The 67,626-nt window shown below is 38.8% G+C and overlaps 2 protein-coding genes, 1 long non-coding RNA gene and 1 other non-coding gene across 7 annotated transcripts; 2 read left to right on the top strand and 2 right to left on the bottom strand.

The window, feature by feature from the left end:
* Nucleotides 1-10,451: 10,451 nt before the first annotated feature.
* Nucleotides 10,452-17,476, bottom strand: ORC6 (origin recognition complex subunit 6). Of its 4 annotated transcripts, none has more exons than XM_058706215.1 (7): nucleotides 17,047-17,473; nucleotides 15,471-15,600; nucleotides 14,111-14,274; nucleotides 13,802-13,891; nucleotides 12,168-12,280; nucleotides 11,634-11,702; nucleotides 10,452-11,023 (listed from the first exon to the last, which is right to left on the bottom strand). In XM_058706215.1, the coding sequence occupies exons 1-7, from the start codon at nucleotides 17,109-17,111 to the stop codon at nucleotides 10,896-10,898; spliced, it is 759 nt and encodes a 252-aa protein (XP_058562198.1). In that variant the 5' UTR covers nucleotides 17,112-17,473; the 3' UTR covers nucleotides 10,452-10,895. The 4 variants fall into 4 exon arrangements, with proteins under 4 accessions (XP_058562198.1, XP_058562201.1, XP_058562199.1 ...); XM_058706218.1 differs by lacking the exon at nucleotides 17,047-17,473 and adding an exon at nucleotides 15,992-16,325; XM_058706216.1 differs by lacking the exon at nucleotides 11,634-11,702 and having other exon boundaries at nucleotides 17,047-17,476.
* An 81-nt stretch (nucleotides 17,477-17,557) lies between these two features.
* Nucleotides 17,558-46,327, top strand: VPS35 (VPS35 retromer complex component). Its single transcript, XM_058706214.1, has 17 exons — nucleotides 17,558-17,678; nucleotides 23,739-23,837; nucleotides 25,073-25,169; nucleotides 26,244-26,367; nucleotides 27,619-27,801; nucleotides 29,444-29,657; nucleotides 30,836-30,919; nucleotides 31,322-31,431; nucleotides 35,166-35,262; nucleotides 35,361-35,509; nucleotides 37,249-37,456; nucleotides 38,211-38,366; nucleotides 40,984-41,106; nucleotides 42,961-43,140; nucleotides 43,655-43,894; nucleotides 44,998-45,141; nucleotides 45,789-46,327. Exons 1-17 carry the CDS (start codon nucleotides 17,676-17,678, stop codon nucleotides 45,966-45,968), a joined length of 2,391 nt encoding a protein of 796 aa, XP_058562197.1. The 5' UTR covers nucleotides 17,558-17,675; the 3' UTR covers nucleotides 45,969-46,327.
* Nucleotides 28,527-28,599, bottom strand: TRNAK-CUU (transfer RNA lysine (anticodon CUU)). Its single transcript has one exon. It is a non-coding gene; the product is annotated as a tRNA-Lys (tRNA).
* Nucleotides 46,328-55,712: 9,385 nt separating the features above from the next.
* LOC131499535 (uncharacterized) lies at nucleotides 55,713-57,044 on the top strand. Its single transcript, XR_009255938.1, has 2 exons — nucleotides 55,713-56,518; nucleotides 56,758-57,044. It is a non-coding gene; the product is annotated as an uncharacterized LOC131499535 (long non-coding RNA).
* Nucleotides 57,045-67,626: the final 10,582 nt, after the last annotated feature.

Genomic DNA, 67,626 nt, shown 5'->3' with positions numbered 1-67,626 from the left:
TTAGCAACACAAGAAACAACAGGTGTTGGTGTTGATTCAGAGAAAGGGGAACCCTCTTGCACTGTTGGTGGGAATGCAAACTGGTGCAGCCACTCTTAAGAACAGTATGGAGGTTCCTCAAAAAGTTAAAGATTCCTTGAAAAGTTAAAAATTGAACTACCCTACAACCCAGCAATTGCATTATGAGATATTTATCCAAAGGATACAAAAATACAGATTTGAAGGGGTACGTGCTCCCCAATGTTCACAGTAACATTATCAACAATAGCCAAACTATGGAGAGAGCCCAAATGTCCATAGACTCATGCATGGATAAAGAAGAGGTGGTGGGGGTGCCTGGGTTGCTCAGTCAGTTAAGCATCCAACTTTGACTCAGGTCAGGGTCTCACAGTTCGTGGGTTCAGGCCCTGTGTTGGACTTTGTGCTGAGTTTGGAGCCTGGAGCCTGCTTTAGATTCTGTGTCTCCCTCTCTCTCTCTGCCCGTCCCCCACTTGTGTTCTCTTTCTCTCCCAAAAGTAAATAAATATTACAAAAAAAAAAAAGAGATGAAGAGGTAGTGTATACCCCCCCACACACACACAATGGAGTGTTAGTCATCAAAAAGAATGAAATCTTGCCATTTGCAATGTGAATGGAGCTAAGATGTATTATGCTAAGCAAAATTAAGTCAACCACACAAAGACATACCATATGATTTCACTTATATGTGGAATTTAATAAAGAAAACAGATGAACATATGGGAAGGGGTAAAAAGAGAATAGAGGGAAACAAACCAAAAGAAACTTAAAAAATTTTTTTTTTAAATATTTATTTTTGAGACAGTATGAGCATAAGCCAGAGAGGGACAGAGAGAGGCGGTGACAGAGGATCTGAAACTGGCTTTGTGTTGACAGCACAGAGCCTGATGTGGGACTTGAACTCAAGAGCCATGAGATCATGACCTGAGCCAAAGTCAGCTGCTTAACTGACTGAGCCACCCAGGTATCCCAAGAAACTCTTAATGACAAACATGGGTTGATGGGTAGGAGATGGCCTAGGAGGGTGATGGGTACTAAGGAGGGAACTTGTGATGAGCCCTAGGTGTTGTATGTAAGTGATGAATCACTGAATTCTACTCCTGAAACCAACATTGCACTTGTATGTTAACCAACTAAAATTTAAATTAAAAAAAAAAAAAAAAGGTGTGGTGGGGGAAAGATGTGGTTTATATACATAATGGAATATTACTCAGCAATCAAAAAGAATGAAATTTTGCCATTTGCAATGGCATGGCTGGAGCTAGAGTGGATTATGCTAAGTGAAATAAGTCATTCAGAAAAAGACAAATACCATACGATTTCACTCATATGTGGGATTTAAGAAACAAAACATACAAACACATCAAGAGGGGGTAAAAAAAAAAGAAAAAAGAGAAAGGGAAAGAAATCACAAGAGGCTCTTTGACAATAGGGAACAGACTGAGGGTTGATGGAGGGAAAAGGGTGGGGAATGGGGCTAGATGGGTGATGCATATTAAGGAGGGTACTTGTGATGAGCACTGGGGTGTTGTATGTAAGTGATGAATCACTGAATTCTACTTATGAAACCTATATTGTACTCTATGTTAACTAACTGGAATTTAAATGAAAATATGAAAAGAAAAATAGAAAATAAAGAATAAAAAGAAAAGAACTGAGCTTCCATAAAATCTTTACAACAGTTCTGAAAGAGACTCACTAGGTAGTAAGCATCTATCACTGGGAATGTGAATGTGTGGGAAACACGTTGTAGAAAGAATTTGTGCCCTAGGAGGGCATTTGGATATATTGCCTTAAGGCAATCCTCACCTCCCCACCCCAATTAAGGAAATAACCAAGTAAGAAATAACTACGTTCCAGATAGTCAAAATAAATTACCATCACCTGCTTTAAGGCATAAAGGGGAAAAATGTCGGGGCGCCTGGGTGGCGCAGTCGGTTAAGCGTCAGACTTCAGCCAGGTCACGATCTCGCGGTCCGTGAGTTCGAGCCCCGCATCAGGCTCTGGGCTGATGGCTCGGAGCCTGGAGCCTGTTTCCGATTCTGTGTCTCCCTCTCTCTGACCCTCCCCCGTTCATGCTCTGTCTCTCTCTGTCCCAAAAATAAATTAAAAACGTTGAAAAAAATTAAAAAAAAAAAAAAGGGGGAAAAATGTCACCAACAGAACTTCTATTTACTTTCATGGAATCAACAGTGAAAAGGCAATCTCAGAAGTGGGAGGAAATATTTGCAAATCATTTATCTGCTAAGAGGTTAATATCTAGACTATGAAAAGAATTCCTAAAACTCAGCAACAAAAAATAACCTGATTCAAAAATGGGCAAAAGACTTGGACAGATGTGTTTCATAGATGATAAACAAATGGCCAGTAGCACATGAAAAAAATGCTCATTAATCATTACAGAAATGCAAATAAGGACAATGAGATACCACCTCATACCCATTAGAATAGAAAAACAAAAACAAAAACAACAGAGTAACAAGTGTTCAGAAAATAAGTGTTGGCAAAAGAGTTAAGATGATGGAGCAGCACAGAGACACTGAGCTTGTTTCTTCCCTGAAATGCAGCTAGATCAGCACCAAACCATTTTGAACACCTGGGAAATTAATCTGAGGATTAACACAACAATTTGTATAACTTGAGCCACAGAACTCAGCAGAAAGAGAAAAAATTATTATTATTATTTTTTTTACTTTTTAATTAAGATTTTTTATTCTATTTCATTTTATACATTATATATATGTGTGTGTATATATATATATAAATATAATTATTAAAGTTTTCTCACCTTTTCTTTTCTTTCCCTTTTTTCTCTATCCTATCAAGCTTCTCACAACAAGCAGATCAAAACACAACTATGGTCTGGCCTTCATTATTTGATTTTGTGTTTTGTTTTTAATTTTAACTTTTAATTTTATTATTTTTTCTTCCTCCAAAATGACAAAACAAAGGAATACACCTCAAAAGAACAGGAAGAAATGACAGCCAGGGGCTTAATCAACACAGATATAAGCAATATGTCTGAACTAGAATTTAGAACCATAATAATATGAATACTAGGTGGGGTTGAAAAAAGCACAGAACCCCTTCCTGCAGAGATAAAAGAAATAAAATCTAATCAGGACAAAGTTAAAAATGCTTTAACTGAGATGCAATCTCAAATGGATGCCACGATGGCAAGGATGGACAAAACAGAGCAGTAAATCAGTGATACAGAAGATAAAATTATGGAGAATAATGAAGCAGGAAAAAGGAGAGAAACAAAGGCAAAAAGATCACGATACAAGACTTACAGAACTCAGTGATATATTGAAAAGGAATAACATCTGAATCATAGGAGTCTCAGAAGATGAAGAGAGAGAAAAAGGGGCAGAAGATTTATGGTAGCAAATTATAGTGGAAAACTTTCCTAATCTGGGGAAGGACACAGACATCAAAATTCAAGAAGTACAGAGAATTCCCATTAGATTCAACAAAAACCGACCACCACCAAGGCATATCATAGTCAAATTCACAAAATACACAGACAAGAAAAGATTTATGAAAGCAGCAAGGGAAAAAAGTTCTTAACCTATGTAAGACAGATCAGGTTCACAGCAGACATATCCACAGAAACTTGGAGGCCAGAAAGGAGTGACAGGATATAGTCAATGTGATGAATGGGTAAAATAAGCAGCCAAGAATTCTTTGTCCAGCAAGGCTGTCATTCAAAATAGAAAGAGAGATAAAGAGTTTCCCAAACAAAAACTAAAGGAGTTCATGACCACTAAACCAGCCCTGAAAGAAATTTTAAGGGGGGGTTTTGAGTGTAGAAAAGATAAAACAAAAAAGACCAAAAGCAACAAAGACTAAAAAGGCCCAGAGGACATCACCAGAAATACTAACTCTATAGGCAACACAATTGTACTAAATTCATATCTTTCAGTACTCACTCTAAATGTCAATCGACTAAATGTTCCCATCTAAAGATTCAGGGTATCAGAATGGATTAGAAAAGAAGACCCATCTATATGCTGCTTACAAGACTCATTTTCGACCTAAAGACACCCACAGATTGGAAGTAAGGGGATGGAGAACAATCAATCATGCTAAGTAGCTGGAGTAGCCATACTTATAATAGATGAACTACATTTAAAAATAAAGACTATAACAAGAGATGAAAGGATTATATCATAATTAAGGGGTATATCTACTAAAAGGATCTAACAATTGTAAATATTTATGCCCCCAATGTGGCAGCACCCAAATATATAAATCAATTAACCACAAACAGAAAAAAGCTTGTTGATAATAATACCATAATAGTAGGGGATTTGAACACCACACTTACAACAATGGACAGATCATGTAAGCAGAAAATCAACAAGGAAACAATGGCTTTGAATGACACACTGGACCAGATGGACTTAACAGATATATTCAGAACATTTCATCCAAAAGCAGAATACACATTCTTTACGAGTGCGCATGTAACATTCTCCAGAAGAGATCACAAATCAGCCCTCAACAAGTACAAAAAGGTTGAGATGATACGTTGCATATTTTCAGACCACAATGCTACAAAACTTGAAATCAACCACAAGAAAAAATTTGGAAAGGTAACAAATACTTGGACACTAAAGAACGTCCTACTAAAGAATGAATGGGTTAACAAAGAAATTAAAGAGGAAATTTAAAAAGTCCATGGAAATCAATGAAAATGAAAACACGACAGCCCAAAACCTCTGGGATGCAGCAAAGGCTGTCATAAGAGGGAAGTATATAGCAACCAGGCCTTCCTAAAGAAGGAAGAAAGGTCTCATATACACCACCTAATCTTACACCTAAAAGAGCTGGAAAAAAGAATAGCAAATAAGGTCCAAAACCAGCAGGTAAATAATAAAGATTAGAGAAGAAATTAATGATATCGAAAACAAACAACAGATCAACGAAACCAGGAGCTGGTTCTTTGAAAGAATTAACAAAGTTGATAAAATCCCTAGCCAGGCTGATCACAAAGCAAAAGGAAAGGACCCAAATAAAGGGGAGAGATCACAACCAACACAACAGAAATACAAACAATAATAAGAGAATATTATGAGCATTTATATGTCAACAAATTAGGTAATCTGAAAGAAATGGATAAATTCCAAGAAACATAAACTACCAAAACTGAAACAGGAAGAAACCGAAAATTTGAACAGACCCATAACCAGTAAAGAAATTGAATCAGTAACCAAAAATCTCTCAACAAATAAGAGTCCAGGGCTGGATGACTCTCCAGGGGAATTCTACTAACATTTAAAGAAGAGTTAACACCTATTCTTTTTTTTTTTTTTTTTTTTTTTTATTTTTGAGACAGAGACAGAGCATGAACGGGGGAGGGTCAGAGAGAGAGGGAGACACAGAATCGGAAGCAGGCTCCAGGCTCTCAGCCATCAGCCCAGAGCCTGACACGGGGCTCGAACTCACCAACCGTGAGATCGTGACCTGAGCCGAAGTCGGACGCTCAACCGACTGAGCCACCCAGGCGCCCCAACACCTATTCTTTTGAAGTTGTTCCAAAAAATAGAAATGGTAGGAAAACTTCCAAACTTATTCTACAAGGCCAGCATTGCCTTGATTCCCAAAACCATACAAAGACCCCCTGAAAAGAAGACCTCCAGACCAATTTCCCTAATGAAGATGGATGCAAAAATTCTCAGCAAGATACTAGCCAACCGGATCCAACAATACATTAAAAGAACTATTCACCACAATCAAGTGGGATTTATTCCTGAGCTGCACGGCTGGTTCAATATCTGCAAATTGATCAATATGATAAATCAAATTAATAAAAGATAGGATTAATAACTCATAATCCTCTCAATAGACACAGAAAAAGCATCTGACAAAATACAGCATCCTTTCTTAAAGCCCTCAAGAAAGTAGGGACAAAAGGATCATACCTCAAGATCATAAAGGCCATATATGAAAGACTCACTGCTAATATCATTCTTAATGGGGAAAAACTGACAGCTTTCCCCCTAAGTTCAGGAACACAAGGATGTCCACTCTCACCACTGCTGTTCAACACAGTATTGGAAATCTGGGACTCAGCAATCAGACAATACAAAGAAATAAAAGGTATGCAAATTGGCAAGAAGGAAGTCAAACTTTCACTTTGCAGATGACATTATACTCTATGTGGAAAACCCAAAAAACTCTACCAAAAAAACTGCTAGAACTGATCTATGAATTCAGCAAAGTCACAGGATATAAAATCAATGTACAGACATCAGTTGCATTTTTATACATCAATAATGAAGTAGTAGAAACAGAAATCAAGGAATCCTATTTACAATTGCACCAAAAACCATAAAATACCTAGGAATAAATCTAACCAAACAGGTGAAAAATCTACGTACTGAAAACTATAGAAAGCTTATGAAAGAAATTGAAGACACATACACAAAAAGGAAAAACATTCCATGCTTACAGGTTGGAAGAACAAATATTGGGGTGCTCGGGTGGTCTCAGTCAGTTAAAGCGTCCGACTTCAGCTCAGGTCAAGATCTCACAGTTCGTGGGTCTGAGCCATGTGTCAGGCTGCGCTGATAGCTCAGAGCCTGGAGCCTGCTTCGGATTCTGTGTCTGCTTCTCTATCTGCCCCTCCCCACTCTCACTCTCCCTCTCTCCAAAAATGAACATTAAAAAAAAAAAATTTAATTAAAAAAAAGAACAAATATTGTTAAAATGTCAGTACTACCCAAAGCAACCTATGTATTAAATGCAATACCTATCAAAATAACACCAGCATTCTTTACAGAGCTAGGATAAACAATCCTAAAATTTGTATGGAACCAGAAAAGACCGTGAATAGCCAAAGCTAGGATTTGAGCCTAATCCTCAAAAAGAAAACCAAAGCTGGAGGCGTCACAATTCTGGACTTCCAGATGTATTACAAAGCTATAATCAAGACAGTTTGGTACTGGCACAAAAAACAGACACATACATCAATGGAACAAAATAGAGAACCCAGAAATAGACTCACAAATGTATGGCCAACCAATCTTTAACAAGGCAGGAAAGAAAATCCAGTGGAAAAAAGATGGTGTCTTCAGCAAATGGTGTTGGGAAAACTGGACAGGGACATGCAGAAGGATGAACCTGGACCACTTTCTTACACCATACACAAAAAAACTCAACATGGATGAAAGACCTAAACGTGACAGGAAGCCATCAAAATCCTGGAAGAGAAAACAGGCAACAACCTCTTTGACCATGGCTGCAGCAACTTCTTACTTGATATGTCTCTAGAGGCAAGGGAAACAAAGGCAAAAATGAACTATTGGGACCCATCAAGATAAAAATCTCCTGCACAGCAAAGGAAACAATCAGCAAAACTAAAAGGCAACCGACAGAATGGGAGAAGATATTTGCAAATGACGTATCAGATAAAGCATTAGTATCCAAAATCTATAAAGAACTTAACAAACTCAACACCCAAAAAATAAATAATCCAGTGAAGAAATGGGCAAAAATCATGAACAGTTTTCCAAAGAAGACACCCAGATGGCTAATAACCACATGAAAAGATGCTCAACATCACTCATCATCAGGGAAATACAAATCAAAACCACAATGAGATACCACCTCACGCCTGTCAGAATGGCTAAAATTAACAACCCAGGCAACAACAGATGTTGGTCAGGATGTGGAGAAAGAGGAATCCTTTTGCACTGGTAGTGGGAATGCAAATTGGTGCAGCCACTCTGGAAAACAGCACAGAGATTCCTCAAAAAATTAAAAATAGAATTACCTATGACCCAGGAATTGTACTGTTAGGTATTTGTCCAAAGGATACAGGAGTGCTGTTTTGAAGGGGCACATGCACCCCCATGTTTATAGCAGCACTATTGACAATAGCCAAAGTATGGAAAGAGCTCAAATGTCCATCAACTGATGAATGGATAAAGAAGATGTGGTATTTATATGTAATGGAATATTACTCAGTAATAAAAAAGAATGAAATCTTGCCATTTGCAACAACATGGATGGAACTAGACTGTATTATGCTAAGCGAAATAAGTCAATCAGAGAAAAACAAATACATTTCCCTTACATATGGAATTTAAGAAACAACATAAGATGAATATAAGGGAAGTAAAGATAATATAAAATCAGAGAGGGAGACAAACCATAAAAGACTATTAAATACAATGAACAAAAATTGAGGGTCGCTAGCTGGTTGTTAGGTGGGGGAATGGGCTAAATGGGAGAGGGGCATTAAGGACACTTGTTGGGAATGAGCACTGGGTGTTACATGTAAGTGATGAATCACTAAATCTATTCCTGAAATTATTACACTATATATTAACTAACTTGGATTTAAATTTTTAAAAAGTGAAAAAAAAAAAAGTGTTGGCAAGGATGTAGAGTAATTGAACCCTTGTGTACTGTTGGTGGGAACGTCATATAGTGCAGCTACTAAACAGTTCCTCAAAATTTTAAAAATAGCATTCACATGATCTAGCAATCCCATTTCTGTGTATATATCCAAAAAGAACTGAAAACAGGGTCTCAAAGAGATATTGTACCCCATGTTCATAGCAGCATTATATAAAACAGCCAAAAGGTGGAAGCAACCCAAGTGTCCATTTATAGATGAATGGATAAAACAAAATGTGGTATATCTATACCATGGACTACTAGAATACCTTAAAATGAAAAGAAATTCTGACACATGCCATGAGAATGAACCTTAAGGACATAATTTTAAGTGAAATAAGCCGCTCACAAAAAGACACTCTTGTACCGACCTAGAATAGCCAAATTCAGATATAAACATATGGTAATTGCCAGGGAGGCAATTAGGAGAGGGACGAATAAGTTGTTTAATGGGTGTAATCAGCTACACAAGATGAAAAGAGCTCTGGAGATTGGTTGCTAACAGTGTGAATGTAACACTACTGAACTCTGTATTTAAAAAATGGTTAAGAAGCTGTGTTTTATGTTAGGTACATTTTACAATTAAAAAAAAAAAGTGAATATGCTTAATTTTACTTGGTGATGAATAGACTGCTTTTCACTCAAAGCCAGAAATCTAAATCTTGGCATCAAATAAAAACAAATTATATACTTTCTTAAAATAAACTAGGAAAAGACTAACTTATTCATTTTAGATGAAAGCAATGAGCTACTATTTAAGAAATGCCTTCTAAGTACTATGCACTTTATAGAAATATTACCTTCAGTTCTCACAAGGCAGAGAATATCTCTACTTTATAAATGAGGAAACTGAAGCTCTTTTAAGGTTCTGAAATTTCCTTACGGTGGAAGTGGCAGAGTCACAATTTAAATACCAATGTATGTGCTTCCAAAGGCTCATGTTCATTTCTCTCTATCACAGGGCTTGCTAGACATTATGCCTGAGTTAGGATCATTTGACCGTGGCTTTTCTTTTAGATTTCCAGATCTTGGAAGGATCTGGAAGTAAAAAGGGCAGGGGAAGAAATTACTCTTTTAAATGTTAGTCTGCTTATTTTTCTTCTTTAATGTTTATGTATTTATTTTGACAAAGAGAGACAGACAGACAGACAGACACACAGACAGAAAGGAGTGAGCACGTGCATGCTAGTTGGAGAGGAGCAGAGGGAGACAGAGAATCCCAAGCAGGCTCCGCACTGTTAGCACAGAGCTGGAGGCTGGGCTCAATCTTATGAACCAGGAGATCATGACCTGAGCTGAAACCAAGAGTCAGTCAGACATTTAACTGACTGAGCCACCCAGGCATCCCAAGAAATCCCTGTTTTAGCACTCCAGGTCTATACAGCAGGTATTACATCTTACTTGTAGCAAATAAAATACAACCCCTATTGATACTATTCTGAATAGGTTTTAAAATTTGGATATTCTTCATGGCTATACTTGATTTAATTAAAATCATACCTGGCACAATGCCTCTGAGCCCCTAGCAATGTATCTTCCATAAAGGTCCTTTGTTATAGTTATAAAATAAGGAGTATTTTTAGTAAGGTTACATTCTTCACTATGTGGGTGTGAAAGAAAATAGCCCTCAGTCCATCTGACTTTTTAATATGCTGTTAATGTGTAATTCATTACATGAGACCTTTATATGTGAAGTTCTCTCTATATTCTAACATTTGCTAAATACTTACTTATACCAGGTACTGTGCTAAATGTTTTATATGTATCAGCTCAGATACACCTCCAAATTATTCTATGAAGTAGACACCATTTTTAGTCCTATTTATAGATGAGGCATGAAGAAGTTAATTAGTTTTCTCAAGGTTCCATAGGTAGTTAAGTGGCTGTAAACTCAGGGAGTCTGATTCAAGAGTTTGTTGTCTAGTGAGCATTATTATGGTTCAGCACATGGCCTTTTTCTTCTAGAGTAGACAGCTTTTAGCATAGCAATGACTTCCCCAAACTGATGACAAGGGCAACCTGAATGCATATAAAAAGAAATATTTATTAACTCAGGCTGTACCATATACTGATTTAGTCAAACAAGAAATTTACACAAAAACCTAAGTAAAATCCATAGTAATCCATTCAGACCTGAATTTTATATTGATAGGACAGGAGAATGTCTTTTGCTTAAAACAATTGTTAAGAGCAAAATGGCTCCAATTCCATTTTGTAGGAATGCAGACCTGTGGGGAGCCAAAGCCATGCCAACCAGGCACTGGGCCTGACCTAGTGAATTTGTCGCCCATGTCACCGGCCAGTTTGCTTCCAAGAACTCAGCCCCAGCACTGACTTCTTTGCTTTTAAGGCAGTAGTCTTCGGATCCTTGTTATAAGAGTTCAAATAAAATTCCAAAGCTCTCACATCTTCATTGAGGTGGCAGATGTACTATTAGTTTGCAGCCAATGGCAGTCTGGAAGCTGAAATCACTCTGCTATAACCTTTTGTGCTTTGGCAGCATTTTCCAAAATTTTCCTTTTCCATTCTTCATAATCCTGTGTCAGATCTTCATCTTTCTGCAGTTTATGTGGTCTGTCTACTACCTTCTCTGTTTCTATGAAAGAAAATTTTCAAAAGTGTTTCAAAATTCTTACAAGTAAAAAAAAAGTAACCTTGTTTCAAAGATCTTATTAATTAAAACATATGGAATATAATGCTGAAAACTGGAAACAGTAGCTAACACATTAGTTTTTTGCTCTTTTACTCTATGCACCTCACAACATCCTTAAAATAGTTAACATTTATCAAGCACCTATCTTGTGCTTCAAGACACTGAACCAAGAACTTCAATGGCATTATCTCATTCAACCCTCACCATAATTCTATGAAGTGGGTGCTAATATTAACCGCAAAAGATTAGAAAATTCAGGCTTACAGAAATAAGTGACTTTCCTAAAGTTCTAGAGTCAGTGGGTATTAAAGCAGGATTTGAACCTAAGCCGTTTGGCTTCAGATAGGTTCTTACATAATATTTCTATTAACTTCTTTAAATGACTACTTGGAAAAGTGTCTTATCAAATAAATGATTGTTAGAATTTATTTAAAACCTGACTCTTATCAGGCAAGCAGCTAAAGCAGCACAGGACTATTCACTGCATTAAACTCACTGTACACTAATCCCACTGCACTAATTTCAAAGCTTGTCCAGTGTTAATACAACTTACCTTTTGCTGGAGGTTCAACCATTGTCTTCTTTTTCTTCTGTGGTGGAGTAGCTGAATCTCCAGCCTCTCCTTTAAGGGAAAAAACGTGTTACCTACTAACTAAATTTTCTCCTATTCTTAATTTTACTAGTTGGGCACATTTTGGATTACAAATAAAAATTAGATACTTTGACCAAATACTAGGATAAGGAGAAGGCAAATGATCTTGCCCTTCTCTTTTCTTTAGTTTCTCTTGTCAGACTTGAGAATCTTTTCTATTCTAGCTTATGTATATGGAGGCTAGCATTTAACATTGGAGCATGTTAACAGAAAATCTATTTTTCAGGCATGGAGTCATATAATCACAGGTGTTTTAAAGGTCATTATGCTACTTTATTTGAAAAACCAAGTAATTTCTCACTAAAAACTTACCTGGTCCACATTAAATACAGAATTCAGAAAGCAGCCATTTTGCAAGTTTGAAAATATTAGGCTTTTACCAGTAAGTTTACATTTTCAAATAACACATTCTTGAAATATAGAACGAATACTCACTGTCAGCCTGCCGCCCAATCTTCTCTAATTGTTTACATAGTCGATCAAATATGGCTTTTTTCACACCAGATGTGGCTACCATTTTATTTTTATCCACCTTTAGCTTTAAAACCCTATAAAAGAGTTTAATAAATTACTATTTTTAAGACCAGTATAGCTATCTCTGGCCAACCATATTATCAACTTATTTCCTTTCCACTCATGCTTTATGTTTAGTTTTCCTTTTATTCCAAACATATATTATTAGCTATAATCATGTAAATTTGCCTTTTAAAACTACTTATTTAGTTGTTTGTTGGACTGACAGTTAAAATATAATGGGATCTGTTATGTAACAAAAGGGGCACATAGGGGCACCTGGGTGGCTCAGTTGGTTGGGCATACGACTTTGGCTCAGGTCATGATCTCACAGCTCATGGGTTCAAGCCCTGCATCAGGCTCTGTGCTGACAGCTCAGAGCCTGGAACCTTCTTCGGATTCTGTCACAGTTTCTCTCTGCCCCTCCCCCCTCTCTCTCTCTCAAAAATAAATTTAAAAAAATTTTAAAAAAGGGGGCACACAGAAGACATCTGTATAGTGGTTCATGCCTTGAAGAACTCTCAGTGAATCTCAGATGTTACTAATTTGCTGAATGACAATCATAGCATTTTTAAGTGTTCAACTCACTTTAACCCATGACACTTATGTTTATACTATAGGAAGATAAATCACTTTCACCTCCCCAATTACCAATCACCTTCCTAATTACCAGTCCACAACAACTACTAATGAAATATACAAGAGACTTCTTGTTTAGGATAAATCTAGTCAAACCTCTGTTTGCTCAGTGTAATTTGGTTTCAAAAGTAGGGTTAGTTGTTAATATTGTTTTTTGTAACAGCCGCCATACTCTTTCTCCACATACACATATCTTTGTTGAAATAAAAGGACATTTTCTATGAATGCCAATTAATCATTCTAGGTGTGTAGCTAATAGAGCTAAACAATCAAAATTAGAGGCTGGGTAGTAAGAAACCCAGTCTTTACAGGACAACTATATTTTGTTTTATAAGGAGTTTCCTAGCAAGATCAAATAAGACAACTTTAGACAAAGATAACAGTTAGGAGTATTTCCAAGGTACCATTTCAGTATGCACAAAAATAACCCCAAATTTTAAAATTCAGATGTAAAAATTCATCACTGGTGTTTTCTAAATTATTTGAAAAACAGCTGCAATTGGTACTTAAAAAAGATAGGACTGGAATAATCATAAACCAGTTTTAACGACAGATTTCATCACTCTTAAAGGTAGACCCTGGGGGTGCCTGGCTGGCTAAGTCAGAAGAACATATGACTCTTGATCTTGGGGTTGCGAGTTTGAGCCCCACGTCAGGTGTACAGATTACAAAAGAAAATAAAAAACTTAAAAAACAAAACATGGACCCTTGGCAAGCAGACTACTGGCAACAGTGATCCAAACTGTCAGATATATTGTAGGCTAAACAGAATCTGGTCACTTGGCCACTATTCCTAATATTATTTATATGGGAAAATATGCTCTGTGTTGAAATAAACTGAATTAGAAGTCTTCTTTGGGAATGAGAAATCTCTTTGTGAACTGTGGACTTTTCTCAATATTAAAAGGCACACTTACTTGCATGCTGAAAGTAGTGCAGCAGTGGTGAAAAGTGGCCTGGATAAGTCGAGATCCAACTGCTGTGTTTGTGGAAGACTGGACTTGTAGCTAAGGGAAAGCAGTGTTTGCAGAATTATTTGTTAAAAAATATTATTTCAAAGGGACTGAAAATGCATATGAGAACTTACTAAGCCATTTAAATGCATGAGCTATACATCATATCACCTTACCATATTAGTTATTTTTTAAGACTGAAAATAGGACATTAGATAATTCTGCCTTTTGTATCAGTATAAATTTTCAGTTAAGACTCTTTATGCTTCTTACCTTTGCAATATCTTTGAAGCCATATTCACTGCTTCTGTACAGCTAAATTGTACAGCTAGGTCTCTTATTCCAATATTTGAATTCAGGCCCAGTAAACACTCAAAAGATTTAAGACAGCTCTGATACATCTTCTTGTTCAAACCAGAAAGTTTAATTAAATAAACCTTTAAAAGAAAAAAATGCATGAATCATAAAAATTATCATAATCATTCTATATTGGTGGCCTTAAACGTTTGTTTAGTAGGTCACCTTTTCAAAATTAATTAATTCTGTGACAACTGACTCTATCTAAACATTTAGCTTCATTTAGTCAAAAGTCAGTAATCATGTCAGGCAGAATGGAGTACTGGTTTCAAGGAGCTCACACTTTAGAAAGACAGTCATGCATAAGCACAGATAATTTTAAAAAACAACACAGTGTTACTACAGCCACGCTGTGAATAAAAAAACACAGGAGACACCCGTTTTTCAACAAAAGTGACAATGTGCAATTTAGTGGGAAAAGGATGGAGGGAAGTAGTGGGAGTGGGGGTGGGAAGGATGATTGTGTGGAGGAGGGAGAGGAGAGGCTAACTGGGAAACAGGAGGATCAACAACTGAGGGAAACCAACTACACCTGGGAAAGTCAAGGAAAGTTTCATGAAGGATGTAACAGCAAGGCAGGGTCATGGAAGACCTTGCCAGAAAAGAAATGCATGTTAAAAAAAAAAAAAAAGGTTGTTGCTTTACAAAGATGTAAGTCATTAAAGTGCATAGTCTGTTAAGTAAATAGTGTAGCTTGAGGTTAGTATTTAAGACAGGCTGGAGAGTTTGACAGTAATGGGGAGCCAATGTCACCATTTGATGAGTATATCATTATGTGATATATACTGTGTTAAGTGTGTTACATACAGTATATGGTTTAATCCTCACAATAATCCAGTGAAATGGATATTCTTATCCCCACTTCATGAATGAGGAAACTGGAAGCTCACAGAGCTAGTAACTGGTGGTACTGAGATTTGGTCTCAACATCTAACTCTTCCTGACTCCTAGCTTGTGCTCTCAACCACTGTGATACTGGAAGAAAAATACATATGGGTTTTAAAGCATGCGCTTTAGGAGGATGCTAGCAGCTGCATGAAAGATGGTCTTGAGTAAAGAAAGAGGCAGCCAAGGAAACTAGATGGTAAAGGGAATTTTCTTCAATTTGACAAAAATGGTCTTGAAGTTTACCTAGAATAATCTTATCTAATAGCCAGGAAAATTCTAAAAAACAAGAGTTTAGTTAGAGTCTACTCTTTCCAATCAGAAATTAAAACATATGATTAAGTTTCAGTGTTGCAGAGGATTATTTAGACATTCAGTGGGACCTACTTACCCTGTCCAAGGGGCACTTCATACAGGAAGCTGCAAGATCCAGGCACATGACTGCATTGCTGGTTTCTGTGGTATGTGCAGACAGGCCATTACAGTTCACCTGGGACAGTCGCAAGTACTCCTCTGCTTTCCTGGTTATAAAGGCAACATGCTCATTAAGACTCTTCCAGAAGTTTGCCCAACACTTTGGTAAACAATAAATACAGCTTGGTGGACTTCGTTCTGGGCCTAACTCCTATGCAAGTTTATGTGGGGGTGGGAGACAAGGTTCTGTAAGACAGAATCAGCCCTGACCTCAGACACCACTGTGCTTAAGTACTTCTAAGCAAAAGTAAGTTCTTCAATTTCTTAAAAACAAACAAACAAACAGACAAACATACAAAACCCCCCAACTTCTTTCATCCTTCCATTACTGGGACAAACATGAACTATCGCAGAGGCTGGCAGTTATACCAGGGTTCCTTCTTTTTACCCCTTCCTCTAAATCAGTGATTCTCAAATTTTAATGTACAAGACAATCACCTTGAGCTTGTGAAAACAGATTGCTGGGTCCCATCCTCGGGGTTTCTGATCAGTAGGCCTGAAATGGGACCCAAGAATTTGCATTTCTAAGGAGTGCCAAGATGATACTGATGTTGCTGGTCCAGGAACCACACTTTGAGAATGGCTGTTCGAAACGATTACTTAATTCAAGAGGTCTTACTTCAACTCTTAAGAAGTGCTTTCCTTTCTCTCCCTCAATTGAGCGCCAAAGCATCTGGCCTTGTCTTGCTCTCCACGCTTCAGCCACAACAGCTTTATTTCTAACCCTGGATTATGCAAAGTGATTTTTTGTGCCGCTCTTCCCACGTCTTCCGATAGCTGGCACCTTCTATCAATCTGGTCTCAGCAAAAGTGGCAGCCCCTCCAAGGCCTTTCTAGGATTTGTTTTTTTATTTTTTTAACGTTTTTTATTTATTTTTGAGACAGAGAGAGACAGAGCATGAACGGGGGGGGGGGGGGGGGCAGAGAGACAGGGAGACACAGAATCGGAAGCAGGCTCCAGGCTCTGAGCCGTCAGCCCAGAGCCTGACGCGGGGCTCGAACTCACGTACCGCGAAATAGTGACCTGAGCTGAAGTCGGCCGCTTAACCGACTGAGCCACCCAGGCGCCCCTAGGATTTGTTTTTTTAATGAAAAGCAAACGCCAGGGCGCGCTCTGTGCTCCTCCCTCCCCCGCTTCCGGCACATCACCCAGTTTAGTTTTCTCCCTAGTTCTGTCATAGACAGTAACCTCAATGGAGGTCTGTGTGGCTCACCACTGTAAAGAGACCCTCAATAAACATCTGTGGGACGACCTAAGTTCTCCGACTTTTCCCTTCCCACCGAAACAGCTGTTCCTAAAGACATCTGCAATTGTCCCTTCTCGCCGGCTCATAAAGGCCCACTCTGCTGGCAAGTTTTTCCTGAGACAGGGCCTAATCCCACCCACTTCCGGCGTTCCCCCCTCACTCCAGCACTGCCCGACGCGCGGGAATGACTCGGGCCTCGCCTGAGGGAAGTCTAAGGCCCGCTGAGGCGTGCACCGCCAAACCCACCTTAGCACATCTGGCTCGGCGATACCCAAGCGCGGTGCTAAACGCCGGATCAGCCCCGATTCCATGGCGCGAACTAATCTCGCGAACAGCTGCTACACGATGAAACCCGCGCGCAAACGCCGCGCCAGCCAGTGACGGCCAGGCCCCACCCCTCTAACTGCATCTGGATTGGCTGGGACAAGAAGTTGAGACCGTTCCACAAATCAAGCCTAGTCTTCCTTTTGCGCATGCGCAACGTGACTGCACGCCCCTGGACAGGTGAACTTGGGCGGTCAGCTCCCACTTCTTCCATTCCTTCCGTCTTGACAAACTACTCAAACGACACCTTTACTTCCTGCTGTCTCCTTCCTGCCGCCGAGAGATTCCCCGCTACAGTGCACCTCCCCGCCCTCTCTCACACACTGTGGAGGGACAGGCTAGAACCCAGGTCCGTCAGTCCATGGATAAGTGGCAGGAGCCAATAAACACGCGAGACTTGAGTTCCTAGAAGCGGGCCAATCGAGGAGCCGCCTGCAGGGTCCGAGGGCGGGGCTAAGGAGGGCGGGGTTTGGAGAGGCCGCAGCGTCACCTGACCGCAGGAGGCTTCGCGCGGGGTGGGTGCTGCTTGCTGCAGGCTTTGGGGAGTCGCCATGGTAAGTGTTGAGGGGCGGCGGGCCCCGGGCGGACCCTTCTTTCAACCTCTGCGCTCTCCCACCGCCCTGGAGCCTTGAGGGCGGAGTTGGGGCTCTGCAGCCTGATCGGGGCTAAGACCAGCTCGGCTTGGCCTGCGGGATGAGGACAGGCCGGGGAAGGCCGCAGGCGGGCAGATCCGAGATCGGGGTGGGCGGCGGCTCCTGATCGCAACGGTTGCTCTGGAATGGGGTAGCCTTTTCGAGGGGGTGTCTCGGCCTGTAGGCTCTGAGGTCCATGAAGGCCTGCTGCCACCTCTTGAGTGGAGTCGGCCACCGCCGCGCCTTGAGGGGAATACCGGGTCTAAGCGTCAGGCTGGGTCGGGGGCGTGCAGTGGGCCTGAGACTCCGAGGTGGCGTAGGGATCCGCCCAGAGATTGATCTGTCGCTGGCGTGCGTTTCCACCTTTGTGCCTGGTAGTGCTCTGTTGTCCCCACGCCCTTTTCTTGTACAAGAAATACCTACCGGAGGGGCCAAGTGGTGTCTTGGCCTTTTTCGGCCTCATAGCCCGGTTCCACTGCTGTGTTTGTCAGCGATTTCTAGGGACTCACGTGAATTTCCTGGAAGGACTCTTGCTATCTGATATCCATTAAGTAGGACAGGAAGGAGACTTCTTGTTTCCTTTAATGTTTGTTTATCGGGTACCTTGGCTATATTACATGTCTTCTCATTGATGAAATCTAAGTATTTTATTTGCTGGAAGTAGGCATTCATTCTTGTTAGCTCCTCTTCGTGGTGGCAGCAAATCGTGATGTGGCTGTTGGCCTGTAAACTTGAACTTCCTCAAAATGTAAATCCATGTGCCTAGTTTCCACAAAGGCAAGTTGTCACTTGCATTTTATTAGCTTTTGACATAATCTGCAGTGTATAAACCATGTTTTGGGGTGTTGGTGTATTCTATGTAATTTTAATGATCTCATTATTCAGTTCATGTAGACAGGCTTTTATAAACCTCTAAGCCTGGAAACAGACTTCACTTTAAATGTGTTAATGCCAGAAAGCAGGATTAAATGTTTGACATACTACTTTCATATAATATATTGCCGTACAAGATTTTGTTTATTTCTCAGATTTTTTACAATAGAGAACTGATGTAAGGACGATGTAAAAATTTAGCGAGGATGTGTCAGTTTCTCAACATTTATGGATTGATATGTACAGTGTTTTGTAATGGAAAGCACTTAATTAAGGATCTGCTGTACACCTTAGTTCTGTACTGGGTGAACCAGTTTGAAGCAGTGAGCTGGACACACGGTCCTGTCCTCATGGACATTTTTGGGAAAGGAAACTTGGCTGTCAGTCTTGTCACAGTCAGTGTTTCTATGAATTGGGCGAGTCATTCATTCTTCTTTGAGTCTCACTGAAAACAACTGTTGGCTTCTTTGGCTCTTTCCCGTCCTAAAATTCTGGGATACAATTCAATTCAAGCATATTGTATGCCTTCTTTTTTTTTTTTTTTTTTTTTTAAATTTTTTTTCAACGTCTTTTATTTATTTTTGGGACAGAGAGAGACAGAGCATGAACGGGGGAGGGGCAGAGAGAGAGGGAGACACAGAATCAGAAACAGGCTCCAGGCTCCGAGCCATCAGCCCAGAGCCTGACGCGGGGCTCGAACTCACGGACCGCGAGATCGTGACCTGGCTGAAGTCGGACGCTTAACCGACTGCGCCACCCAGGCGCCCCATGTATGCCTTCTAATGTCAGTGCTAGGCACTGGAAACAAACACGGTCCTTACTGTCCAAGAGCTTAAGAGTGTCTAACAGGGAAGATATGCTTATGGAACTTAATGTAATATAGTCTTTACAGTCTTTATTAGCACTGTCAACTCAGTGTTGTGGGATCATAGAGGGAGAGAGTTCTGCTTCAGGAGCCTGAAAAAGACTATGGAAAGTGACATGTGAACTGAGACAGTGAGGAAGGTAAGCAGAAATTCTCCAGGTGGAGGAGAAAGAGCATTGCCAATAGGTGAAGCTGAGAGAAGTGAATGCTCATGGTGTGTACCAACATAGAATTCCTGGAGAAATTTATTGGTAAATGAAGTTGGAGCCAGTTTAGTGTTCAAATTGTATTTTGAAGTTCCCAAGCCCTCATCATCCTTAATGCTCTGTACTTCAGTTGTAATGTTGTGAAAGGAAAAGAAAGGGAAGAGAAGGAAAGAAAGCAAAGGAAAACAAAAGAAAATACAAAATTTCTGATTTTGAGAAAAATAAAATAGTGCTTTCACTAAATATGATGAAATTCTGTATCTTTGTGAGAGTGGTTATTTTCACTTTACAGTTCATTTGCATTGTGTTAGGATTACATCTACAGCATATCAGTGAAAAAATGGACCAGTAAATAAGTGGCTAGGATGGGTGGAGATAATTGCTTGTATCTGAGGGGGGTATAATAATAATAACACTTAAAAAGTGCTTATTACTAAGTGCTAGGCATGTTCTGAGCTCTGTGTCATTTCATTTATTCCTCATAATATAAGTACTCTTACTGTTCCTGTTTGATAGAAGAGGAAATGAATGCACATTGTTTGAATGGAGAGTAATTTTATAAGTGATCCGTTCATAATGGATCACTCTCTCTGCCTTTCTCTGAACCGTGTAATTGTATAGACTTAAGACTGTTTGGCCTGGGTCTCAAGCTAAAGTGAGCCTAGTCACAAATGTTAATTTGATCTTGATTCTTTAGTGTTTCCATTTTTCTCTGACCCATGTAACTGCTAAGTATAGAGTCATTTGAAAATGAGGAACCACTTCTGTAAGTGAGGAGACATTGATTACCTGGCTCATGTTTAATGAGAGCATGTTCGCAACAGTTCTTACTGTTCTTGCTGTATGTGACACTTCCCAGGGAGGGCATCAAGACACTCCCTTAGAATAGCCATATTATGGCTACATTTGTATAATAACTACATTGTTCTGGGAGTAATATCTAAAAATACATTTCTTTATTATAGCTTTAGTTTTTCATTTGTAGCCTACTTTGTAATAAGGGTGTAATTTTCTACATTTTGTATTTATGTTTCTATTTTAAACCCAGTTGATACAAAATAGAAGAATTTTACTAAAGTTTTATTTATAAATCACTGAATCTATTTAGTTCTATACAAATATTTTTACAATTGTAGTCTCTTTGTAACCAGTTATATTTGCTATATTAAAGTAATTTTAATACAGAATAGCCAAAAGGTGGAAGCAACCCAAGTGTCCCATCAATAGATGAATAGATAAACAAAATGTGGTATATACATATGATGGAATATTATTCAGCCTTAAAGGAAAGGAAATTCTGACACATGCTACAACAAGGTTGAACCTTGAAAACATGCTAACTTGAAATGGCCAGATACAAAAGTGTATGATTCTACTTATATGAGGTACCTAGAGAAGTCAGACTCAAGAGAAAGTAAAATGGTGGTTTCCTGGCATGGAGTGGAGAATGGGGGATTATTTTATGGGTAGAGAGTTTCCCTTGGGAAAGATAAAAGGCTGCTGGAGATGGATGGTTGGTGATGACTGTGCAACAGTGTGAATGTACTTAATGCCACTGAACTGTACACTTAAAAATGGTTAACATGGCAAATTTTGTAAGTATTTTACCACAATAAAAAATAATTATAAAAATTTCTTGATGTATAAATATTTATCTCTAAGTTGATCATCTGAATGTAATGAAATCTGTTGATTCTAATAATTGTTAAATCTATTCCATCTAGAGATAAAGAGCCAAAAAAAAATCCAAACTATAGTTTGATGTCACTGAAGTTCTCAGAGGACTAGCCCAGGATGAATAGCAAATTTTATTAAGTCAGAATCCTCAGATGCTGGTGTTGTCTTTGCCTCTGAGACCAACATTTAACACTAATAGTTCTGCTGTGTAAATTAATGTTCCCTTTAAGTTTAGCTTAAAAGACATAACTTTTTCTTTGAAATTTGTGTATGCTTGTGAAGAAGTGTGGTCATAGGGAAGCACAGGATACTAGAGTTTGCCATGGGAAAAAGATAGAAACGCTTAGCATTTCTTGTTATTAGCTTTCCCCTCTTTACAAAATTAGACCAAGAGAAAACTTTCCACTTTTATAAGTGATTATAATTCAGAAATGGGTTTTACGTGGTTTTTGTTACTCTCAAATTCATTGTTGTTTTGATTGTCAGATATTGGAACAGACCAGATTAAACTTTCACGTTTATGTGTAAGTCTTTGCTGCCTTCCTTTCCATCTTATTGTGTAAGAGGGATTTTATCTTTGGTTATTTTTTTTATTAAGGTGAAATTTATATAACATAAGATTAGCCATTTTAAAGTGAACAAGTTAGTGACATTTAGTACATTCGCAGTATTGTGCAACTATTTCTGTCCAGTTCCAAAACATTTTTATCACTCCCAAAGGAAACGCTATACTCATTAAGCAGTTATTCCATGAGTCTCTCTTCTGGTAACCACCAGTGTACTTTTTTTTTTTTTAATGTTTATTTTTTACCAATAGAGCACAGATGCGCATGTGTGTGCGCCTGAGTGGGAGAGGGGCAGAGGGAGGCAGACAGAGGCTCGGAAGTGGTGCAGGGAGCCCTACGCAGGGCTTGAACTCACAAACCATGAGATAATGACCTGAGCCAAAGTCGGAAGCTTAACCAACTGAGCCTCCCAGGCGCCCCTCTACTTTCCGTTTCTATGGATGATTTGCCTATTCTGGATATTTTATATGAATGGACTCATACAATATGTGGTCTCTTTTTTGTCTGGCTTCTTTCACTTAGCAAGATGTTTTTTAGTTTCATTCGTGTCACATATATCACTACTTTGTTCCTTTTCGTGACTGAATAATATTCCAGTTTATGTGTTTATGTATATGTGTATACCAGAACTTAACTATTCATCTATTGATTCTTTAGTCATTTTTTTAATTAAACACATAACCTGAACATTCTAAAACCAACTCATTCTTTCCTACAGTGAACATTTGTGAATATCACATAACCTAATATAAAAATGATCATCATTTATAATTGCAGTACAGTGCATTTATAGAGTGTAGAGGTGTAAACACGTTTATATAGCATAAAGGAGGGTGTAGTTATTTCTGCTTAACAGGTAAATCTAATTAATTTTGCAAATAAGGTTTTGCTGGTAACAAACTGAAGAGTACATAATATTTTGTCCATTATAACTATAGATTTTTCTATTTGAAATGGTAAGGTAGGTACTTGAGAGTACTCCTATGGCCTTCTACATCAGTCACTAATATTAGTTTCAGTTATTTTATTTCTAAGTTTTTTAGTTCCTTGTTCTATATTGCCTGAAAATGTCAGTGTTCCATAAACTGGCTTCTTGATCTAAGAATAGACTAAAATGTAGATGAAAAGTAGTATGGAGAAAAAAAGAGGCTTTTAGAGATTTGGGTTACACTATACCTGTCACGAAGACTAGATTGATTGGATGGCTGTGTTCGGGTTGGATTTAAACTAACACCACATGTTTTTTGAGGCCAACCTGCTAACAAGTATGTTGAATCAGTTTCTGAGAGAAGAAATTCTGTATACATTACTGTTCCCCTTTGGCATTATTTTGCTGTTAACTTAGATGACTGGGTTCAATAGTTGTCAAAAATAGATAAATGGGCTTGAGATCTAGAACTGGAATGAGCTTATATGAAAGCTTTGGAAAAGGGCTATGGCTAGAGCTATGGAAATAACAAATTTTTATTTTTTTATTTTAATTTTATTTATTTTTAAAAGTTTATTTAGAGAGAGGGAGAGAAGTGCGCAAGCACATGGGTGTGGGGGGGGGGGAGGAGGGGAAGGCGGGTGGGGGGGGGAGAGAGAGAGAGAGAGATAGAGAGAGAATGAATATGAATCCTGTGCAGGCTCTACCCATCTGGGGCTGGATCCCATGAACTGCAAGATCATGACCTGAGTGGAAATCAAGTGTCGGATGCTTAACCCACTGAGCCACCCAGGCACCCCAGAAATAACAGATTTTTTAGAGGAGAGTGCTAATGGGACATTAATGGAAATATTTTTTATTTTTCAGCCTACAACACAGCAGTCACCTCAGGATGAGCAGGAAAAGCTCTTGGATGAAGCCATCCAGGCTGTGAAGGTCCAGTCATTCCAGATGAAGAGATGCCTGGTAAGAATGTCAATATGAAAGCAGAATTTCAGCCTGGGTTTTCTTAAGTCCTATAGCATCACTTCTTCTGTCTTTATCCCACGTCCCTCAAGCACTGTGTGGAGCAATTCCAACAGAGAGCCCTGTTTACTTGCATTTGCATTTATGATTTGGGATTATCTCTTCTCTACCAGAATGTAAGCTCCAGGAGGACAAGAAACCCTATCATCTATTTACACATAGTGTTGATCTACATACCAATATCTGCCCTTAGTTACTAGCCTCATTGATTCTATATCTCAAATCTGAGGAGTACTTGACATATAATGGGTGCTTAATAAATATTTGTTGAGCAAATATATTTAAAAGTTTTCAGTTTGGATTACTCAGCTTTTTTTCTATCTTGAAGACTTTTTGTTTCTATCCTGAATAGATACATATTTTTTGCAGCAACCAACTTGAAAATTATCCTTACACCAGTTTCTGTGTTTTCATATTCTAAAAGATAGGGTAGGAGGTAATCTGTATAGAAACTATGGATTCTCTGCATTAAAATTTATGAAATGGAACCAAAGAGGCCGGTACTTCAAGTTATAAGTTGCTCTGATGATGATGATGATGATGATAATACCTTATCTTTGTAAAGTGTCTTATAGTTTCTAAAGCTTAGCAATATGCCATTTTAACCAATTATACCTACTGTATTTTTTTCTTACAAAAAAGTGTGTTGGAATGGAGAAGACGGGTGGGTATGGAACTTGGTATTGCTTGTTTCTGTTTTTTCTGAGTCTGAATATTGCTTTCTGTATCTGCAGGCATTTTTTGTATTTATGTGTTCAGTGGACACATGGGCATTGTGAGGAGGAAAACATACTGAAAAGGATAGTCATTTCATACATATCTGAAGAGTCTTTACTTGTGGCAAAGCCATTATCAGGATAATATCTTGCTTTAAAAGAATTAGTATGCCAGCCCTCTTGATTGTAGGAAATGTGAATTAATGGAGCTAGTTTCATAGTCACTAGGGGTTGAAAAGATTAGAGTTATGCCAGGAAGTTTGCAGTCCTAGTTACAGATGACTTGCTAATAAGCTTTGCAGTCCTGATGAACCATGAATCTTTTTCTTTCAGTAGAGAGAATGTAAAGTGAAACTAACCTGATTTGCATGTGATTAAAATAATTTAAGTACTACATACTGTATAACAAATCCAAGTTAAATGAAAGCTTTCTCATCAGTTCTCTTGGTATTTCTGTAGGACAAAAACAAGCTTATGGATGCTCTGAAACATGCTTCTAATATGCTTGGTGAACTCCGGACTTCTATGTTATCACCAAAGAGCTACTATGAACTTTGTATCTTTTGAATGTTGAAGATTGAACATTTTCATCATACTTTTTTTCTTGATAAGGCCATATTTTGTTTGTTCCTTATTATGTTTTTCTGGTTTTACATTATTTTTCATTGTCTTAACCAAATAGTACTCCATGGAAATTTTGTGAGAAAAAGAAAAACTGAATATCAGAAACCCTTTTTCTATGCCTTAGCTTCTTTAAATAGGTTGTTGCAGTTTCCAGTCCCTTCATGAAGGATATTGAAGCTATTAGGCAGTTGGTTCTTTAATGCTTAGATTTTGTTATGCAGTATTCTGAAGTGGAAATGAATTCAATGATTTGCCATTTTAAAACCCTCTAGTAGTATGTTAGGCAATCCTTGTTTATACTCCTTTGCTTTACCAGACTATCTTTAAAAACCCTTATTTTATTTTTTTCTTTATCATTTTATTCCATTTATTTTTTAAGTTTTTAATCACCTGGTGCTCATTGTGACAAGTGCCCTCCTTAATCCTCATCACCTGTTTCACCCATCCTCCAACTCCTGTCCCCTCTGGTAACCATCAGTTTGTTCTCTATAGTTAAGGGTCTCTTTATTGGTTTGTCTCTCTTTTTTTTCTCTTTGTTCATTTGTTTCTTAAATTCCACATAAGTAAACAGAAACTTTATTAAAAAATTTTTTTAAATGTGTATTTAGTTTTGAGAAAGGGAGAGACGGAGCACGAGCAGGGGAGGGACAGAGAGAAAGGGAGACACAGGCTCTGAGCTCTTAGCACAGAGCCTGATGTGGGCTCGAACTCATGAACTGTGAGGTCATGACCTGAGCTAAAGTTGGATGCTTAACCAACTGAGCCACCCAGGCACCCCATAAAACCTTTATTTTAAAATAAGGAAAACCCACTGAAATCGTCTTCACTTAAACACATACTTTTTTGAAGGACTAATGTTTAAAATATCTGCCCAGTAGTTTAATGACTCCAACAAGTTCATTGTATTGCTTAGGCTGGCATTGCTTCTCGGCCTTTTGGCTAAGATCAAGTGTTGTATTGCTTAGGCTGGCTTAGCTTTATTTGAGTCCTTAATCGTAATGAAAAGATATGGCTATTTCTGATGAACTACACTATTTGGAGGTCTACCTGACAGATGAATTTGCTAAAGGAAGAAAAGTGGCAGATCTCTATGAACTTGTACAGTATGCTGGAAACATTATCCCAAGACTGTAAGTAATTGAGAATTTGAGGGCTTTTATAACTGCATTTTCCACTTTATGTTATAGCCTTTAAATTTTGATTTTTAAAAATCATTTTTAAGGTTACTTAATTTCTTAACAAATTGAGATTAACATTTTGGTAGAAAGTCTAGGTTTTCTTTTTTCTTTTTTTTTTTAATGTTTTTACTTATTTTTAAGTACAGAATTACAGAATACGAGTTGGGGATGTGCAGAGAGGGAGGGAGACACAGAATCCGATGCAGGCTCCAGGCTCTGAGCTGTCAGCACAGAGCCTGACGCGGGGCTCGAACTCACAGACTGCAAGATCATGACCTTAGCTGAAGTCGGATGCTTACCCGACTGAGCCACCCAGGTGTCCCCCCACTTTTATTTTTTTAATATTTGTTTTTGAGAGAGAGAGCGCACACACATGCACACACACAGATGTGGGCAAGGGCAGAGAGAGAGGGAGACAGAATCTGAAGCAGGCTCTGATCTGTCAGTGCAGAGCCTGATGTAGGGCTCGAACTCACGAACTGTGAGATCATGACCTGAGTCAAAGTTGGACACTTAAGCAACTGAGATACCCAGGCACCCCAATACTCTGTGTTTTCTTTTAAGGTTTTAGGGTATGATTAATTTTACTTTTTATATAGATAGTTGAGGAATTTTTGAAATAGAAAAGTGGACTTACTGTTTTGTTTAATGTCGTGACTACTAGAAAAATTAATGATGTTTATTCTCTTCCTAATGTGTAAAGGTGATTATGATACTCATGTGTGTATATATATATATTTGTATATGTATGTAAATATACATAACCTGTATGTAAATATATATGTAAGTTGGGGAGAGGGTCAATGAGTGGTTTTCTCTCTTTATAAGTTCTCTCTTTTTAAGTTTATTTTTGAGACAGAGCATTCAAGTGAGCGGGGAAGGGGTAGAGAGAGGGAGACAGAGGATCTGAAGTGGGCTCTGTGCTGACAGCAGAAAGTCCGATGTGGGGCTTGAACCCACAAACCACGAGATCATGACCTGAGCTGAAGTCAGATGTTTAACTGACTGACCCACTCAGGCACTGTGGTTATATTATAAATTAGATATTTTTTCATTGTGCAGAAGAAAAACATGGTTCCTGTCTTGCTTAATAGGTTTGTAGTCAGTATGTTTGGACATAATCAAATTCTTGACTTGAATATTTTACTTATTTATTTTTGAATATTTTATTTTTAATCAAATATTTTCTCATAATTCCCCTAGTTATCTATTGATCACAGTTGGAGTTGTATACGTCAAATCGTTTCCTCAGTCCAGGAAAGATATTTTGAAAGATTTGGTAGAAATGTGTCGTGGTGTGCAACATCCCTTGAGAGGTTTATTTCTTCGGAACTATCTTCTTCAGTGTACCAGAAATATCTTACCTGATGAGGGAGAGCCAACAGAGTAAGTGATTTTCTTTCTTGATTTAGTTTAAGATTTTTTTGTTGTAGAATATGCAAGAAGTATAGAAAAGTGTTTGGAAGAAAATAAATCTCAGTAATTCTCCTCCCCACACCCAACTAGCGACTTGTAGCATTTCATGTATGTATTTCCCCTGTGATACAGAACTCTTGAGCATGTGTGGTGTGATGTAAAATGTACTATTATGAAATTTATGTCTGTGGATTATTAGAACCTGCTTTTTTCATTTAACACAATTGAGAGCATTTTTCCATTATGTTAAGTATTCTTTGAAACTGTGACCTTTTAAATTACATTTATGATGAATTCATGAGGTATGATGAACTTTTTCCACAAGTGAGGCTAATTTTCATATTGTTTCTTGAGTATCTTATCAGTTTTATAATTTATGGACTGGATAACTTGGATATAAGAGACTTAAGTTATCTGTGTACACAAATTACATATTAACTCCAAAACTGAAAAAACAAAAGCCTTTCAGTGATAGCCCCATCTCTTGTGTGACCAGTATTCTAGTACCCACATCCATTGCACTTTTATTCTACAAGTGTAGATAGTCAGCCAGCTGTGGTCTTCAACCAACTAGATGAACTATTTATGTGAAGATTCTGTAGATTGAGGAACTTAATATCTTTTTGTTTAATTTTATTTATTCATTTATTCATTTTTATTATTTTTTATTATTATTATTTTTTAGGTAATCTCTACACCCAACATGGGGCTTGAACCCGTGACCCTGAGATCAAGAGTCACATGCTCTACCAACTGAGCCAGCCAGGCACCCCTTATTTATTTATTCATTTATTTCTAAGGTGCACAATTCGATAGTTTTTAGTATATCTACATCAGTTCCTTTTTAAGGGAGAAAGAATATAATAAAAATTTACCATGCATGTGACAAAGTTAAACAGTATAGAGGAGATAAAAACTTAACAGTGCTGAGGAGATGGTGAGGTTATTTGTTTTATTATGATTTGACTGTCACTTTTGAGCATTTATTTTTTATTTTTTTAAAGTGTATTTATGTATTTTTTGAGTGAGAGAATCCCAAGAGAATCAATGTAGGGCTTGAACTCATGAACTGTGAGATCATGATCTCAGCCATAGTCAAGAGTCGGACGCTTAAGTGATTGAGCCACCCAGGCACCCCAGTTTTGAGCATTTAATTAGGCAGTTGTTAAAAAATTTTGAAAACTATGTTTCCTATCCTAGAAGATGAAAAATAAGCAGGAAATAACATAGTCTCTTCCCTCTCAAAGCTTATATTCCAATTGGAACCATAAAAAGTTCGATAAAATGATGTAGTTAGTATGTTATTAGTATCAAGTTTTTTAGGCTTTTTGAATTAATGGAGTTGCTGTAAGAACAGGTTGGCCCCGGATAGAGAGTGGGGGAAAGTTTTTTGTCCCTTTGTACTTGTACTATGTTCTCTCCCTGGTATTTTTTTTCTCTTGAGTCTGTTTTCCTTGAAAGTGAACACTAAGCCAATGAAGTTAAAGTTTCTAATAGAAAACATTGACGTATTAATGCAATAAGGAAATGCACAAAGGAGAGGGATAACAGTAAAGCTGGTCCTATGGCATAAATAGTGTATATAAAGAATTTTTCAACTGTCTCTTTGCAGTGAAGAAACAACTGGTGATATCAGTGATTCCATGGATTTTGTACTACTCAACTTTGCAGAGATGAACAAGCTCTGGGTGCGAATGCAACATCAGGGACATAGCCGAGATAGGGAAAAAAGAGAACGAGAAAGACAAGAACTCAGAATTTTAGTGGGAACAAATTTGGTGCGCCTCAGTCAGTTGGAAGGTGTAAATGTGGAACGTTACAAACAGGTTTATATCCTTTTACTTGTCACTTTTTCTTACATCATGAGGTATAAATTGAGGTCTAATTTTTACAAATATTTTTATTAAATAATACTACATTGAAAACCATTTTAAAACTAAAGAAGATTTAAGTAAATTGATTTTCAGTTTGTGTTTGTGGATTGGAAGACTCAATATTAAGATACTAATTTTTCTGAAATTGAGATTAACTACATATTACTGTAGATTTACTCTAAAACTACAGTAAGATAATGTGATATTGGTGGAAGGGATAAACACATAAATCAGTGGGAGGAATAAAGCAGAGATTGACAAGCTTTTTCTAGAAAGGAAAAATAGTAATATATTTTTTTATTTTACAAGCCATGTTGTCTACAACACTAAACTCTGCAGGTATAGTGAAAAACAACCACGGACAATATAGAAGTAATGTACAAAAACAGATAATTGAGCTAGATTTGCTGAGCCCTGGAAAAGAGAATCCAGAATGGGCCCAGTCATATATGATAAATTACTTTTGATAAAAGTGTAATGGTAACCTTTTCAAATGGTTCTGGAACAATTGGACATCTGTGTGCAAACAAAACCCTTGAACTGTGACCCATTCTCATACCATGTAGAAAAAGTCAAAAATGGATCAGGGGTGTAAATATAAAACCTAAAACCATAAAACTTTTAAGGTTTTTTTTTTAATGTTTATTTTTGAGAGGGAGCATGTGAGAGAGGGGGGGAGGGGCAGAGACAGCAGAAACATAGAAGCAGGCTCCAGGCTCTGAGCTGTCAGCTCAGAGTCCAACATGGGGCTCAAACTCACAAACCGCCAGATCATAACCTGAGCCAAAGTCGAACACTTAACCGACTGAGCACTCAGGCACCTATAAAACTTTTAGAAGAAAACACAAAGGAAATCTTTATAATATTGAATTAGACAAAGATTTCTTAGGGCACAAAAGGCACAAATTATAAAAAAAAATTGATAAAATGAACTTCATCCTAAATGACTTTCTAAATAGAAGCCCAGAATTTTTTACTTAAATTTTTACTTAAAAATTCTTCTGTAAATGTTAAAGTTTAAAAATGAAATAGGGGTAAGAAAAATCTAAAGTAAGATTTTCAAATTAATAGTTTATGTTATTAGAGGAGTGGTTTAGGATTTAAAAATAATTTTTTTTTAACTCTTTTAGATTGTTTTGACTGGGATATTGGAACAAGTTGTGAATTGTAGGGATGCTTTGGCTCAAGAATATCTCATGGAGTGTATTATTCAGGTAAGTGAGAACATTTCACTTTTTAAAAGGACTCATTTTGTCTTTCATTAATTTTCATTGTTTTGAAAAAAATCTTGATAGAATATCAGCTGGCCTCAGTAAAGGATTTTCTCTTAATGATAACTTCATCTTTGTATTGATGTGTTTTTTCTCCCCAAAATGTAGGAAAGAGTAGTTTTCATGTTTTCTAGTTCTCATTTGTTTTAGTTTAATTGTAGATGTACTTTGGTTATTGGAATATTTCTGTCTGGCCTTATGTTTAAAGAGGCTCAAAAGTAATGTATTTGAATTTAGTTGTGTAAGATTAAATGATTGTTTCCACAAATATGACCTTTGCCGTAAATCCAGAATATAATGTGAAATACTTTTACTTGTATCACTCAATTATTATTTGATTTTCAGGTTTTCCCTGATGAATTCCACCTTCAAACTTTGAATCCTTTTCTCCGGGCCTGTGCTGAGTTACACCAAAATGTAAATGTGAAAAACATAATCATTGCTTTAATTGATAGGTAAGCATTTCCAACACTGCAGGGCAGTGTTTTGACTTGGAACTAATGAACTTAAAACATTTCTGTGAATTACTATTTCTGTTACATCTTTATTAATGATTTTAATGTAATTACATTATGAACATTTAGTTCTGTAAGTATGAGTACCTACTAGGTGCTTGCCTAGCTTAGGCATGAGAAGAGGCTTAGCAGCAGGCATGGAGATAATGAATACTCTTGTTCTTTTGTTTTGTTTTAAAAAAAAATTTTTAATGTTTATTTGTTTTGGGAGAGAGAGCATGTGTGCAAGCACGGGAGGGGCAGGCAGAGAGAGAGTGAGACACAGAATCCAAAGCAGGCTTCAGGCTCTCAGCTGCCTGAAGCTGCCTCTGTCAGCACAGAGCCCAATGTGGGGCTCGAACTCATGAGCCGTGAGATCATGACCTGAGCCGAAGTTGGATGCTCAACTGACTGAGTCACCCAGGTGCCCCATGAATACTCTTAATCTAGACATTTAATTGGCATTTAAATTGGCAATGTTATACAGATTCATTACTTAAATCTTACAAATCCAAAGAACAAAATTTGTTTTTTACAATAATGAAAGTTACCTTTTAGTGGGAGCTGATTTGATTTGGGAGTCTTTTTTTTTTTTATCAAGTATTCATTAAATAGAGATGATTAAGAATGTTTAGGTAAATCACTCTATCACATTTTTTTAAAGAAGAATTTTGAAATATTAAATATGTTTAGTAAATTCCTTTTAGGTTTAAATTTTACTTCTTTAGCCAGTGGTCTTGGGTGAAAGTATAAAACTTTGCCTTTGATAATGGTTTTAATGAGTGCCTGCTTGGCAACTATGCTGAGTGCCAGGATATAATAGGTGTCCTGCTTGTGAGCTTACACATCAATGACATAATGAAACCAGAAACCCAAGTGAAGATTTATTTCTGCAAATACCTTTTGTTATATTTTAAATACCTAAGTTATTAAAGTCTGAGAATTTATATAGCAAATTCTCCAAATTATCTCTTCAAACCTGGGCAGCAGGAATTACATGCAAATTGGGCATACTCTTAAGGGAAGCTGATAATGGAATTTATCTTTTATTTTATTTTATTTTTTATTTTTTAAAATTAACATCCAAATTAGTTAGCATACAGTGCAACAATGATTTCAGGAGTAGATTCCTTAGTGCCTCTTACCCATTTTGCCCCTCCCGCCTCCCACAAGCCCTCCAGTAACCCTCAGTTTGTTCTCCATATTTATGAGTCTCTTCTGTTTTGTCCCTCTCCCTGTTTTTATATTATTTTTGTTTCCTTTCCCTTATGTTCATCTGTTTTGTCTCTTAAAGTCTTCATATGAGTGAAGTCATGATTTTTGTCTTTCTCTGACTGACCAATTTCACTTAGCATAATAACCTCCAGTTCCATCCACATACTTGCAAATGGCAAGATTTCATTCTTTTTGATTGCCGAGTAATACTCCATTGTATATATATACCACATCTTCTTTATCCATTCATTCATCGATGGACATTTGGGCTCTTTTCCATACTTTGTCAATTTTGATAGTGCTGCTATAAACATGGGGATGCATGTGTCCCTTTGAAACAGCGTACCTGATCCCTTGGATAAATGCCTAGTAGTGCAATTGCTGGGTTGTAGGGTAGCTCTATTTTTAGTTTTTTGAGGAACCTTCATACTGTTTTCCAGAGTGGCTGCACCAGCTTGCATTCCCATGGAATTTATCTTTTAAAGATTGCTCTTTAAAATCATGGTTGTTCGGGGCGCCTGGGTGGCGCAGTCGGTTAAGCGTCCGACTTCAACCAGGTCACGATCTCGCGGTCCGTGAGTTCGAGCCCCGCGTCAGGCTCTGGGTTGATGGCTCGGAGCCTGGAGCCTGTTTCCGATTCTGTGTCTCCCTCTCTCTCTGCTCCTTCCCCGTTCATGCTCTGTCTCTCTCTGTCCCAAAAATAAATAAAATCATGGTTGTTGAATGCATTTGTCACTTTACATTTTTATCCATATCTATTTGATTAGACTTCAAAGCATATGGCAAAATTGGCCTATTGAAGATCTATGTATAGTATAAAATATGTATATATAGTAAGAATTCAGTGAAATGAGACATCATTGACAAAACTGTTCAGTTAAAAATGAATTGACCACTTTCTTACTACACAAAAATAAACTCAAAATGCATTAAAGACCTAAATGTGAGACTGGAAGCCATAAAAATCCTACGAGAGTGTACAGGCAATAATTTCTCTGTTTCATAGGAACATTTTTTTTAGATATGTCTCCTGAGGCAAGGGAAATAAAAGCAAAAATAAACTATTGGGACTATATCAAAATAAAAAGTTTCTGGGGCACCTGGATGGCTCAGTTGGTTACTCGTCTGACTCTTGATTTCAGCTCATGTCATGATCTCAAAGTTCATAGGATTGAGCCCCATGTCAGGCTTGGTGCTAGTGCAGAGCCTGCTTGGTATTCTCTCTCCCTCTTTCTTTGTCCCTTCTCTGCTTGCTTACTCTTTTTCTCAAAATAAATAAATTAAAAAAAAAAAAGTTTCTTCATAGTGAAGGAAACAGTTAACAAAACTAAAAGGTAGCCTACTGAATGGGAAAAGGTATTTGCAGATGACGTATCCAATAAAGGGTTAGTTTCCAAAATATATAAAGAACTGATACAACTCAACACCCAAAAAACAATCCAATTAAAAAAATGGGCCAAAGACATGAACAGACATTTCTCCAAATGTCTTCACCTACAGATGGCCGACAGGCATGTGAAAAGGTGCTCAATATCACGCATCATCAGGGAAATACAAATCAAAACTACAATGAGATGATACCTCACACCTCTCAGAATGGCTAAAATCAAAAATCTAAGAGACAATAGTGTTGGTGAGGATATGGAGAGAAAAGAACCCTCTTGCACTGTTGATTGGAAGTCAGACTGGAATAGCTACTGTGAAAGACAGTATGGAGGTTCCTCAAAAACTTAAAAACAAATCTGCCCTACAATCCAATAATCGCACTACTGCGTATCTACCCCAAAAATACAAAAACACTAATTCAAAGGGATACATACACCCCTGTGTTTAGCGCATTATTTGCAATAGCCAAATTATGTAAGCAGCCCAAGTGCCCATGCCCATGGATAGATGAATGGATAAAGAAGATGCGTTACATATATACATATGTTTAGTCATAAAAAAAGAATGAAATCTTGCCATTTGCAATGACAATGTATTTGCTAGAGAGTGTTATGCTAACTGAAATAAGTCAGAGAAAGACAAATACCATATGATTTCACTCATGTAGAATTTAAGAAACAAAATAAATGAGCAAAGGAAAGAAAAGACATATCCCAAGAAACAGATTCTTAACTGTAAAGAATAAACTGGTGGTTACCAGAGAGGAGGTGGGGGGTAGGGAATAGGTGAAATAGGTGATGGGGATTAAGGAGGGTACTCGTCATGAGGATGGGGTGATGTATGGAATAATTTAATCACTATACTGTACACTGAAACTGATATAATGCTGTTATACTAGAATTAGAATAAAAACTTAATTAAAAAATGAATGGAGGGAATGGCTCAATTCCACGTTCTTTTTTAAAATCTTTTTTAATGTTCTAGGAGAAATACCTTGTATAAAATACAGTAAGGTATAAAGAATAAAATGTCACCCATGATCCCACCATTCAAATCCCTGTATTTGTTAAAATAAAGATTGTTTTCTTTTTCAGATTAGCTTTATTTGCTCACCGTGAAGATGGACCTGGAATCCCAGCAGATATTAAACTTTTTGACATATTTTCACAGCAGGTGGCTACAGTAATACAGGTTTGAATGGCTTTTCTAAATTCCCAAAACTTGGAAACTTCTCAGCTGGTATATCCTTTTGTGATTGTTTAAATTCTGTGGTTTTCTAAACATTTCAGTCTAGACAAGACATGCCTTCTGAGGACGTTGTGTCTTTACAAGTCTCTCTCATTAATCTTGCTATGAAGTGTTACCCTGATCGTGTGGACTATGTTGATAAAGTTCTAGAAACTACAGTGGAGATATTTAATAAGCTCAACCTTGAACAGTAAGTCAAAGTTACATTTTTGTAAAAACCCTCATAAAACACTTTTTTAATCCCAGATTTGTTATTCTTAATTGCTTTTGGAAATGTTAGCATTTGTCTGAAGCGTTTGTTAGATTGACTTGCTTGGTGTTAATCAGGGCAGAAAGTGCCAACCAATTCCTTGATTATGTACATTGATAAAGTAGTGGCACTCATGGAGTATAAGCAGTCTTTCCATTTCAGAATCTGAATGAGTTTTCAAACTGGTAAGAAAATTAACAGTTCATCTTTGAACAATGTTGGGATTAGGAGCACTGACCTTGTGTACAATTGAAAAATTGCTTAGAACTTTTTACTCCCCCAGAACTTAACTACTGGTAGCCTACTGTTGACCAGAAGCCTTAACAACAAAAAACAGCTATGAACACATATTTTCTACGTTCTATGTATTATATACTGTATTCTTACAATCAAGTAAGCCAGAGAAGAGAAAATGATAAGAATATTACAGGAAGAGAAAATAACATTTCATAGTACTGTACTGTATTTGTAGAAAAACATCATGTATAAGTGGGCCTGCACAATTCCAATCTGTGTGGTTCATGGGTCAACTGTTTATGTTAAGCAGTGTTTCCATAAGAAGTGATTTCCTGCAGGTGAATAAGTTTTGAAAAATTAGAAACATATATATATTTAAGGTGTGAAAATTAAATTGGTTTGAAATATTTTTCTATTTTGAGCTTTGATTTTGATACCATCAAGGAAAGTTGATTTTGTTGCCTACTTGGGAGCTTCCTCAACTATGCTGTCCTAGTCTGTGGCATCCTCTAGTGGCCACCGTGGGCAGTTCTGGTCCCTTTACCTTTTCACCAGCAGTCCTCCTACTGTCCCATCCTGCATCGCATCTGAACATGGGGTCAATTATTTTTTAATAATTAAAAAGTATATTTTTAATAATAAAATTATTCATAATTTTACTTCATACCATCTTTTTCCTTTCCATCTCCTTTCTGGTGGTTTAGCTACATCAGGAAGATTTCTCATTTTCCTTTTACCTCCTTTTATTTGGCACTCCACCCCCCTTTTTTTGGTTATTTCCATTTTTTTGTGAACTGAAAAACATTCCAGATCTTGAATGTTAAATATGAGAGAAAATTAAATTATGTATCTACATTCCCCCACCAAGTAAGTTTTAAAGTAAAATTAGACAAAATAAGGAATTAGAAATCCCAACCTCTAAAGGTCTTATAAATGCCCGGATATGCCTCATCTCAACAGAATGCTGCTATGAGCTACTACCTTGAATTTAGCCTGCTTTTCCTTAATCACCAACATCTGATGCAGAAGAAACTGTTTTGTAGAAGTGCTAGTTTTGCATGGATTTTTCTTACTACTGATTTTCATCATGAATATACAGTATTTATTGGCTACCCAGGAACTTAACTACCACTTAAAATACTTTTCTTAGAAATGTCAAATTCTAGATAGTTATTTTACCTCAAGCTGTACAACCTGGTTGATGAGTTGGAGAGTGTTACATCTTATTTGTATTAATGGAAAATTAAGAGGTGAATACGTGTTTGTGTTTAGATAGACATCTGTATCTTCTTGAAGAAGGTCATTGGAGTATTTTGAGATGGCATGATTCACTTGACCTATTTCCTTTAATGTATAAATGAAAAATTTTTATGCAATGAGTTATTTGTATATATAGAAAGCTAATTTTATTCATTAAAGGGCTGTTGTTTTTCTTTTTGTAGTATTGCTACCAGTAGTGCAGTTTCAAAGGAGCTCACCAGACTTTTGAAGATACCTGTTGACACTTACAACAATATTTTAACAGTCTTGAAATTAAAACATTTTCACCCACTTTTTGAGTATTTTGACTATGAGTCCAGAAAGAGCATGAGTTGTTACGTGCTTAGTAATGTTCTGGATTATAACACAGAAATTGTCTCTCAAGACCAGGTAAGAGAATACCAACATGCTATATTAGGAAAACAGACAATGTAGTTAGGATTTTAGATCTTGAGAAAGACACATGAAATGGGAGGAGAGAGTAATACTAAAAAAGGTTATAATTAGCTACTCATTATATAAATCAGAAATTAGAAAAAAATATATATATGTATAAAGAAGAAAGTAACTGTAATCTCACCAGTAAGAGAATAATACTGTTAATTAATATTTGGTGCATCTCTTAGATGGAACTAAACGGTATTATGCTAAGTGAAATTAGTCAGAGAAAGACAAATATCATATGATTTCACTCATATGAGGACTTTAAGACACAGAACAGGTGAACATAAGGGAAGGGAAGCAAAAATAATATAAAAACACAGAGGGGGACAAAACATAACAGACCCTTAAGTATGGAGAACAAACAGAGGGTTGCTGGAGGGGTTGTGGGAGGGGGATGGGCTAAATGGGTAAGGGGCATTAAGGAATCTACTCCTGAAATAATTGTTACACTATATGCTAACTAACTTGGATGTAAATTAAAAAATAAATTATTAAAAAAATAAAATGCCAAAAAAAATTTGGTGCATCTCTTCCAGACTCTTGTCTATATCTGTATCAACATATGTAAACTTTCTTATAACAAAAGGAATTATATTGTTAATACTATTTGATAACTTTATACAACTAGAAACACTTTTGACAGTGATTTTATATGCTGATAGTTTCACTTCAATGGGTTTCTGTGTCTCTTGTGTTATAGGTGGATTCCATAATGAATTTGGTATCCACATTGATTCAGGATCAGCCAGATCAGCCCATAGAAGACCCTGATCCAGAAGACTTTGCTGATGAGCAGAGCCTTGTGGGCAGATTCATTCATCTTCTACGGTCTGAGGACCCTGACCAGCAGTACTTGGTATGAGTTAACTCAGTTATACAGCTTCATCAGCTCCTAGTGAAATCACATGTAGATGTGACTTGAATGGTCTGATGCAGCTGTGGCCTTAGAAAGTTTAAAAAAAATTGCAACCGAATAAGATTAAGTGACATCCATGGACTTTCACTTTATATATAAATGCATAATTGTGAGCTTATTGGGAATAAGTTGGTTGCTCTAGTTTCATTGAAGACTTCTTAAGAATTGCAGAAAGCCCATCCTCCTTTAGTTGGGTGTTCAGTACTCATTCCATGTTCATTTTCTTTTTCAACTGTGCTGTTTTTAGAATTGTCCACTGTTTATTATAATAAAATTTAAAGTATAAACAGCAGTCCTCATATTCAGTTGTATTTATGTTTTGAAGGTTTGAAAATATAAGTTGTATGTGTTTGCCACATTGAAAATTTATGAAAACACTTTAGAATTGAAATTGTCTTTTTTCTTAACCTCTTTTTCTTGGTAAAGAACAATCAGTTGAGGTTCTCCCTTTGTTTATTATTAGTCCTCAGTAAATCTTTGTGAAATGAATAACATGTTGCCTGAGTAAGAATATTGGTGACTGATCCCAGATGATTTGTTTTAATGAAAGGTAGCACAGATGGCTGTTTAATTATTGTTTGGGCAAGGTGTAGTTTAACTGTTGTTAGATACATGAAACTCTATAGCTAGACTGCTAAAATGAGGAATATTTTTATTTGAGGTTGAGTCCTGACTTTCTCCTTCTATTGATTTCTTTTGTTATAGTTGACACTCTTGTACTCCTTCATAAGCAGTGTGAAAAAGAAGCTGGTTTCTATTGGCAAGATGATAGTCTTTGACTTGGCTTACTGATAAACATTCTGGGCACTCCAGTGTCACATTCTGTGCACTGTGTGTGATCTGTGTACGATGACTGGCTGATTGTTCAAATATTTTAAGTGATCCCCTTATGCTACGTTGGTTTTCACTTTTTGTTGCATACCAAATGTAGTGGTAGGAAGTATGCCTTCCACATCTAGCCAATTGATTTTGCCTATGTACTGAGAATTAAGACAAGGATTATTAGCTCTGACTTCCCCAAGGGGGAATGCATTCTCTTATCTGTCTATTATATCAGAGGATATTTTGTGAATACAGAATCTGAATATGTCACACAGTGTGTCACACATATTAAAAAATATTTCATGAATATTTGTGTTTTTTCTGAAAAACCTGATGTTTCACAATGGCTCTTTTTAAAGTATATTGTCATTTCTTTTGACTTTAATGGTATTTTTTTTTTCTGAATTAGGAGGTATGACATACCAGCAATGTGCATATAACTGTTTTTGCATCCTACTAATAGCCAACATTTTCTAAGCACTTGCCTTGTGTCAGGAACTGGTAACACTTCACATGTATTACTTGATCTTCCCAACAACCCTAGGAGAAATATACTACCCCATTTTTCAAATGAAACTTTTATAGCTAAGAGAAGGTAAATACTTTACTCAGGGTCACTCAGATAGTAAGTGTTAGAAACTACTTTTATTTTTTTATTTTTTATTAAAATTTTTTTTTAATGTTTATTTTTGAGAGAGAGAGGGGCAGAGTATAAGCAAGGGAGGGGCAGAGAGAGAGGAGACACAGAACCCGAAGCAGGTTCCAGGCTCTGAGCTCTCAGTACAGAGCCTGATGTGGGGCTCGGACCCACGAACTGCAAGATCGTGACCTGAGCTGAAGTCAGATGCTTAACTGACTGAGCCACCCAGGTACCCCTAGAAACTACTTTTAAAGGTAAGTCTGTGTTCAGAGCCTGCAGTCTTTTTATATTTTTTAATTTATTTTTTAATTATCTATTTATTAAAAAAAATTTTTTTAATGTTTATTTTTGAGAGAGAGAGAGAAAGAGAGAGCAGGAGCAGAGGAGGGACAGAGAGAGAGGGAGACACAGAATCTAAAACAGGTTCTAGGCTCTGAGCCGTGAGCAGTGAATACATGACTGAGCTGAAATTGGACACTTAACCGACTGAGCCACCCAGGTGCCCCTAATTTTAGTCTTATTTATTTTTTTAGTTTATTTATTTATCTTGAAAGAGAGAGGCAGAGTGCGTGCGCCAGCGGGGGAGGAGTGTTGGGGGGGTTGTGGTGGTGGAGAGAATCCCAAGCAGGCTCTCCACTGTCAGCGCAGAGCCCTATGTGGGGCTTGAACCCATGAACTGTGAGATTATGACCTGAGCCGAAGTCAAGAGTTGGACCCTTAATCGACTGAGCCACCCAGGTTCCCCCAGAGCCTGCCGTCTTTATAAACACAGTATACTATGTACATATGTATATGAAAATATGTGTACATCTGTCATTGTCTCTACTTGTATAACCTTGGGCAGATTACCTTTGAACCTCGGGTTTCTTCATTTGTGAAATGGGGTTACTATCTGTCTTGGTTGCGATGTTGATTGTATTGACCCAGCGAGATAAGAAATGTAAAAGCATCTACTGTAAAGCCTGCTGCATATTAGATACAGTCAAAAATGGTAGCAATGACAATGATTAGAGCCCTCATTTAATTTTATAAATGATTAATCATAGTTCAGGAAAGATTAATGTTTTGGGTTTTGTTTTTTTTGGGGGGGGTCAGATTTTAAACACGGCACGAAAACATTTTGGAGCTGGTGGAAATCAACGGATTCGCTTCACACTGCCACCTTTGGTATTTGCAGCTTACCAGCTGGCGTTTCGCTACAAAGAGAATTCTAAAGTGGTGGGTTGACTTTTAAGTATGTCATTACTTTTTTTTCTTTTTTTCTTCATCTGTATGGGTTATTTATTATAGAAATTGAGACATATACAAAGATAGACAATGGTATAATAAAATTCCAGTTTCAATAAGTCAATTCATTATGCATCCTGTATTAAGTGTTCCTAACAGTGGTGTTGGTAGATTGCATAGTAGCTGAGGGATCACATAAAAACACTTAGAAATGAAAGATTAAAACAGTATAAATTTATGCTAGGAGTTTTTCCTGTGTTTAAAGATTACTTGTGAGACATTGATAAGTTTATTAGAGAATTGGCTCAGAGTGCTTTAGTTTAGGAATGATTTTACTTTCTTAGAGTCTTTACCAATTCTAAAGTGATACAGTAATCTCATGTAGAGGTTGCAAGTACATAACAGGTAAGGTCTGATTCAAGGTAGCTTTGCCTAATGAAAGGGCCTGACATTGCATAATAACCTCTCTCCAAAAGCCTAAAATTGAATTATTTTATGAATTGTGTACATTTTTTTACGCACTTATTCCTTAAGTAGAATCATGACTTAAGTCTTCGATAATACAGTTTTATAGAAAATACTTAAATATAGCATACCTGATAGTTGGACAGTCAGTTAGTGTTAAGGAGTAAGCCTCAGTAAACTTACTTTTCTAATAGTGGAGAAGCAGATTTATTTAGTAGATATGCCAGCATGACATAGCAGCTTTTGGCCAGTTTTTATCATGCCAGCCACTCATTTAGACCCTTTTCCAGCATTCTATGTATAGATTTTAGCGAAAGTAACAATGGAAATAGCAGCCAGCATTTACTGCATGCCGTATACTATGCCGAGGACTGTGTATATACTTGGATTATTGCATTTAATCCTTGACTATTATCTGATTTTAAAAATGAAAAGAATTGATTGCTTTAATAAGAAATTTTGATGGTTAAACATGGATAAAATATCTAACCTCACTAGTAATTACAACAATGAACCTCTGTTTTAGAAATTAAACTGGTAAAAAGGAAAGAAAAATAAGGTTCAGCAGTGCCAATGGTGTGATGATAATTCTCACCTAGTAATGGTGGGTATGTGAGATAGTACAGTCTTTCTAGAAAACTCTGGCATTATTTAAGTAGAGCCTTAAAAGAGCTAATAAAGTCCACTTCTAAGAATTTATACTAAGGAAATAATTAAGGATTCAATAAATCTTTATGTATACAGAGCATTCATTGTCATATTGCAGATTATTTCCAAAGGGAGTAGTTAAGTAAGTTATCCTACATCCAGTTTGTGAAATATTTTCTAGTCATTAAAATGATTTCCAGTAACTTAGTATCATGAGGAAAAGTTATGACAAAATAAGTGAAGGGTGCAAGTACATGCAGCACGAACCCAGTTTAACTCTTCTGGTGAGTTAAAGTAGAAAACAAAACCAGAACAGAGATCCTAGTTAGTTATGATTTGCATAGACAAAAAAGAAGACCTTAACATCAGAATGTTATTAGTGATTATTGCGGGATGGTAGATTTAGGGATGATTTCAATTTTTAAAATTCTTTGGTTTATTTTCTTAATTCTGTCCAATTGGGGTATGTGTTGATTTTCTGATGAGAAAAAACAAATGCCAAATATACAAAAATGGTCAAGTCAGTAACTACAAATTGATGTTTTGAGAAGACATTGTGCTTGATTCATTTGTGTGCTTTATAAATGAAACAGAAGAAGGATACCAGGAGAACCTTGAGCTCAGCTTTCCTGCTTTCCCTGTTCTAAAGACGTTTCACATAAAATGAATATTCTTGAGCAAGTTAATCTTGAAAGTAAGGTAATTTAAACTTTTTTTTTTTTTTCCTTTTAGGATGACAAATGGGAAAAAAAATGCCAGAAGATTTTTTCATTTGCTCACCAGACTATCAGTGCTTTGATCAAAGCAGAGCTGGCAGAATTACCCTTAAGACTTTTTCTTCAAGGGGCTCTAGCTGCTGGAGAAATTGGTTTTGAAAATCACGAAACAGTAGCATATGAATTTATGTCCCAGGTGATGGTCTGTTTTCCTTTCTGTGTTTAATGTTACAGTTTTGCTGTGTTCAGCCACCTGTCTGTAGTTATGGCGGTTAGTGCACATGGATTGTCTCTTAACTGAATTTGTAACTATCCCTTTCCCACCATCTTGGAACTCCTTAATACTGTAGTCATATTGATTGATTTGGAACAGGAAAATGGATCAGTTACTGGGTGCTAATGAGATTTAAGATTTCTAGGTAAGCCTAGGTAAAAGTGTTTCATGGGGTAAAAAGTACCTTTATTCAGCTTGGGAACTCTGGGTTAAACAGTAGTTAAAACAAGTTTCTTTGTTGGAAGTTGTAAGTATCTTTCCATATCAGCTGTGTCTTGTGCTTCTCCAAGGGAGGGGTAAGCATCTTGTGATCTGAAGGGGCTACAGAGTGTCTCACACTACAGAGTGTCTCACACGATGGGGGTTTGGTGGGAAGTACTTTAGAAAATGCTTGAGTAGATAGTAGTAAAGGTCTCTTCTGCTTCTTGTTCACCAGGCATTTTCTCTGTATGAAGATGAAATCAGTGATTCCAAAGCACAGCTTGCTGCCATCACCTTGATCATTGGTACTTTTGAGAGGATGAAGTGCTTCAGTGAAGAGAATCATGAACCTTTGAGGACTCAGTGTGCACTTGCTGCATCCAAACTTCTGAAGAAACCAGATCAGGGCCGAGCTGTGAGCACCTGTGCACATCTCTTCTGGTCTGGCAGAAACACAGACAAAAATGGGGAAGAGGTAAGGAGAGAGGTCATTCCTGGTCATAGAAGAGGGGATTGTTTGCTGGAAGTAGCTGCCAGGTCCTTGTGTGCTGGAAGTGAAGCATTTGGAGTGCTTGGAAACCTGACAAAGAAAATTGCTTTGTTTATTAAAATAAATGAAATGGATGGTAAAGTATACTGTACAGAGTTACATACTGTGGTGAAGCCCCACTTTAAGGATATTGTAACACAGCAAGTATATACTACTACCTTTAAAAAGTATACATAACAGGGATGCCTGGGTGGCTCAGTTGGTTAAGTGTCCTACTCCTGATTTCATCTCAGGTCATGATCTCATGGTTGTGAGATCAAGCCCTATGTCAGGCTCCACATGGGGCATGGAGTCTGCTTAAGATTCTCTCTGCTGGGGCGCCTGGGTGGCTCAATTGGCTAAGCGTCCGACTTCAGCTCAGGTCATGATCTCTGCAATTCGTGAGTTTGAGCCCCACGTTGGGCTCTGTGCTGACAGCTCAGAGCCTGGAGCCTGCTTCAGATTTTGTGTCCCCCTCTGTCTGCCCCTCCCCTGCTCGTAGTCTCTCTCTCTCTCTCTCTCTCTCTCTCTCAAAAATAAACATTAAAAAAGAAAATTATCTGCCTCTCTCCTGCTCACATTTTCTCTAAAAAAAAAAAGAAAGATATACATAATAAATATAAAACATTTAAGATACAAATATGTAAAACAGGGACATTTGGGTGACTCAGTTGGTTAAGCATCCCACTGTTGATTATGGCTCAGGTCATGGTCTCATTGTGAGTTTGAGCCCCACTTCAAGCTTTGCACTGACAGTGTGAAGCCTGCTTGGGATTCTCTCTCTCCTTTATTTTCTCTTTCAAATTAAATAAACATTTAAAGAAATGGATACTCTTTAAAAAAGTGAATATGTAAAACAAATACATGTTTTAAAATATAGCTGTGTCTTTAAAAAAAAATGAAGAGGTTTTAAATTTGTTGTGTACCTTAAAAAAGAGCCAGTGTAGGGTAGGGTTCTGTTGATTTCTTTGTGTGAAATGGGACATTTGTGATTCATTAATCTCTTTAATACTCTCCCCTTACCCCCAATCCCCTCACTTTTATTCTAGCTTCATGGAGGCAAGAGGGTAATGGAATGCTTAAAGAAAGCTCTGAAAATAGCAAATCAGTGCATGGACCCCTCTTTACAAGTGCAACTTTTTATAGAAATTCTGAACAGATATATCTATTTTTATGAAAAGGAAAATGATGCGGTAAGTAAACTATAATAAAATATTGTTAGTGAATTAATACTTCCCTTCCTGCTCTTCAGAGATCTGATACATATTAAAGTTTATGATCTTGATAACTTTTTTTTTGTTTAAGAGGGTCAGAGTTTAGAGAATTCACCTAGTAGTCTCTTTTATTCTCTAGTATCCTTTTCTGTCTATAGATGCATCTCTCTAACAGAAGGACTCATCATGTACAAGAAATCCTCATCTCTTCTCTTATGAATATTTTATAAAAAAAATAGTCCCTGTCTGTTTGAAAAACACAAAATAATTTACAAATATAGCATACTGATTGGTCATCACATACAAGTTTAGAATAATTCCTAAATGAATTATCCTTTTAGCAGTACAGTGTTGAAGATTTGTAGGTTAAGTAAAATTTTGCTATTCTTTTATTGGTTTGTGATGCTCTAATTTTTATTGATTTTTTTTCATTTTGTTTTGTTGGTTGTTTTGGTGAATTGCCAATAGTTGTTGCTCAAAGCAGGGATCATGTTTTCATATGTCTTTTTTTATGATTGATTACTCTGGTGATTGGTGTAAGACAATCTTTAAAACGTTTTTATTGAATTATCTTTTCTTTTTTATTGTACATGCTTGGTTATGAAACTGCGCGTGTTCTTTTGTAGGTCACAATTCAGGTTTTGAACCAGCTTATCCAAAAGATACGAGAAGACCTCCCAAATCTTGAGTCCAGTGAAGAAACAGAGCAGATTAACAAACATTTTCATAACACACTGGAGCATTTGCGTTTGAGGCGGGAGTCACCAGAATCTGAGGGGCCAATTTATGAAGGTCTCATCCTTTAAAAAGGAAACTGGCTCACCATACTTCTTTCCATGTACATCCAGTAAGGGTTTTATTATACTAGGTTTCCCCTCCATAGATTGTGCCTTTCAGAAATGCTGAGGTAGGTTTCCCGTTTCTTACCTGTGATGTGTTTTACCCAGCACCTCCGGACACTCACCTTCAGGACCTTAATAAAACTATTCACTTCATAAGTGCTCAATCTGTCTGATCACCCCAGGTAGCATGATTGATCTGCTATTTAAAACTCCTGTGATCTGTAAACAAAACAAAACAAAACAAAAAAACAAAACCCACCAACAACAAAAAAAACAGCAAACCACCACTTATCTCAGCTACTAATGAAGACCTTCTTCCTTTATTTCGTTTTGTTGGTTGCGTAATTTCTTTCGTTACTTGGGAGTACTAACCTGAAAGTGTCTGTCTCTTTGTTCTCTAGTCCAATTTGAGATTAATTTAGGGGAAAGGGATACTGTATGTGAAATTCAGCTTGGGTTTTTCCCTAAATGCAAGATAAGGCCATGTGTAATATTTTCCCTAAAACTAGAATATATTAATGCATGTTTGAGAATTTTAAAGCACCATGGTCAAAACCAAAAGCTATATTTTGCATATTTGGACTCCGTCATTCATTAAGAACCTATGTTTTACTCTGGGCATATTTATCAAAATAATTTTGTTCTAAATAGCATAAAATAGAAAATTCGTGATCAGTATAATTTATGTATAACCTTCATTGTAAATTTAAGGGGAAATGCATCGTACAATTACCATGATTTTTTTTTTTTTTTTTTTTTGCACCAGTGAAACAATAAAGTTGCTATTAACAATTTTGGACTTTTTACCCTTTCATGCTAGATTTATAGAAGGAGCTAGTAGAATGCCTGTGGTTAATAGACAATCTTATGTACAGCACTTGCTTGTTCATTTTAAGCTTTCATTTTAAGCACTTCTTGAGCAAGGTACCATCTATTCTTTTGTTTATACCCATTTGCTTTCCTTGGCCTTATTCTCTTCTCCTTAGGCATGGTACTTCCACATTAATTCCCAGAAGGCTCACCACCTTTATCTGTCATGTAACAAATTATTCCAAAACTTAGTGTGTTGAAACAACAGACATTTATCTCATGGTGTTCTGGCTTAGGAATTTGGGAGCAGCTTAGCCAGTGGTTCTGCCTTAGGGTGTCTCAAGATTTTGCCTGGAGCTGCAACCATCGAAAGGTTTGGTTGGGACTGGCTTCCAAGCTTATTCACATGACCATTATCTTAAAGGCCTCTATTCCTTTCTTTGTGGGCCTTTACAAGGGCAGCTAGAAAGTCTTCATGACAGCAGCTGGCTTTCCCAAAGTGACCCATGTGAGAGAGGGCAAAGAGGAAGCCACATGCCTTTTTATGACCTGACCTTAGAAGTGACATACTGTTGTTTTTGCCTTCTTCTGTTTGTTAGAAAGGAGTCACTAAGACTAACTCATACTCAAGAGTAAGAGGAATTACATTAAGCTCCACCTCTTGAAGGGAGACTTTGCAAATGTATGGACATTTTCTTTTTTTTTTTTTTTTTTTTTTTTTTTTTTTTATTTTTTTATTTTTTATTTTTTTATTTTTTAATATATGAAATTTACTGTCAAATTGGTTTTGTATGGACATTTTCAAATGATCACCTCACTTAATACCTTACCATCTGCCCCTTCACCCACATTGATAGACGTCTAGCACTTCTTAGGTGCTATGGTCTGAATGTTTGTATCCCCCTCTCCCCACCACGCCTGCAATTTATATGTTGAAATCCTAGCCTCCAAAGATGTTGAGTGGTGGGGCCTTTGGAATGTGCTTAGGTCGTGAGGGTGGAGTCTCACGAATGGCATTAGCACCTTTATAAAAGAGGCCCAGAGAGCTTGCTTGCTCCTTTCCACTTTGTGAAAACACAGGTTGGCAGTATGCAACCTGGAGAAGGGCCCTCACTCAGCCATGCTGGTGCCTTGATCTTGGACTTAACACCTTCCAGAACTATGAGAAATAAACTTCTGTTTATAAGTTACCCAGCCTATGGTATTTTGTTATAGCAGCGTGAATGGACTAAGACATCAGGTTTTAAAGAATAAAGTTATAGAATTGGTACCATTAAAATCTACCAAGTATCCTAAGCTTCTCTGTAGACCCTTTTAGTCTAGCAAATCCTTTCTATACTTTGCAGGTGCCACTTTACTCTGTATAAACTTGATTGTGGAATAGAAGTCAACATGTTCATTCTATTCACATATTTTGTGAAATACAGCTGGAGAAATAAAGACGTGACTCAAGGAGAATACTTGAATTTGAGCTCAGGAAGGTTCAGAGGTAAAATGTCAGTACAGGGTATAAAGTATTTCCCATTGTTTTGGTGAGGTGAAGAGAACAGATTTAGGAAATAAACCAAAGCTCTGCTAATCTTAATTCACACATTCCTTTACTGAACAAAAATTGGGTACCTACTATATGCCAAGTACAGGCACTGGGTATAAAGGTGAACAAGATAGGGTCCCTAGCTTTGAGAATTTTCATCTGGTGTGAAGACCAACAGTAATGTGATAAGGGTATGCCCAGGAGAGCATAGAAGTGCTTTTGGGGGCTGAAGGTGTTGGAGTAAAGCCTGGAGGAGGTTTTATGAATCCTCATGTGACTTCAAGTCTGTCTTTTTAGCCTTGTGAGGCTAATGCTTGACCTGCAGTCCCATATTTTATAGATGGAGCCAGGCTATCCAAAAGTGATCCATGGACTGAAGCAAGTTAAACTCTTACCTGTCTATAATGAGAAATTTAAAAAAAGTTAAAAAAGAAAAAAGGACTAAGAATTGACACACTTAAACCAGTTTGGAGATTTTATGTCTGTTGAATCTAATGAATTAGGGCTTGTGCTTTGTATGCCTGCTTCACTGGCCTCCTTTTTTCTAGTAGTTTTTATTGTGTCTTACAAAAAAAGTACTGGTTCTTGATAGACCAGGGGGAAAAAAATCCTTCGTAGGTGGAGAGAAGCACTGAGCCTAGGTCAGGCCTAATGTTGCATGGAGAATTCCAAGACTAGGGGACAGTTAGTTAGGAGGACATATCTAAGAGGTGATATGAGTGGATGACCCTTTCTCATTCTGAGATGCTTGCTGTTTTAGGACATTTCTGCCCTCCCTTTCCTATCTCCACTTGTCTGAAGTGATTCTTGGAGTCCAGATGATTGCTTTTTCACCTAGAAACTCATGCTTCTGACTGGTCCTTTAGCCATGACATTGGGAGCCATCAGATAAAGGAGCTCTGATTTTACCTTGTCCACTAGGGGTCCCGGTTAGTTTGCAGGCTGTTTTATCTGTTAGTGTAGCTAAAAAGAGGGAGGTGTTGGACTTGATCAGGCATCATAGAGTGCTTTGAAGAAAAGGAAGAATGGTTGTAGTACAGTTCATGTACATCTCTCAGAGCCATTGAGAAATAGGACAGACCGCAAGGAATAAGTATACCACCATAGACACTGAGAGGGGATTTAAATACAAAGTCTAGATTTCAGAGGGCTCTTCCATTACATTGCTTTCATAAGAATTCAAAGAAAAAAGTTCAAGCAGAATGGAATTGAAAGGATTTCTCAATGGCATTGTCTTTGATGATGGGAATTCAGACTACATACTATAAATGAAAAGTGATGGGGTGAGGAAATCTCTCAAGGAGCCTTCCTGTTTGCTATGATTGGGGGTGTCCTGGAGTTGGACAGCAGACACTGAGTCAGCTAGCCAATATCTACTCATTTGTTGTATACTTGAGTGACCTGCCCTAGGTTTGATTAAAGACTTAGGTTTTCTGGCTTGTGGTAATTCAAAATAAGTCAGTTGGGAATGGGTAGGGAAGGACCTCATACTGCTGTTCACTCCTCTGCATCACACTGCAGTGTGCCAACAAAACTAGGTCCAAGCCTCCAAAATCTCTGGAGATGTACTGTATATTTTAACCACTCATCACAGTGATTAGCCTTAGGTTAGAAATGTCTTCCTAAGACGAAGTAAAATCTTAAGCTGTGACTTTAATCTATTTTTACAAGGCAGAGCTAAGTGTAAATACAAATGGCTTCATGACCATTAGATATACTGTTAGAAAGGAGCACATTTGGGGGTGCCTGGGTGGCTCAGTTGGTAAAGCATTCTACTCTTGATTTTGGCTCAGGTCATGACCTCATGGTTGTTGAGATCGAGCCCTGCATTTCACCAAGTGAGCCACCCATGTGCCCCTGGGTTCTACCATTTTTTATCAAGCTTATTGTCTATATACAAAGTCAATGGAGTACTCAAAACTCCAATCAAAAGGGTTAATATTGGGGCATCTGGCTGGCTCAGCTGGTAGAGCACGCAACTCTTGATCTCAGGGTTATGAGTTCAAACTCCATGTTGGGTATGGAGCCTACTAAAAGAAAAGTTAAAATCTAAACTGGTGATCCTTATCAAAGAATAAAATGGGTTGACAGGATAGTGTGCAGATTCAGTAAAATTAATATAAATTTGAACCACAATGATTTTAAGCCTTAAATAGGATGTCTCTCAGGATATGGGCTATCACAAAACCATGCCTGTCAACTACTTTTATCCTTTTACACATCCCTTGGACCAGATTCTCAAGCTTTATTAAACATACAAATCACCTGGGATCTTGTTAAAATGCAGATTCTGGAATTCAGCAGGTCTGTGGTGGGGCCAAAGATTCCATGTTTCTAATATGCCCTCATATAATGCTGTTGGTCCAGGGACCATACTTTTGAGTAAGAAGCCCTAGATAACAATTCCATAGACACATTTTTAATAGTACTTGCAGTAAATTGTTTCACTTGTTTCTTATAATGTAAGATGGTTCTTACATTTCCTTGTGGTAAAGACTAAGGAGAAATGTGTGGCAGTGGCCTAGGGAAGTGTTTGTAAACATCTTTCCTTTGGACAGTATAAGGGGTTTAGGCAATCTGCTCCAGGAGGCATTTCTGTCCTATGTACATATGAGGGTGGATCTTGGCTTTTCCAGGGCATAGCAGTTTGATGAAACTCTTCTGAAACTCATGTGGCATAAAGGGTACAGAACAGGGTTCATAGCCGAATTCAGCCAGAGGAGCCAGAAAGACATCTCATGGAGGGAGTGCTGGATGCATATCCCATGGCAGGCAGCTCGGATGATCATGAGCAATGTGTAGGGTGCCCAGCAACAGGCCAAACACACATGATGATGGCTAGCCACCTGGCCACTTGGTTAATCCAGAAGAGCTGCAGGCGGCTGGCCAGTGAGCTGGCGAGGTCTGGCTGTCTCTGGGCAATGCAGACACTCTTGCTGGCCCTGTAGTTGTTCTGTTGCCAGTGTGCTGCTTTGGCTTGGATGTCTACCTGCAGAGGTGGTAAATCTTGAGTCCCAGGGACATCCAAGGAAAGACCCTTGTGTCTGGGGGAGAGTACCTGGTCTCTCTTCTTCCTGCTTCTCGTCTCAGCTAGTTTAACAAAAAGTATAATTTGTTTTTTCTCCCCTGGAAGTTCATCTCCGAGTTGTCTTGGCTCTGGGCAATGTTGTTCCTCCTCAGGGAGGTGCGCTTCTGAATGTTGATGTAGATGCTCAAGTTGAAGTAAGTGACGCTGATAAAGGGAGTGAAGAATTTGATGATGGAGGTCGTCATCAGGAAGTACCAGTTGTAGAAGAACTCAGCATAGCACTCCCCCCGAGGCAGGATGCTCCTTTTGGCCACATATGCCCAACTGATGATGGCAGGTCCATAGACGAGGAATGCCACCACCCACCAACTCGAAAACAATATTCCTGGTCATGCCCTTCTGAGCTCTGTAAGTCACCTAAAAGGAAACAGCAGAGGCCAGTAAGAGGGGAAGTTGAGGCACCTTCACTCACTCAGCCTGGTACAGCATGGTGCCAATGGTGAGGTCGGATATTAGTTGTTGAGCTAGCCAGTGTCTGGGGGCTGGGAGAGGTTCTACTTCCCTATCAGCCAACTCTTCCCTAGCTCTACTCTGCCACTCCAAGGAGCCTCCGTGCAATGGGTGAAAAGCCTCCCTCTTGCGGACACAACTCAAAGTCTGCCCATTTGGATGTTAGTGGTATTCCTCTACGTATGAAAGCATACATTTTCAACACCTCTCAGAACATGTATACATTATATACATAATTCGCTCAACATCCACAAATCGAATAGCACTGTGTTGCACCGTGCTTCTTCTTCCAACTTTAAGTACATCCTGCTGTTAACTTTATGTGCTCACTCTGTATTTTTATTTTTGATCAGTCCAGTCCCACCTACTGTTCCTGTAGGTGGCACAAGGTCTCAGTGACCAAGAGTAGAGGCTCTGGAGTCAGGTGGCTTGAATTTAAATGCCCACTGTCACTTGGCTAGCTGTTTGTCCTAGGCAACTTAACCTCTGTGTGCCTCAGTTTCTTCATGTATAAGATGGGACACCTTTACCTGGACCACAGGGTTGTCATGACCCTATGTATATCAGCTCTTGGATATAATCCATATAAAGTTCTTTAAACAGTATCTGACTTAAAATAGGCTGTCAAATATTACCTATCATTCTTACTGGGCATAAAAATATCTGTAAGGGCAGAAGCATGAAATAAATGTTCTTGGCTTTTTCTCCCCTGTATCTTTGGTGTGCAGAAAAAGTTCTGAGATGGTGAGAGATAACTGTGAAAATGAAAGGTTCTTTGAAGATTGGAGAGATGGGCATTTTCCCCCAACTGGGCTGCCATATTGAAGACCCTTTGGGAATGTGTGTCACTGAAGCAGAAGACCCAGCCCTCTACATGGTTCAATGCAGAACATTTAATACTGCTAATTAGGCCATCTTACTCTGTATGTCCTCAGTGTACCCCAAAGCCTTTCATTCATAGCAAAGGAAACCTAATCACCAATGGATTACAGGAGAGTGAGCCCAAGTAATGTTTACTTTGGGCTCATTTAGAAAACGCCACTTTAAATGATGTTGGTACTTAGGAAATTATTTTGGTCAAATACAGTGAAAATGTAATAAACAGTAACAGATGAGAGACAGGGATGAGCTGGACTAGAGCAGTGACGAAAGGCAATGAGTCTCATTCTTGGTTGTACCTTCTAATACCTTATAATCACCTGATGGCCTTTTTAAAAATGCCAAGCTTGCCCCCCACCTCTAAGCCCATTAAGTCTAAATATGTAATAAAAAAAAAAAAAAGTGCTTCCCAAATGGGTTGGAAATTGCAGCTGGAAAAAGCAAATTGCCTGAGTGCCACAGAGTGGACTTAGCAATGGATGGCTCTATCTGCCAAAGCTGCTAATTTTCCTATAGTGAACATAGATTACTTGAACAAAAGATAAAAGGAATTTTCATAAAAGACCCAAAGGAAAATGCTTTAAATGCAGTAAAAATGTTTTTTTTTTCCTCTTCTGTCTCATTTAAGGTTCAGTTTTGCCCCAGATGATTAATTTCTTTGGGTCTTATCATCCCTGTGTGCAAAATAGGGATAAAAATCTTTAGTTTCTACCTTACAGGGAGGTGAGGACCAAAAGAATTAGCCATCATAGAGGTTAGAGCCAAAGGGCTTTTAACCCCTCACTTTCCTAATGGAAAACAAGTGCACAGAGGTGCTGTGATGTGCCAAAGGCACACAATGTGTTGTGTCTTAAATCAAGAGTGGACCCTAGGCCTCCTGACTCCTGGACCAGCCTAAAAAGCACCACTGTGAGTGCAATGTACTTGTGATTGCTCATGCAAACCCTTCCCTTTGCTATCTGCTCTGGAAATACTGAAGTATTTTCCCTTCCCACCCAGCACTGTTCTTGGGGAGGCAGCCATGAATACTTACCAGGGAGGACAAAAAGCCACTTGGCACCCATATTACCTTTATATCAGGCCTTGAATGTGGACTTTGGATCACGCCTCCAGATGAGGTTATGCTTTCATTAAATCAGTACCTATGCCTAGCACTGTTACAAGCAAGCACTGGGAAAACATCAGGTAGCAAGACCCCTGCCCCCTTAGAGCTTGGGTTCTAGTGAAGAAGACAGACCTCGAATACAGTGTCCAGCCGTGATAAGCATGAGTATAGCAGGGAAGGAGAACTGGAGAAGGTGAGGGCTGTTACTTGACACAGATGACCAAGGATGTCTCTCTGAGGAGGTGACAGTTGAGCAGAGGCGTGGACTCAGGGTGAGAACAATGGATGGAAAGAGAAAGATGCCTTAATAGGACTTTACGTTTGCATCCTTCCTGACCATACTCATGACCGTAACACCTAGGGTACACTTTATAAGGATAAAAATAAATCATGTGAAAGGCACAGTTTATATTGCATTTTAACTCTTTTTTTTTTTCAACGTTTTAAATTTATTTTTGGGACAGAGAGAAACAGAGCATGAACGGGGAAGGGGCAGAGAGAGAGGGAGACACAGAATCGGAAACAGGCTCCAGGCTCCGAGCCATCAGCCCAGAGCCTGACGCGGGGCTCGAACTCACGGACCGCGAGATCGTGACCTGGCTGAAGTCGGACGCTTAACCGACTGCGCCACCCAGGCGCCCCACATTTTAACTCTTTAATTTGTTAAATGTATTTAAAACGGATATCAATATTTGTAACCTAGTTTTAGCATCTCCTTTTCTTTTCCCTTTGAATATCTGGGGTTCTGAAAATATATGGAAATCGTATGGTGGTTTCTCTCCGCCACCAGCCCAGCAACTCCAAACCCGACTGTGTCCCTGGCAGTCCTCCACGCCAGCGGGTTTGTGTAGAACCTCTGGCCTTCTTTCCGCCCTGGTGACAGGTGAACCTGTCATAGCTGATGAGGACAATATTGAAGGCCGAGGAGGTGCTCACCAGGTAATCCATCACTAGTCACAATTTACACAGCTCCTTCCGAACTTCCACTCCCCGGTCAGGACGTAGGGGATGTACAGTGGGATGCAGAAGCCGCCTGTGGACACAGGGGAGCGGTGGCCCGGCCGCCGGGCTGCCAGCTCCAGCCTGGTCTGGGGTGCCCCAAGGCGTCCCAGCTCTCGAGGGAGACTTCCGAGCGCAGGGTTCTCCTCTGCAGGGCTACTTGTATGCCGCCGGTCCCTAGACCGCACTCACCCACGAGGAGGTCGGCGACAGCCAAATTGAGGAGGAAGTTGCCGCTGGAGCGCAGGCTGCGGTCCACGGCAAAGACCACCACGATCAGTGAGTTGCCCAGCACCGTGGCCAGCGCCAGCAGCGCCCTGAGCGCCGCCAGCAGCGCGGCCACCGGCGCCGAGAAGTGGCCGGCGTGCCGTCCGGAGTGTAGCCCTGACTGGAGCCCCAGCCCTGTAACGCACGCGTTACCCGATGCGTTCGGCTCCATGCTGTAGGTGGCAGGGATGCCGGGGGCTGGCGAAGGGAGCCCGTGGGCAGGGGGCGCGCGGCTGGAGCCGGCGCCTGGCCGGTTGGGGATCTAGGGGGCGCAGCGGGAGGAAGTGGGGCGGAGAGACGGCTGCCTGCAGCCAGGACAGGGCTGAGACGCTGGGGACCGGGCCCCTGGCCTGTAGGGTAGGGACCACCAGTGGGCTGGGTCCGGAACACCTGGGGCGGGGCCGGGGTCGGGGTGCCTGGTTGGGGACAGCCGGCTGGCTGGGGAGCAGCTGAGAGCGGGGAGTTGCCAGGGGACTGGGGTGGGAGGAGTCGGGGACCGCTGGCAGTGGGGGCAGGGGACCCTGCGGGGCGGGGGGCGGGGGGAGGTGGAGGGTTCGCGCTGCGCCGCGTTCTAGCTCCCCTCGGCGAATGCAGGGAGGTTGAGTCTTCCAAGCAAGTTGTTACTACTATTTTCCCGAACAGGAATAGTTTTGTTTCATTATGTTTTATCGTAAAAGTAGTATGTGCACTTATAAAACAAGCAATACAGAAGGGCATCAAGTGGAAGTAAAATTTTTACCGTTATCTCCTCCCTGAGATACCCACTTTGAACATTTGGGTTTAAATCCTTCCAGGCTTCATGCCCCCCCCCTTTTTTTAACCCCCAACTCTTCCCTCCTCCACAGAACTAGACAGACAAAACAAACATGCAAAAAACCCAAAACGCATAGATTTGGGGTGGGGGGTGGAATGGGGTTTGGCTATTTTGATTTATAATCTGCTTTTTCTCCCCATGAAATAATAAATCTGGACATTTCCCCACATCCATACGGAATACAGGTAACCATTATTATCTTTAATGATATCATTTTTCCATTATATGGATGAGCATATTTCCTCAATTTGTTGATAGACAACTATCAATTGTTTCTGTTTTGTTTGATTTTGCTTGTGTATCTTTGTTCACTTATCTACATAATTTCCCCAAGGGAAATTAATGGAAACAGAATTGCTGGGACAAAAGGAATGCAATAGTATAAAATATTATTTTACAACATGTTGCCAGGTTGCCAGGTTGGTAGAAAAGTTGTTCTAATTTACCATTGAAAAAGCCATTTAAAAAATTTTTTTCACAGTGGTGTGACACTGAATACAGGAAACTTCAATTACAATAGAGGCAGGAGGACAAGGGACACCTGTTAAGCATCTTGATTTCAGCTCAGGTTTGTGTGAGCCCCACATCAGGCTTTGTGCTGACAGTGTGGTACCTGCTTGGGATTCTCTCTCCCTCTCTCTCTCCCCCTCCCTTGCTCACTCTCTCTCTGTCTCTCTCTTAATTAATTAATTAATTAAAAAAAATAAAATTGAGGCAGGAGGCCAGAAGGGGAGATCTCACCCCTTATCAACTCTAGGACAATTGCAGATCCCAACAGAAAGATCCATACCTTGCATTTTCCAACAGGAAGAAACCTACTTTATTACCTTAGCAAGCAGGAGGAAGATTTTGCTCCTTGTTCAACAGCAGACCAGCCAATGAGAAACTGCCACAACTTAGCCAATGAGAAACTGTAATCACCCTTCTCAGTTTCCTCTAATGGACTTTTATCCAAAGCTGCCCCTCCCAACTTCCCTTTCCCCTATAATGTTCCTTTCCTTTGTTCTCTGGACTAGCCTATGATTTTGCTTTGGCTTGCATGTCCAAATTGCAATTCCTCTGCCATTTCTGAATAAACCCATTTTGCTGGTAAAGTAACTGGTTGTTTTTATTTTCAAGGTTGACAGTAGGTAGTGATTGTGTGGGGTCTTAGTTTGGCTTCCTAGAGCTCCCTCTCACCTTAGCCCCTTTGTTTCTCCAGCGTAGACAGTCCTTCCCTCTGGCGAATTGGCTCAGAGTGGACTACCTGTCAGGACTACTAGGACTGGGAGTAATGGCCTCTTAGAGAGGGGGAAGAGGTTGGAAGACTGTACCTTAACACTTTTATCACCGGGGTTGGGGCAGAATCTGTCAGGAAGCTCCTCTCTGTGGTTTGGGGCGTGTGGGCATGGGGAGGGGTATGTGTAAAGAGGGGATGTGTATAAATTATGCAGATGGCAGCTGCTTTATCTGTCCTGTTATTTGCCTCCTGCAGACCAGTTTGTTCTGGTGGTGGGAAAAGTGACCCAATGTCACGGATACAAATTCTTGGGCCAGAGAGCAGGGATGGGCCCTTGGGGATTATTTGTGCAATGACTCTCAAGCTTTTTGAACCACAACCCACCTAGAATATACTGTTTACATTATAACCCAATGTATACACATACTGCACACATGTGCATGTACACACATATTGGTGAGGAAAAAGTAAAACAAAAACAGTGACTGCCCTTAGTATGATGTATTCTGATATTTTTGGTTCTACCCTATGTTTTATTATTAGTTTTTAAATGCTGGTCTTGACCCACTACATCCTCAACTGGCTGTCAGCCTGCATTTGAGAAACAGTCATCTGGTTAATCTAGTTGAATCCACTCATTTTACACATGGGAACATGGGCCAGAATGGGAAGATACTTAGTTGGGGACATCCAGGGAGTTATGGTTGAGCAGAGCTGGTTCCAGACTGATGTTGACAGACATGGCCAGCCGAGAGATGACTGTCCCTCTCGTGGCGGCAATGATGTTTGAGGCAGGAAACAACTCTGATGATTGAGGAAGGAAGAAACAAGCCAGCATTTATCTCCTTTCTTGTCTACTAATTGCCTCTTCATTTGCTGAAAAGATACTTTGGGCCTGGTGGAAATGACACTTGGAGCAGATTGATGGGCCCCTCTCCCACCAACCAGGGGCTGAGAATCCATCTAGGCCAGTTTAAATAGGAAAAGTGATGGCAGGTCATGTAGAAGATGCAGGTAGTACAACTGTTGTCTGTCTGTAAGAAGACAGGAGAATGGGGTCTAGCAGGCATATACTTCTCCCTCTCCTTCAGGTGTTGGGTAGCTAGGGGACCATGCTAAAGAGTTAATCCCTGTTTGTTGTGTATGTGTGCTACATTTGTTTCAGAGGGCCAGGCTATACCTTCACAGTGCCTCAGGGGCTGGGACTCATGCAAAGAGCCTTAGGGTTGACACTGCTGCCCCAGTGGTCCTGGAAGGTAGGGTATCCAGGCAGAGAATCGTTCTTGAGCCTTGGATTCATCAGTTTGGCCTGCCGAAACAGAATACCATAGACTGGGTGGCTTCAACAACAAATATTTCTGACAGTTCCAGAGGCTGGGAAGAACAACATCAAGCTGCTGGCAGATCTGGTGAGGACATACTTCCTGGTTTGCAGATGACCATCTTCTCATATCTTCGAGTAGAAAGATATTGTGTCTCTTCTTCTTTTATAAGGGCATTAATTCTTTAAGACCTAATATAACCATAGTTCCCTCCCAAATGCCTCACTTCTAAATGCTATTACACTGGGAATTAGTCTTTTAACATATACACTTTGGCATGGGGGTTGGAGGACACATGAACATTCAGTCCATAGCAAACATTAAGATCCAACGAATTTGCCTTGCTAGGCTCTGGTCTTGCTTGGAATCTGTCACCCCTTTCTTTCTGATGTCTCCCTTTTGGAATAGGAAAGTCAATTCTATGCCTGTCCCACCATGGTAATTTGGAAGCACAAATTAATTTGGTTCCACAGGCTTACAACTGGACCGGAGTTTTATCTCAGGATGAATCACACCCCGAAGAGGTGTAACTAGAAACCAAATCTGGCACAAAAAAGAAAAGGAAATCATTGGCTCTTTTTTGAAGTGGAAGTAAAATTATTTTTATTATTGCTATTGTTATTTTGGTATCTGGGCTTTGCGATGTGAAAGGAGCTGACTTTACTTGCCTGCCAGGCTGTGTGGGGCTGTTGCATGTAGAATCAGAGCAGAGGAGGAAACCTGACATGGGGGCAGAGCTGTCTTCATTCCCTGGGCTCCCGCACAGCTCTGTCCACCATCTCAGCCTTCAAACCAGTTCCTACTTACATGTGCTTTCTTGGGAGTGGAGTGAAATCATGGCTTTAGTAACCAGACTTGAGTTTAAATCATGGCTCTACCACTTACTTGTTAGAAGACCCCAAGCAAAGTTTAGAACCCCTAAGTCTCATTTGATCAGCTGTCAAATGGCAATAATAGTAACTGGTAGCATTGTTATAAAGATTATTGGACAATGGGCACATATTGCATGGCACACAGCAAGTATGACATAAATGGTAGCTCTTATAGCCAAGATGTTAGCTGAGGTCTCTAGGACTCTTGAGTTAGAGATAAGATGTCTTGAATCCTAGCACACCTGGAGGAGTCTAAAACTTCCCCAATGTTCCTGCAAATCCACAGAAGGCTTTTGTTCCAAGGGTCACTCATATCTGGCTTGGAACTCACCTTTTTCTTGATGAGGTTGTCTCACATCTGTGCCATCTCTCTTATGGGTCATATCAACTCAAAATGAAACTCACCTCCTTTCTTGATTTCCCCAATGCCCCATCCCTCAAGATTTGGGGAGGAGACCCAGGAGGAGTTTATGTCTCATAAATATAATCTTAGCAGCTTCAAATGGAACATTAGGACTTCCTGTTCTGAAAATCTCTGTCAGCTACCTCCACCAGGATGTTTTTGGACTTCTTCGCTCCCACAGTGTCCCAACATCACACTGTCTCCCTGGCTCCCCTCTCTATACTCCCTTTTCTGAGAGCAAAATATATTTTCCCTTTTCTCATGATTATCAGACTAGCTATCTCTTTCCACTTTCTAGGTTTCTGCCAATACTTCTTGCTCAAAAAGATTATCAAGCCATTTATGGATCAAAAACCATCCCTACCCCAGGGGCAACTGAAATTTATACTCCCCTCTCCTGCATTATTACTGTTTCTTATTTAAATTTTATTACAGGATAAAACACAAAATTCTTTTTGTAGACCCAGAAAATCCAAGTGATTCATTTAAAAATCTATTAATAGTAATATGAGCTCAGTAGAGTGGATGGATTCAACTATATGAATGGAAATCAATAGCTCTGTTATACACTAGCAATAACCATTTAGAATTTTGTTGCAAAAAAAATCCCATTTGCCATGGCAACACAAGCCACAAATACTTATGAATAAACCTAACAAGTAATTGTGCAATAGTGTGAAGAAAAATGTTAACTTTATTGAAAGACTTAGAAAAACCACCAAATAAAGGTAGAGACAAATGTTTCCTCATTTTTAAGACCCAACAGTGTAAATATATATTCTTCAATTAATCTATAAATTTATTTCAATCCCAACTAAATCCCAACAAGTTAGTTGAGCAAAGTTTACATGGGAAGAAAAATGCACAAAAATAGCCAAGACATTTTTAAAAAAAGATAGAAGAAAATTGTCCTAGTGCATATTAAAATATTACAACCCTATAGTGATTAAGATGGTTCAGGAATCATGGGGCACCTTGGTGCCTCAGTCAGTTAAGCGACTGACCTGATTTTGGCTCAGGTCATGATTTCACAGTTTGAGGGTTGAGCCCCCTGCAGGACTCTGCGCTGACAATGTGGAGCCTGCTTGGGATTCTCTCTCTCCCTTTCTCTCTCTGCTCCTACCCCGCCCCAAGTAAATAAACTTTAAGAAAAAAGAAAAGATGGTTCAAGAATAAAAGAATATAATGCAAAAATGCAGAATTCAGAAGCATGTATATATGGAATGTAGTTTATTTATTATTATTTTTTTTTAATTTTTTTAACGTTTATTTATTTTTGAGACAGAGAGAGACAGAGCATGAACGGGGGAGGGTCAGAGAGAGGGAGACACAGAATCTGAAACAGGCTCCAGGCTCTGAGCTGTCAGCACGGAACCCGACGCGGGGCTCGAACCCACGGACCACGAGATCATGACCTGAGCCAAAGTCGGACGCTTAACTGACTGAGCCAGGCGCCCCTGGAATGTAGTTTATGATCAAGATGACATTTCTTAGTGAAAAAGGATCATATAACACATTTGTTTTAAACAAAGGGCTGAAATTTAGGAAAAATAATGTGAAATCCTGAATCTTATACAAGGGAGAAAAATATTCCAGATGAATTAAGAAACTAAATGTAAAAATGAACAAAACTTTAAAATACTTAAAAAAAAATCATCTTGAGATGGGGAAGACCTATCCAGAAGCTATAAAGAAACAAATGGACAAATTTGACCTTAGTCAAAACTGTATAGTTCAAAACTTCTATAAAATGACAGATGATAATCACAGTCATAAAAATATTTTTCAAAGAATTAATATCTAGAATATATAGAGCACTTTTACAAATCAATAGGAAAGAAACACAAATGTCCAAAGAATATGAGTAAGTTATTTAAAGGAGACCTACACATGACTTATAAGCATACAAAATGATGTCACCATCACTAGCAATCAAATTAAATGCAAATGAGAACAAGACAGCTTTTATAGCCCATGATGATTGTAATCATTTAAAATGGTTGATAATAGCTGTGATTGACAAATATGCATGAAAATGGGCACTCACTTATGGGTGGCAGTATAAATTAGTGTCAAAGGGAAAAATTCTTGTACTTTTTAACCCAGGAATTTCACTTCTAGAATCTATCAAAAATAATCACACATGTATAAAGATGTATGCAAAAAGATGTCTGTTGCAACACTTCTTGTAATGATCAAGTGTTGGAAGAGACCTAAATGTCCATCGATATAGAAATGAATAAATAGGGGTGCCTGGTGGCTCAGCCAGTTAAGTATCCGACTTTGGCTCAAGTCATGATCTCACCGTTTGTGAGTTTGACCCCTGCGTTGGGCTTTGTGCTGACAGCTTGGAGCCTGGAGCCTGGAGCCTGCTTTGTCTCCCTCTTTCTCTGCTCCTCCCCTGCTTGTGTTCTCTCTCTCTCTCTCTCTCTCTCTCTCTCTCAAAAATAAATAAACATAAAAAAATTAAAAAAAGAAGTGAATAAATAATGCATCTATGCCCTTAAATGTTGCCAATGGCCCTGACAAAAGAGGGAATCTATTTCTCCATTCTTTGAATCTAGTTTAGCAATGTAACTTCTCTTGGCTAATGGGACTGTACACATGACGCACTCAGAGGCTTGATAGGTGCTTGTATATTGTAGCCTGTTCTCTTGCTGCACTTGGGACCCTGACACTGCTGTGTGAATGAACCTGAGCCAGCCTTCTGGTGGGTGAGAGGCCATGTGGAGAACCCAGGCACACTGGCTGCCTCCCTCCAGAATATGGATGAGGCCATCCTAGACCATCCAGCCTGTAAAAGATCTGCCTGCTAACCACAGATGCATGAGAAAACTCATCAGAAATAAAACTGGATCAAACCAGAAGAATTGTGCAGCTGGTCTTTTTAAACTACTAGGTTTTGGGGTGGTTTGTTTTGTAGCAATAGATACTGATACTAATCCATACAATGAAATACCATGGAGCAATCTGAAAGAATGAGGTGAATATATGTGTCATAGTGTACTGACATGGAAAGCTTGCTGAGACAAATTATTAAGAAAAAACCAAAGACCTTGTAATTCTACAAGCTATCCTATAGTCTTCCAATAAATTCCCTTTTTTTCCCCCTCAAGCTGGCCATTGTTTATTTCTGTTGTTTGTAGCCAGATGGTTTTATTCATAGATGTTCCTGGTAAAATAAGTTTGGAAAACACTATGTGAAATATTTTTCTTACTTCAGGATTTGTCAGTAAATCCTTTCAAAAGAGGTTGTGAATGCAGCTGTCTCATTGTTTTTTGATATCAAAACCCTTCCCACCTTGCCCTAATATCCCAAGAGATTAATGGTCTGTATAATACACTCTGAGAAACTGTCCTATTTGTTCTTGTGACAAATGAATATGGCTCTAAGGATTCTACCATTTCCATCTGTCATTTTTCTGGAAGCCTTTCTCATTTGTGTGTGGTGCTGTGTCAGCTGTCCCAATTTCTACAAATTTGTTTCCAGGAACCCATTATATTAAAAGTAAATAGAGAATGGTCTCTGCTTTAAAAAAACATTCCTCTAGTTTTCCCCATTAATATTATTCATTATGTGGGTACATAATTACCCATTTATCCAATGTACCACATATCAGGGCAAGGTGATCTGTTTTAGAAAATAGACCCAATTCACATACTGCCCTAGACAAACTTGGTGAAAGAATTGGATTTGGGGGTAAGTCACTTCTTGGCTAGCATGGCATTGGTAGAGAAGTTATTATCAGAGAGGTACAAGGACTTGGAGCACTGGGTTGGGAGTTATACCAGTCACTGGACCAGACTGTGCCTCAGGCTGTTTAGTTTGTCCATAAAATGAGGGTGGTAATAGTGTCCCTATCACAGGGGCATTCTAGTGCTCAGATATATTAATGGAGGTGAAAGTGTATTGTGAAGGACAGAGCACTGCATCTGTAGGTATCAGCCCAGGCCCTCTCACTTCCAGGAGGCAGAAACCCACCCTGACACAGCTAAAGCAAAACAGGAATTTGTGTATTTGCATAAGTGAAATATTCATAAATATCCAGGGGGATTTTAGGTCTAGGCAGGGATGGATCCAGGGGTTCCAACACACTATCAAGATCTACTTCTTTCCATCTTTCATACATTTTCTGCTTTGACTCTTATCAGAAGAAGGGATATGAATTAATAAATATTCTCACTAAACAGTGAGAATTTCCACAGTCCTCACCACTTATGCAGGCCTTTGCTGACTGATGATATTTGCCAGGGACTTAGGCCTGTGAGTTTGAGATCCATAATTAGATTTAGAGTCAGGAAGAAAGGGGCTGTCAGTCCAACCTCTGCCTTGTTCCCTGAACACTGGTTCTAGCCAATTCCTTTCCTTCTCTCACCAGGAAATGAGGGTTCTGGGAATATGAAAGATAACTTCTTATTTTGGGAGGTGGATAGAAGACACACATTAGGGCCATACTTAGTAAACACAGATGGAACTGAATTGGATGCCTTCATCTAACCACTGGCTAAAGTTGGTAGGGTTCATGAATTCTTATCTGTAAAGGAAGGACTTTTGGCTTTCCATTTGATGGAAAAGACAATCCTACTGATGGATAAAGGAAAGAAGGGAGGGAGGGAAGAAAGGAAGGAAGGAAGCAAGGAAGGAAGATCAGAAGAAAGAAGGGAAGAGAGAAAGGAAAAGTAAGGGAAGGGAGAGAAGGAGATGTGGAAGGGAGAGAGGGAGGGAGATGAGCAAGAAGCAAGGGCAGGGGAGTGGGGAGGGGCTGATGGTGCCTGCAGAGCCTTAAGTGGGCCAGGCTGGAGGAAAGGCAGAGGGCTTTTCCTGAACAATTCCTTTTTCTTCATGACTTCCCAGCTCCTCTAGGTTTCTGTGGGCATCAGTTTCCAGTGTTTAAACTTATTTTTATGACTATAAAAGTTAAATATGCTTATTATAAGTAAGAGAAAGCACAGAAAACTATAAAGAAGCTGAAAAGCCCTTCATGATTCCACTGATTGTGACCCAAAGTTTGAAGGCTAGGCCTTAACGTGCATGACCCTGGGCCTGCCTGCCTCTGACCTCCTCTTTCTATGCCTTGTGCTCACTGCTCTCCTTCTCAACTTGCACAACTGCTGTCCTGCTCCCTGGAGTACTGTCCTGCCCTGCCCCATCAGTTCATGGTTGGCTCTTCAAATCTTTTAGGTTTTTTTTTTTTTTTTTAAATTTTTTTTTTCAACGTTTATTTATTTTTGGGACAGAGAGAGACAGAGCATGAACCGGGGAGGGACAGAGAGAGAGGGAGACACAGAATCGGAAACAGGCTCCAGGCTCTGAGCCATCAGCCCAGAGCCTGACGCGGGGCTCGAACTCACGGACCGTGAGATCGTGACCTGGCTGAAGTCGGACGCTTAACCGACTGCGCCACCCAGGCGCCCCTCTTTTAGGTCTTAAGCCAAATGTTGAAGGCCCAACTCTTTCTCTGTCACCTAGTCACTTTCTAACATCACAGAACTTATTTTTTATAGTCTTTATAACTACCTGGATATACATTCTTTTCTTTTTTTTTTTTGATTGTTAGTAGGGTATTTAAAAATTTTTATTTCCAATATAGTTATACAGTGTTACATTAGTTTCAGGTATACAATATAGTGATTCAATAATTTCATACATCACTTGGTGCTCATCATGACAAGTGCCTTCCTTAATCCCCATCATCTCTTTCACTCACCCGCCTCTCCAAACTGCTCCTGGTAACCAGCAGTTTGTTCTCTATAATTAAAGATCTCTTTCTTGATTTCTCTCTTTTTTTCCCCTTTGCTAGTTTGTTTTGTTTCTTAAATTCCACATGAGTGAAATCATATGGTATTTGCCTGTCTCTGACTGATTTATTTCACTTAACATTATACTCTTTAGCTCCATCCATGTTGTTGCAAATGGCAAGATTTTATTCTTTTTTATGGCTAAAAAATTTCCCATATATATATGGGAAATTATATATATATATATATATATATATGGGAAATTATATATACAAATTATATATACATCTATACATCTCACATCTTCTTTATTCATCTGTTGATGGATGCTTGGGCTCATTTGATAATTTGGCTAGTGTAGATAATGCTGCTATAAACATCAGGGTGTGTATACCCCTTTGAATTGGTGTTTTTGTATTCTTTGGGTAAATACCCACTAGTGTGATTAATGGATCATAGGGTAGTTCTATTTTAAATTTTTTGAGGAACCTCCATCCTGTTTTCCACAGTGGCTGCACCAGTTTGCATTCCCACTAACGGTGCAAGAGTGTTCTTTTTTTTCCACATCCCAACACTTGTTTCTTGTTTGTTTTTTTTTTTATTTTAGCCATTCTGACAGGTGTGAGGTGACATCTCATTGTAGTTTTGATTTGCATTTCTTTGAATGCAAATGATGAATTATGTTGAGCATCTTTTCATTTGTCTGTTGGCCATGTGGGTGTCTTCTTTGGAAAAGTGTCTCTTCATGTCTTCTGCCCATTTTTAAATGGATTACTTGTTTTCTGGGTGTTGAGTTGTATAATTTCTTTGTAATTTTGGATATTAACCATTTATTGGACATATAATTTGCAAGTATCTTCCCAGATGTACATTCTTTATTGGTTCAGTTGTTTAATTGTGGTTTTCCCCACCTAAAATGAGAGCTCCATCAGAACAAGGACATTCATCACTGTGTTGTACCTGGCACATAATAGGTACTTATTATTTGTTGAATGACTGATCAATACTTTTTGCTTCACAAAGCTTTTACATATACATGAATTTGTATAATCTCAGTAAAATAAGGGAATGGATTATGAAATTCATTTTCTAAGTGAAGGAAAGGAGGCTTAGAGAGGTGGAGGAATCTGCTTGAAGTTACAGAATCGATCCCTAGTGGATGTGGACCTGGAACACATATGTCATCACATCCAGTTCACTGTGGTCATTGTGCCTCCTTGATGCTATGCTTTAAGGTGAAGGTGAGGATTTTTTTCTATGTGCGTGTTAAGGAAAAACTGATGACTGATTGGTTGGTCCTTTACATAAGGAGGCTTATTCATCTTTTTGCGCAGTCTTGGACAGACTGCTTTTAACAAACTTGACATAAACAGCCCCATGAGCAGCAGGAGGGCTAGAGGAGGATGAAAATCTTGAACAGATGTCTGGTTGCTCATGGGGTGAGTCAACCCACAAGGTCAAGGCTGTCTTCAACTCACTGATCTTTGGGAAAGTCCTTGTCAGGGGATAATCAGTTCTTTCTAGCAAATTTCTGAATCCAGGCATGACGTAGCAGTGAGATTGTTCTTGCTTTAGTCCAGTGGTGCAGAACTTGTCAGTTGATTATCCAAAGAGCCCACTCCCCATTCTTTTTTACTCACCAGAGCTCACTTCCACTATTATAGATGGAAACATCCAGAGGCTGCTTTCTAGATGTCCTTTGCAACATGGGTATGTGACCTGATCTGGGCAATGACTTCCCAAGGGAAGTTTCCTGGGGAGAATGGATGCTCCTAGGAAAGAACTTAATCCAATCCAAGATAATAGAGGTGTAAGGGAGGAGAAATTCTCTGTGTGGTGATGTGATTCCTTGAAGATATTTTGGCTGTCTTTGCAACCATGAGGGGGAACATCATCATCTTGGTGAGGACAGCAGGATGAAAAGATGAAGAGAGCCTGGACCTTAATGACCTAGTTGAGCCACTGAACCAACTCTTGAACTTCTTCCAGATTTTTCGGAAAATGGGTGAATAAATGTCCTTTTTTGTTTCAGGCATTTGTAGTTGAGCGTTCCTTGCCAAACCTGAAATAGCCAAAAGTATCTTAAAAGACATTTCCAATTTTGTCTCAGAGTCCTGCATA

This window comes from Neofelis nebulosa, chromosome 17, assembly GCF_028018385.1.
Source record: "Neofelis nebulosa isolate mNeoNeb1 chromosome 17, mNeoNeb1.pri, whole genome shotgun sequence".
In the NCBI taxonomy this organism is placed as follows: Eukaryota; Metazoa; Chordata; class Mammalia; order Carnivora; family Felidae; genus Neofelis; species Neofelis nebulosa.
The sequence above is the reverse complement of the archived record's forward strand: the minus strand, read 5'-3'. Positions and strand labels throughout refer to the sequence as shown.

Excerpts from the sequence above, each read along its gene's own strand:
- VPS35 (XM_058706214.1), top strand. Across the intron at positions 31,432-35,165 it reads ATCATTGCTTTAATTGATAG|ATTAGCTTTATTTGCTCACC; the intron begins GTAAGCATTTCC and ends TTTCTTTTTCAG. Across the intron at positions 43,895-44,997 it reads CAGACAAAAATGGGGAAGAG|CTTCATGGAGGCAAGAGGGT; the intron begins GTAAGGAGAGAG and ends CTTTTATTCTAG.
- ORC6 (XM_058706215.1), bottom strand. The coding sequence starts at position 17,111 with ATGGAATCGGGGCTGATCCGGCGTTTAGCACCGCGCTTGGGTATCGCC. Across the intron at positions 13,892-14,110 it reads GCTTCAAAGATATTGCAAAG|CTACAAGTCCAGTCTTCCAC; the intron begins GTAAGAAGCATA and ends GCTTTCCCTTAG. Across the intron at positions 11,024-11,633 it reads GGTTGAACCTCCAGCAAAAG|AAACAGAGAAGGTAGTAGAC; the intron begins GTAAGTTGTATT and ends TTTCTTTCATAG.